A 72,089-nucleotide genomic window follows, 5' to 3' on the forward strand; every position below is an offset into this window, starting at 1 on the left:
AAGAGTAGTTGATGGCGTCCCGAGGAACATGGTTATCGCACAACGAGCAACTTAATAAGAGATAAAGTGCATAAGTACATATTCAATACCACAATAGTTTTTAAGCTATTTGTCCCATGAGCTATATATTGCAAAGGTAAAGAATGGAAATTTTAAAGGTAGCACTCAAGCAATTTACTTTGGAATGGAGGAGAAATACCATGTAGTAGGTAGGTATGGTGGACACAAATGGCATAGTGGTTGGCTCAAGGATTTTGGATGCATGAGAAGTATTCCCTCTCGATACAAGGTTTAGGCTAGCAAGGTTATTTTAAACAAACACAAGGATGAACCGGTGCAGCAAAACTCACATAAAAGACATATTGTAAACATTATAAGACTCTACACCGTCTTCCTTGTTGTTCAAACTCAATACTAGAAATTATCTAGACTTTAGAGAGACCAATTATGCAAACCAAATTTTAGCAAGCTCTATGTATTTCTTCATTAATAGGTGCAAAGTATATGATGCAAGAGCTTAAACATGAGCACAACAATTGCCAAGTATCAAATTATTCAAGACATTTTAGAATTACTACATGTAGCATTTCCCGATTCCAGCCATATAACAATTTAACGAAGAAGATTCAACCTTTGCCATGAATACTATGAGTAAAGCCTAAGGACATATTTGTCCATATGCAACAGCGGAGCGTATCTCTCTCCCACACAATGAATGCTAGGATCCATTTTATTCAAACAAAAACAAAAACAAAAATAAACCGACGCTCCAAGCAAAGCACATAAGATGTGATGGAATAAAAATATAGTTTCAGGGAGGAACCCGATAATGTTGTCGATGAAGAAGGGGATGCCTTGGGCATCCCCAAGCTTAGACGCTTGAGTCTTCTTGAAATATGCAGGGGTGAACCACCGGGCATCCCCAAGCTTAGAGCTTTCACTCTCCTTGATCATATCGTATCATCTCCCTCTCTTGATCCTTGAAAACTTCCTCCACACCAAACTCAAAACAACTCATTAGAGGGTTAGTGCACAATTAAAATTTACATGTTCAGAGGTGACATAATCATTCTTAACACTTCGGACATTGCACAAAGCTACTGAAAGTCAATGGAATAGAAAAATCCATCAAGCATAGCAAAACAAGCAATGCGAAATAAAAGGCAGAATCTGTCAAAACGAACAGTTCGTAAAGACGAATTTTATTGAGGCACCAGACTTGCTCAGATGAAAATGCTCAAATTGAATGAAAGTTGCGTACATATCTGAGGATCACTCACGTAAATTGGCATAATTTTCTTAGTTACCTACAGAGAATTAGGCCCAGATTCGTGACAGCAAAGAAATCTGTTTCTGCGCAGTAATCCAAATCTAGTATGAACCTTACTATCAAAGACTTTACTTGGCACAACATTGCACAAAACTAAGATAAGGAGAGGTTGCTACAGTAGTAAACAACTTCCAATACTCAAATATAAAATAAAAGTACTGTAGTAAAAACATGGGTTGTCTCCCATAAGCGCTTTTCTTTAACGTCTTTCAGCTAGGCGCAGAAAGTGTATATCAAGTATTATCAAGAGACGAAGTACCAACATTATTTTCACAATTTATCCCATTGGGTATCTTAGATGCTCCCTTATCCATAGTGGTTTTAAGAGCTTTATCAATTTTAGGCCTATAATAGCTTTTTGGTTTAGGCCCCTTAGAGATATACATGAACCTTTGCTCCTTTCCCACATAAGCTTTCTCTCTAAACTTTATAGATGAAAAGGTTGAACCCAATGTTCCCATAGCCTCTTCAAGTTCACTAATCCTTTGGGTTTGATTATCATGAATAGCACAAGATTCTAAGATGGCGATTCTCTCATTAATTCCACCTAGAGATTTATCAAGTTTATCGGTGCTATCAAGTAATGCTTTCAAAGTAGTATCAATAATTGGAAGGTTTTGCTCTATGGTTTCCAACTTTTTCATGACATCTTCAAGAGAGGCTTCAATTTTAACTTCATTAACAGGTGGTATTCCAAATAAACTCTCTATAATGCAACTAGCTTCTAAAGCAGGGGCGCCTAGGAAGTTACCTCCCGCGAGACAATCAAGAACATACCTATTCCAGCTAGAGATACCAACATAAAAATTCCGGAGTAGGATAGTGGTGGAGTGTTTCTTAGTGCACCTATTATGGGCATCACTGATTCTATACCAAGCATCTTTTAAACATTCTCCTCCTTGTTGCTTAAACGAACGAACTTCAACTTCAGGATTACTCATTTTAGCAGTAGTAAATAAAGCAAACTAGATAAAGTAAATGCAAGTAACTATTTTTTTTGTGTTTTTGATATAGAGTGCAAGACATTAAATAAAGTAAAGCTAGCAACTAATTTTTTTCGTGTTTTGATATAATGCAGCAAACAAGAAAGTAAATAAAATAAAGCAAGACAAAAACAAAGTAAAGAGATTGGATTGTGGGGACTCCCCTTGCAGCGTGTCTTGATCTCCCCGGCAACGGCGCCAGAAATTTAGCTTGATGACGCGTAAAGCACACGCCCGTTGGGAACCCCAAGTGGAAGGTGTGATGCGTACAAGCAGCAAGTTTCCCTCAGTAAGAAACCAAGGTTTATCGAACCAGTAGGAGTCAAGAAGCACGTCGAAGGTTGATGGCGGCGGGATGTAGTGCGGCGCAACACCAGGGATTCCGGCGCCAACGTGGAACCTACACAACACAACCAAAGTACTTTGCCCCAACGAAACAGTGAGGTTGTCAATCTCACCGGCTTGTTGTAACAAAGGATTAGATGTATAGTGTGGATGATGATTGTTTGCGAGAAAACAGTAGAACAAGTATTGCAGTAGATTGTATTCGATGTAAAAGAATGGACCGGGGTCCACAGTTCACTAGAGGTGTCTCTCCCATAAGATAAATAGCATGTTGGGTGAACACATTACAGTTGGGCAATTGACAAATAGAGAGGGCATGACCATGCACATACATGATATGATGAGTATTGTGAGATTTAATTGGGCATTACGACAAAGTACATAGACCGCTATCCAGCATGCATCTATGCCTAAAAAGTCCACCTTCAGGTTATCATCCGAACCCCTTCCCAGTATTAAGTTGCAAACAACAGATAATTGCATTAAGTATGGTGCGTAATGTAATCAATAACTACATCCTCGGACATAGCATCAATGTTTTATCCCTAGTGGCAACAGCACATCCACAACCTTAGAACTTTCTGTCACTGTCCCAGATTTAATGGAGGCATGAACCCACTATCGAGCATAAATACTCCCTCTTGGAGTTAAGAGTAAAATCTTGGGCAGAGCCTCTACTAATAACGGAGAGCATGCAAGATCATAAACAACACATAGGTAATAGATTGATAATCAACATAACATAGTATTCTCTATCCATCGGATCCCAACAAACACAACATATATCATTATAGATAGATGATCTTGATCATGTTAGGCAGCTCACAAGATCCGACAATGAAGCACATAAGGAGAAGACGACCATCTAGCTACTGCTATGGACCCATAGTCCAGGGGTGAACTACTCACTCATCACTCCGGAGGCGACCATGGCGGTGAAGAGTCCTCCGGGAGATGATTCCCCTCTCCGGCGGGGTGCCGGAGGCGATCTCCTGAATCCCCCGAGATGGGATTGGCGGCGGCGGCGTCTCTGGAAGGTTTTCCGTATCGTGGCTCTCGGTACTGGGGGTTTCACGACGAAGACTATATGTAGGCGGAAGGGCAGGTAAAGGGGCGTCACGAGGGGCCCACACACCAGGGCCGCGCGGCCAAGGCCTAGGCCGCGCCGCCCTGTTGTGTCGCCACCTCGTGGCCCCACTTCGTAAGTCCTTCGGTCTTCTGGAAGCTTCGTGCAAAAATAGGCCCCTGGGCGTTGATTTCGTCCAATTCCGAGAATATTTCCTTACTAGGATTTCTGAAACCAAAATCAGCAGAAAACAACAACTGGCTCTTCGGCATCTCGTTAATAGGTTAGTGCCGGAAAATGCATAAATATGACATAAAGTATGCATAAAACATGTAGATATCATCAATAATGTGGCATGGAACATAAGAAATTATCGATACGTCGGAGACGTATCAACCTGATAAGTTGTCGATGAAGAAGGGATGCCTTGGGCATCCCCAAGCTTAGATGCTTGAGTCTTCTTAAAATATGCAGGGATGAACCATGGGGGCATCCCCACGCTTAGACTTTTCACTCTTCTTGATCATATTGTATCATTCTCCTCTCTTGACCCTTGAAAACTTCCTCCACACCAAACTCGAAACAAACTCATTAGAGGGTTAGTGCATAATTGAAAATTCATATATTCAGAGGTGACATAATCATTCTTAACACTTCGGACATTGCACAAAGCTACTGAAAGTTAATGGAACAAAGAAATCCATCAAACATAGCAAAACAGGCAATGCGAAATAAAAGGCAGAATCCGTCAAAACGAACAGTCCGTAAAGACGAATTTTTTAGAGGCACCAGACTTGCTCAGATGAAAATGCCCAAATTGAATGAAGTTGCGTACATATCTGAGGATCACGTACGTAAATTGGCAGATTTTTCTAAATTTTCTACATCAGGGGCGGCTCAATTTCGTGACAGCAAGAAATCTGTTCCTGCGCAGTAATCCAAATCTAGTATTGACTTTACTATCAAAGACTTTACTTGGCACAATAATGCAATAAAATAAATATAAGGAGAGGTTGCTACAGTAGTAACAACTTCCAAGACTCAAATATAAAATAAAAGTGCAGAAGTAAAATAATGGGTTGTCTCCCATAAGCGCTTTTCTTTAACACCTTTCAGCTAGGCACAGAAAGTGTGATTCAAGTATTGTCAAGAGATGAAGCATCAACATCATAATTTGTTCTAATAATAGAATCATAAGGTAACTTCATTCTCTTTCTAGGGAAGTGTTCCATACCTTTCTTGAGAGGAAATTGATATTTAATATTACCTTCATTCATATCAATGGTAGCACCAACAGTTCGAAGAAAAGGTCTTCCCAATATAATGGGACAAGATGCATTGCATTCAATATCCAAGACAACAAAATTAACGGGGACAAGGTTATTGTTAAACATAATGCGAACATTATCAATCCTCCCCAAAGGTTTCTTTATAGCATTATCAGCAAGATTAACATCTAAATAACAATTTTTCAATGGTGGCAAGTCAAGCATATCATAGATTTTCTTAGGCATAACAGAAATACTTGCACCAAGATCACATAAAGCATTACAATCAAAATCATTGACCCGCATCTTAATGATGGGCTCCCAACCATCTTCTAACTTCCTAGGAATAGAGGTTTCAAGTTTTAGTTTCTCTTCTCTAGCTTTTATGAGAGCATTTGTAATATGTTTTGTAAAGGCCAAATTTATAGCACTAGCATTGGGACTTTTAGAAAGTTTTTGTAAGAACTTTATAACTTCAGATATGTGACAATCAGCAAAATCTAAACCATTATGATCTACAGCAATGGGATCATTGTCCCCAACATTTTGAAAAATTTCAGCAGTTTTATCACAAACAGTTTCAGCACTTTTAGCAATTTCAGCAGTTTCAGGCAATTTTGCACGCTTTGCACTAGAGTAAAAACATTGCCAACACCAATTATTTTCCCATTGATAGTAGGGGGTGTAGCAACATGTGAAGCATTATCATTACTAGTGGTGGTAATAGTCCAAACTTTAGCTACATTATTCTCTTTAGCAAGTTTTTCGTTTTCTTCTCTTTCCCACCTAGCATGCAATTGAGCCATCAATCTAATATTCTCATTAATTCGAACTTGGATGGCGTTTGCTGTAGTAACAATTTTATTATCATTATCCTTATTAGGCATAACTTTCTTTTTTTAAAGATCAACATCAGAGGCAAGTCTATCAACCTTAGAAGCAAGAATATCAATTTTATCAAGCTTTTCCTCAACAGATTTGTTAAAAGCAGTTTGTGTACTAATAAATTCTTTAAGCATAGCTTCAAGACCAGGGGTACACTCCTATTATTTTTGTAAGAATTACCATAAGAATTACCATAACCATTACCATTAGCAGAAGGATATGGCCTATAGTTGTTACCAGAATTATTCCTATAAGCATTGTTGTTGAAATTATTACTTTTAATGAAATTCACATCAACATGTTATTCTTGGGCAACCAATGAAGCTAAAGGAACATTATTAGGATCAACATTAGATCTACCATTCACAAGCATAGACATAATAGCATCAATCTTATCACTCAAGGAGGAGGTTTCTTCAACGGAATTTACCTTCTTACCTTGTGGAGCTCTTTCCAGTGTGCCATTCAGAGTAATTTGTCATCATATCATCAAGAAGCTTTGTTGCCGCCCCCAAAGTGATGGACATAAAGGTACCTCCAGCAGCTGAATCCAATAGGTTCCGCGAAGAAAAATTCAATCCTGCATAGAAGGTTTGGATGATCATCCAAGTAGTTAGTCCATGGGTAGGGCAATTCTTCACCAAAGATTTCATTCTCTCCCATGCTTGAGCAACATGTTCATTATCTAATTGCTTAAAATTCATTATGCTACTTCTCAAAGATATAATTTTAGTGGGAGGATAATATCTACCAATAAAAGCATCCTTACATTTAGTCCATGAATCAATACTATTTCTAGGTAGAGATAACAACCAATCTTTAGCTCTTCCTCTTAAAGAGAAAGGAAACAATTTTAATTTTATAATGTCACCATCTACATCCTTATACTTTTGCATTTCACATAGTTCAACAAAATTATTAAGATGGGCAGGAGCATCATCAGAACTAACACCAGAAAATTGCTCTCTCATAACAAGATTTAGTAAAGCGGGTTTAATTTCAAAGAATTCTGCTGTAGTAGCAGGTGGAGCAATAGGTGTGCATAGGAAATCATTATTATTTGTGCTAGTGAAGTCACACAACTTAGTATTCTCAACAGTACCCATTTTAGTAGTAGTAAATAAAGCAAACTAAATAAAGTAAATGCAAGTAACTAATTTTTTGTGTTTTTAATATAGAGAACAAGACAGTAAATAAAGTAAAGCTAGCAACTAATTTTTTTGTATTTTTGATATAAGAGCAAACAAAGCAGTAAATAAAATAAAGCAAAGCAAGACAAAAACAAAGTAAAGAGATTGGATGTGGGAGACTCCCCTTGCAGCGTGTCTTGATCTCCCCGGCAACGGCGCCAGAAAAATCCTTGTTGTTGGCGTGGTAGTAGTTAACACACGTCCGTTGGGAACCCCAAGAGGAAGGTGTGATGCGTACAGCAGCGAGTTTTCCCTCAGTATGAAACCAAGGTTATCGAACCAGTAGGAGTCAAGGAACACGTGAAGGTTGTTGGTGGCGGAGTGTAGTGCGGCGCAACACCAGGGATTCCGGCGCCAACGTGGAACCTGCACAACACAATCAAAGTACTTTGCCCCAACGTAACAGTGAGGTTGTCAATCTCACCGGCTTGCTGTAAACAAAGGATTATATGTATAGTGTGGATGATGATGGTTGTTTGCGAAGAACAGTAAAGAACAATTGCAGTAGATTGTATTTCAGATGTAAAGAATGGACCGGGGTCCACAGTTCACTAGTGGTGTCTCTCCCATAAGATAAATAGATGTTGGGTGAACAAATTACAGTTGGTCAATTGACAAATAAAGAAGGCATAACAATGCACATACATATATAATGATGAGTACTATGAGATTTAATCTGGGCATTACGACAAAGTACATAGACCGCTATCCAGCATGCATCTATGCCTAAAAAGTCCACCTTCAGGTTATCATCCGAACCCCTTCCAGTATTAAGTTGCAAACAACGGACAATTGCATTAAGTATGGTGCGTAATGTAATCAACACAAATATCCTTAGACAGAGCATCGATGTTTTATCCCTAGTGGCAACGAGCACATCCACAACCTTAGAACTTTTCGTCACTGTCCCAGATTCAATGGAGGCATGAACCCACTATCGAGCATAAATACTCCCTCTTGGAGTTACAAGTATCAACTTGGCCAGAGCCTCTACTAGCAAAGGAGAGCATGCAAGAACATAAACAACATATATGATAGATTGATAATCAACTTGACATAGTATTCAATATTCATCGGATCCCAACAAACACAATATGTAGCATTACAAATAGATGATCTTGATCATGATAGGCAGCTCACAAGATCTAACATGATAGCACAATGAGGAGAAGACAACCATCTAGCTACTGCTATGGACCCATAGTCCAGGGGTGAACTACTCACACATCGATCCGGAGGCGATCATGGCGATGAAGAGCCCTCCGGGAGATGATTCCCCTCTCCGGCAGGGTGCCGAAGGCGATCTCCTGAATCCCCCGAGATGGGATTGGCGGAGGCATCTCTGGAAGGTTTTCCGTATCGTGGCTCTCGGTACTGGGGTATTCGCGACGAAGGCTTTAAGTAGGCGGAAGGGCAGAGTCGGGGGCGTCACGAGAGGCCCACACGCTAGGGACGCGCGGCCAGGGCCTGGGCTGCGCCGCCCTGGCGTGTCGCCGCCTCGTCGCCCACTTCGTATCTCCTTCGGTCTTCTGGAAGCTTCGTGGAAAAATAAGACCCTGGGCGTTGATTTCGTCCAATACCGAGAATATTTCCTTTGTAGGATTTCTGAAACCAAAAACAGCAGAAAACAGCAACTGGCTCTTCGGCATCTCGTCAATAGGTTAGTGCCGGAAAATGCATAATAATGACATATAATGTGTATAAAACATGTGAGTATCATCATAAAAGTAGCATGGAACATAAGAAATTATAGATACATTTGAGACGTATCACAGACCTCTTAACCAGGCTCGTGCTGAATCCTTTAGATAGAGCTGCAGACACTGCATCGCTGCTATTTGGTTCCCCTTATGTAGGATTACGGTCTGCAAATAATCGTCTATCCATGACCTTGGCTCATGTTGCCCATCATATTTGGCGGCGTCAGTAGGAGTAGGTTTGAACCTTTTAGGTGGCATTGTCTCGCGGATCTTATAACTTAAACAATCGGCTCCCCTCATCTCGCCGTCATACTCCTAGCTTTTTCCTCAGAATCATCACTATCGTACTCTTCCCGTGCTGCTCTCCATCGCCTAGCTCTGTCGATCCTGCTCTGAGTGATTTCATCTCGAGCGTCCCTCGAACGGTGCCTTGAACCGCTACCTTAGAGCGCAGATCTTTCTTTTCGTGGGACTAGCTTATCTCCTAGGATCGTGAGGCTTTCCAAGGCGCCCCGATAAGCTTGGGCCATGGGACCTTCGGGTGCTAGTTGCTGGTTGATTAAATATGCCGGGAGGTTCGCGGTAGCCCCTTCGACGGTTTTTGGCCTCAGCATACCCGCAGTATCTGTGGTCATAAACGATTTGGACAGGTTTGAAGTTATTTCCCTTGCATCATCCTCTGAGAGCCTGGATAACCTTGAACGATGCCTTTCTACACCATGACTGCTTCGAGAGGCGCTTCCATGCGAGGCCCTACGGCGCTCACTAGACTGATCTGCTGCGAGTATGCGACGATTGAGATTGGCTTGCTCATTCGATAATCGTACTCGATTCCTCTCCAAGATTCTTCGGTACGCATTGAGGGTTCCAACCGAAGTTCCGGCGGGAAGTGACGTGTTGTTGGTTATGGCATCCCGTGCCGCTTCCCACTCTTCCTCTGCGATGGTGTAATCGCTATCGTCGTTGCTGGCGCTGTTTTCAGAGTTACGCCGTCTGCCGGAGCGGGGGGTGCGATCTCCTTCTTCCCCTCCGTTCCCCGCATTTCCTGCGTTGAGAGTAGCATAAACTTGGTGACGCGCTGTCCTCCAGGTGGTCATCCTGACGGCGCTGTCGATACTTTCCTCTCCCGACGAATATCTGGCGCTACAGATGAACGGTGTATCGCTCGATCCCAATCCGTGTCTGGTGTCGCAATTCAAGCAGTAATACGAGGTCATATCGGATGATATGGAGTCATCGGATCTAACCGACATCGAGGATACCGACCGAGGGGTCGATGGTGGAGACGAATTCGTCGAGTCTGTTAGACCAGCTGATAGATCGATTGATGATGACACGATCGATCCTGCAGCCGATGGTGACGGTTTCCTTGCTGACCTGGGGACAAACGGCTCGATCAGCCGAAGGACCCCTTCCGCGTTAACGTTGCAATGGACACTTCCGAACGTCATGCCCAAGCCTCCTTGTAGATCCGAAAAAGTTGAACGGGTTGAGTCGCTGTGCGGTGTGAACTCGAAGGAGCCGAATCGAATCGAACTCCCTGAGCTTGGCGATGAAGGTGCCGGTGGTGACGCCGACGGGGTCGATGAAGCTGCCGATGACATGGCCGAATTGCCGATGACAGATCTTGTGCCAACAGGTTTCCCACAGACGGCGCCAATTGTCGAGGGTACTCCTCGGCAATGCCCTCCGTATGGGGCTTAGGGTAGATGGAATCATGTAGGCTGACACGAGACATCGGTTAACAAACAAGCGGGGAGAGCGATTTACCCAGGTTCGGGGCCCTCGATGAGGTAAAACCATTACGTCCTGCCTGTCTGATCTTGATTATGAAAATATCGGGTTACAATGGGGTGCCGAAGGTTTCGGCTATGATCTCGTCGAGAGACTAAGTTCTGCAGGGACCTAGCTCTAGACTTGCGGCGGCTACGATTGCTAAGATTGTGTGTGTCATCGGCAACCTCTCTCCTGGCCCTTATATTGGGAGCCAGGTCTCGAGAGGTCTGTCCGGGTACGACTAGGTTACAAAGAGTCATAGTTCTAAACTTTCTTGCATTCTTCATCTCCTTGTCTTGGTCTTCAAGAATTCTTCTTTGGAACCGACGTAGCGGCCCACCTGGCCATCGAGTGCCTTCATGGGCCCCTGGTTGGGCCGCAAGAGGTAGTGCAATATTAGTTACCCGAAGGGTAATGCCCACATCACTATGGGCGTCGGCACTGAAGTTATTCCTCCTGCCATGGAATCCACCGCTCAAACAACACCTCCACCAGAAACACAAAGTCTGGCACCAGAAAAGTCTGTACCATCCAAACTGGTGACACCAACACCTGCAACTTCGACGGTACTAACACCTCCGCCAGAGCCAAAAACTGCTTCAGATCCGGTGCCACAACAGCAAACTACAGTCTGGGGTCCAGTGCCGAAAACTAAGAAAATCACATCCCGCAGCAAAACCGGCAAAGCACCCAGCGCTGAGGGCCAGAGCAAGGAGTTAGCTCTGAACACCGGCCGAGCCGCTTCTTTGATCTCAAGGAAAACGGCTTCACGCTTTGCCCAAGTAGTGGTGCACACCCGGAGTGGGCACAACCTAGGCTCCTTGGAGCATAATGCCGATGAGTGGAATGAGGCCGACATGGGCAAAATCACTTCAGGCCTGAACGAAGCCCGGGAACCTATCCTGGATACTGCTAGCCATATGCCTCTTGAGCAGGATCTGCTGAAGATGAAACGGTGCATGCAGTGAACCGACAAAGGCTTGGTATGACCTCAACAAAGCAGTTGTGGTAATAAAATCTTCTTATCCTTGCAATTTCCTTTTGAAATATATAACCTCCCACATTCCCTGAGTTTTGGGTTAAGCGAGTAGCGCTTGGCCCGAAACTTACAACATTTAAATTTTATGACATATCACCTGCATATTCTCCGAGTTTCGGGTTAAGTGAGCATCACTTAGCTCGAAACTTTGCTTATAAATATATCATTCCATATTCCCCGAGTTTTGAGTTAGACAAGCATTGTGTAGCTTGAAACTATGAACTTCAAACCATATTCCCCGAGTTTCGGGTTAAACGAGGAACTTTTAACTCGAAATCCCGGCTTCAAATCATATTCTTCCCCGAGTTTTGGGTTAAACGAGCAAGTTTTAGCTTGAAAATCCCGATTCAAACCATATTCCCCGAGTTTCAGGTTAAACAAACATTTTAGCCCGGGACTGAAACTTTGAATCTATACTTATGCTCATGATTTTCTCAACAACATTGCATTAACACCCGAAAGGAGCTTTACCAGAATTTTCTATGGGAGCACCGGGATTTATCTAACACGCACAAGGAGATGCTTGGCGAGTACCTGAAAGCCAAAGGTAAACCCTCCTGACATAATTCTCTGCCGGCATAACTTTTATGCCGGTACACTTGCTCTTTTTATTCTCTTCTGCTTCGGTACGCGACAAACATATATTTTCTTTACCGACATATTCTTTTTATGCTGGTTTTCAGCTCAGGCTCAAGATCCAGCACAGCTCAAGGAACCTCAGGGGCGAGTCAGTGCCATCCAAGGTACCATTTCTTCTCTGCTTTGTGTTTGCACTTGTTCATTTTATAATTTGGTAACTTTTTATCTCGGTAGGCGAGAAAGGAAACATTGAAGCTCACCTGAATCTACTGAAGCAAGTGCACACCAACGAGCTTCAGCAGGAAAAGGATGAAGTGGTCCAGCTGAAGAAGGAAATTGAAGGACTGAAAAGCCCGCATGAGACTGAGACTTCCGGGATCACCAAATCTTTCAAGAGTGAGCTTCCAAAGCGAAGGAGGATTATGAGGGCCAAAATGCTCAAGCGGTTAATGAAATGATCAAGAGTTTTGAAACCGGTATCCAAAGGCTAAATGAGTTGAGCAGCACAGAAAAGCGGCTTAAAGAACTTCAGAATATGCAAGTTGAGGCTCTGAAAGCCAAGATGGATGACTGGAGAGATGTTGCTAACCTGCTGAACCACAAGATGGAATGTGAGTTAAAATCCATCACCGACATACTTTCTCTTCTAACTTTGACTTTTTGTACGGGGCTTAAGCTTACTCAAATTTTCTTGATTTGTTGTTTCATATGTCTTCCCTGAATCGCAGGAGTGGCTGGCAATAAATGTTTGTTAATGAAGCCCGGAAAGACCTTACCGGTCCTCAGGAGCCATGCTAGAGCATCATGGAAGATCATATGGTTGCGATGTCCGCCCGGGTTTCCCATATGAAAGTACTTGGCATTGATTTTCCATTGGCGGCTATTCAGGCTTTCAAGGCTTTGTATCCCGGAGAAGCGAAACCGACGAGCATCAACGATCTGTGTGATTGGATGAGGGTTGCGAATGTGCAGCTCGATGACTGGCGGGCATCCTCGGGTTGGGCCGGAGCTAACACTGCTCTGAAGTTTTCCACCTACTGGTATAAAACTCTCGACCTTGATGCACTTGCCACCCTGAGGTCCAGGTCATCGGTTCTTTCGGACGAGGCGGTGATCAAGAAACGCCAATCTAGGGCTTATGAGATAGCTCAGTATGCCCAGTTCATGAGTTCATCCAGGATTCGAATGACACTGAGCCACCGGAAGAGGAAGGAGGACCACACGATGATGAAGCCGCGGGTGAAGAGGATGCCGAAGATGGCAGCAGTAAAGAAGATGTCAACGAGGAGCTCCTCCTCGAGGAAACTCCCTCCTAGAATTACGCACCAATAGATCCTTCAACGTCGGCCACTGCTTCGTGCCCGAAACCGTCACCATTTGATCAGGTTTTCCTTATCTCACAAAACTAGTTTGTTAAAACCCCGAAATGTCAGGTGCACATGTAACTTACAATTTAAGTTCTTTTGGTTTTGATGCACACTTTTAAGCTTGTTAACTTTTAATGCTTGTTAACTCTGGGCTCAATCCCCGAGTTCATTTTCACGTTCACTCAGTTTCGTAACCTTGGCTCAATTTCTACCTTTTTAGGCATTCGACGTGCGAGTTCCAACCCCACTAGGCTAAGCATACAATATTTGAACTTTGAGGAAGAGTTTTGAGTTAGCCATAAAAACTGGTAGAAAACCCACATAGTCGGGGTTAGTGAAACACTTTTATCTCAGTTCGTTTGGTTCTCTTTTCCTTAGCCGTTTTTCTTGTGATTATCAATCTCTATATTTTGCTCTTGCTTGCCATGAAGTCGGGTTGCGAACATCAGCTAAGTTGAAGAGTGGACCTTTGATAATACAGTACTAAACCCGACATAGAAAATTTAAGTTGAACCAACCGACATAAACAAAATAAAGCCGGAAAACATGCAAACATCATGACAAAGGCAGTCCCCAAGTTTCTTTCGGGATGCCGACATACTTTTCATTTATTAGATCATATGAAAAAGGGTGTAGAAACACCTACAAGTTTGTCCTCACGAGTGGAAGGGGCAGAGAAGAGCTACATTCCTAGTTCTCTTGGTTTCCTCACCGGATTTGTCTTTCGTGTCCTTGTTTGGCTCATGTGAACCTATAATGTTTCGCCGACTTGGGCAAGTTGGACATTTTGCCTTCTTGGGATTTTTCACATACCGGTGTATAGCCTTCTTGGGCATTGTCTTTGTGGTGAACAGACAGATGCCATAGGTAGGCTTAAGTTGGGGCCAATGTGCACCGGAGGATCCGGAGGAGGGGAGATGAAGGAGAAACACACAAGGATCTACCCAGGTTCAGGGCCCTCAAGAGGAGGTAAACCCCTACTCCTACTTGTTTGAGTTGTATATATGATCGAGGTGGAAACCCCACAACAATGGCGCTCCTCGAGCTGTGTATCGAGAGGTAGAAGATGAAATTCTAGCCCTATGGGGGAGAATGAGAGTATGAGAGTCGTCTCGTGCAAGGGAGCCCTGCCTCTCCTTATATAGTGGGGAAGCAGGTTACAATTTGGAAACCCTAGCATGGGATAAAGCCACCTTTTGTGGATCTAAGTCTATGCTTTGTCATACTAGGGAAGCCTCCATCTTGTAACCAGTACACTTTGACGTGACTTGGCATTTTGCCATGCCGCTGACCACTGTACATCATGTCAGCGGTATGGCGTGACATGCTTGGAACATTGCGATGTGCGCACAATGATGATGGCCTCGCGTGATTGTAGCAATGTGACCTGTGCGTGGACCATTGGGGGCAGGCATATGACCGTTGGTCCTATGCCGGACCCCTATGCCGGCACCCACAAAGTATGCCGGTATCTCATCCTTTGACATGCACACCAAAGTTACATACAAATCTCTTATACTGGGTTAGTTCATGCGGGCATACTTCTCATGCCGGCATAAGTATTCAGGCCTACTTCAAGCCGGTTGACCTTTAATCCGGTCAACACTCATTTTACCATTATGATGTACTCCGGCATACCTTCATAATCTGGCATACTTGCCTTAGGCCGGCTAAGTAAGCCCAATCTTGATCTACCGGGTGTCATCCCCCTACAGAAATAACGACATAATTATGTTTTTTTTTCTTTTTCAGTTGGTCTAGGCCTCTATGTTTGCTCCTTATTTATCAATATAAAATGCAATGCTTTTGCTTCGCTTCAAAAAATCATGCTTGATAATACTCCACAAGATTTGAAGAGCATTTCAGTGGACCCATCCGGACCTTACACTTTGTCAGAAGGCAACTCTTTGATTGCATAACGCACCTCATTGTCGGTGAATTCAACATCAAGCTAGAAAGGTCAGCAAGTGGGGAGGTTCACGTTGTCCCAAGTGGGGACGATGTTGTCCCTTCTTTAAACCCACTAGAAGTGGGAGTGGATGGCTTGGATGTCCTTGTGATTGTTGATCCACCGAACGATCTTCATTTTGAAGATGAAGTTATTCGTTAATCTTCATATTTTCATCTCCTGCTTTGAAGTTAACCATGTCATGTGAGCACATTGTATTTTCCACGATCTCTCAAGCACCGCAAGACTAATGACTCGCCTCTTGAGTTTTTCATTATATCACTTCACTCTGGTGCGAGGGGCAAAAGGCTTTCTCGAGAGCCATATGAAGATGGACTTTGGCATTGGAGGTGAAGAATTGTCTGCAATTTTGAAGATGCTTAGCCACTTTCTTGAGCTTGAAGTAGAGGATTTGGAAAGGCTCGTGATGTGTGTGTGGAGCGTCGACAGGAGTGGGGTTCTTTCAACCCTGAAGGAGTGGGGATTCTTGGGGCCTCGGGCGCTACCAAGAAGGCGAGGGCATGGTCCGAGGGGGAAGATGAGCAAGCGCGAAGTATGTGATCGCTGCGACAATGTCGCAGTCGCGGTTGCAAAAATCTCCATCAAGCTAGCTTGCTAAGAGTGGGGTTTAGCCTCTCATTACTCCAAGTGAAGCGCAGGTTTTGCAACTGGATCTCGTTAAGCTCGCAAGCTTGATGCGTGTCCTAGAAGCGGGTGACTCACCTTTGGTTGAAGGTGCGCTTGTTCTTGTCCCTATCACGTTTCGTTTGATTGAAGTCGTCGTTGGCCATCCATTTGGTTCCCGGGGCTGGTTTCTGCGTAATTAACTTAGCATAAAATATATTTTTGCGGCTACTCGCCGTCGGACCATACACCAAAGTGAGACGGAAGGACGTCCATGATAAAAGTCTTGATTGAACACTAGTACGGAATTATCCAGTCGTTGCTTCCGTTTGGAAATGTAGTTCATCTCGGTGCCTACATGAAGCCATGAGCTCGTTTTGCATAGAGCCACTCAAGAGATCAGCACCTAGCTTACCATGCTTGTGTATGGCGACTGAAAATCAAAAACAAAAGGTCAAATTTAAGAAAAATATATAGGAAGCAGTGCTAGCTATCCTCGATCCTAAGCATCTAGGAGCAATCAATCCCAAAAGCGGAGATTGCAGCCCATCTGACTATCCGCCGGCCGCACTAATACCAGAAATTCTGTTGGATCGCCAACTAGCTCCTCGACCCTCTCGATCTTATCATCATTGACTCATTGTTTATATCGGCTCCACATGGCCTGTTCCACTCGCATGGATCCTGTGCCTTTTCCAACGTCTCTGCAAGCTGCCGAGCCAGCTCCATCCCTCGGACCTGATCCGTCGACCGATGGCCGCACCCTGGTGCCGGCAGCACGTAAACGAATCCTGTGACGAGCGTCGCGCCACCGAGGCCAATCACGCACCCTAGGATCACCGGTATAGCACTACTGTATACGATCGATCGATGTCCATCACCTGCTCCTGCCACTCTACTACAGTTACAGTGCGCCGCATAGCGACCAACGCATCACAGCTGCACACAACCGCAAAGGAAGCCTCTAGCGCGCGACGGCATCCGAGACGGCGAGACATCGTCGCATGCATGGGAGCACGGCCAGCCGGCGGTGAGCTGGGGAGCGCCGCCCGGTTCGCGAGACGTGCCACGTGGAACGATCAGCCGGAGAGCGGCGGTGTCGGGGTCGGCGGACTGTGCCGCTGGGGACGAGCTGCACAGCTAGGCTGAATGGCGATAAGCGGGTGATGAGATGATTTGGTAGGTGGTGACTTGATTAATTAGCGTAGCGACGCTAAGCTGGGACATGAAGAAACACCATGATGACGGCTGCTTAGTTGCGATGCGCAGTTAGGTTGTGGGTATTAATCGCCTTGTCCCCTGCTTAGCCCTAGCCAGATTGGAACATATTCCAGTATAGTGCACTTTGGTAGCCTGAGATTGACGGAAGTTGTGCTGTTTGGACCATCATGGTTTCTAGGGCATGCACCAGAACATGGGTGCTTTTCCGTTGCGGCGTTGCCGTTGAGAACTTAATCAGCTGATCGTATAGTTTGTCTTGCACTGCCCGTAGCCGAGATTGTTCTTTACGGTACGGAATGATCTCAGTTCTTCATGTGTTTGAGTTTAGGGGAAGGGGTTATACTGAAGCAAACTTTGTCGAATTATCAATTGTTAAAATATGTTGCCCAACCCTTTTCAATAGTGTGAACTTTTGGTTAAATTGGCTATCACATCCGTCTAATATGGTATCAGAGCCTAAGATCTCAAGATTCGTGTCAAATGCACTACTAATATAAATATTTGTGATCTAACATCGATCCCGTGCCTAAGGTCTTCATGTACATCCACACCCTAGACGAGAAAATGTGTTAAAATATATTGTCTAGCCCTTTTAAGCAGCTTGAACGACAATGACAACGGTAGGGATCTACAAACTAGAGGAACAAGTTCGGTTGAAGAAAAAGATACATACTAGTTTTCATAGGTCGTATTACACAAGATATTTATTTGGTCTCGATCCATGTTCAGACATATATCTACATGATTGTCTTCCTAGTTTCGCTCCTGATTAAACTCCACCTTAAACCCTGATATCAGCATAGCATTGGGATGCTATCCGCAGCTGCATACTTTAGGGTGGGGGGCTGTTTTAGGATCTAGTAACACATACATGCATTTTTTTAGAGGTACATGCATGCATTGGTATGGCGCGAAAGCTTGCTCAGTGGGCTGATGCGTGCACAGTGCGCATGATCGAGTAATTCATCCAGAAAAGGCTAGGTGTTAGTTTGTAAAGTCTTTGTAAAACACAAAGATTGGAAAGGGAGTGTTGCCAGTGATGACCTTGTCGAGCAAAGGGTCTACCAGTATGGATAGTGGCGAGCAGGGGGCTGGTTTTGTAATGTATTTCTTAATCATGGCATCCTCTTACTCCTTGTCTTTGTCCTTGAAAAAATATATTAGTGGTTAAGTGTGCCTATTAAAACAATGCTAATCATCTATACAATCATCATGTTAGCACAAACATCGCTGTACAAATACAAAATTGCCGAAGTTCTGAAAAGTTCGCCGAGGTGGCTTGACAACATCCCAGTTAAGGCAAATCTTTTGTTAATCTTTTATCAACGGGAATAAAAATAGTTTTCGAATAAATATTCTTCTGTGAAAGAAAATATAATTGATAGTACTGCTTGCAGTTTGGACGCCCAACCTAATTCGTTGCAGCGCCACCAGCCTTGATGTGAAATGCAAGATAGTTCAGCTGATTGGCTTCTCCCAACACACAACCCTTCATCACACGGCACTCGCTCATAAATTGATTGATAATTAGGCCGAACATTATGGACAAAATCATTTTGCTATGGGCAGCGGTCTCCACCAACAGTTCAATATTGTCCCAATAAATCTTGATCGTGGAGCATCTCCTCAACCAACGGACGATGTAGGAGGCCAGCTGAAGCACCCAGATAGTATTGCTAGTTCGCCCCCGGCCGTTTAATACGTGGATGTCTCAACGACAGCACAAGTACTGCTGCAAGCTCTGATGCCCCACCAAAAAAGATGACGAGCGAGTTGTTCGTAACTACTCCCTCCGATTCTATTTAATTAACTCAAATTTAGTATAAAGTTGTATCAAATTTAAATCAATTAAAAGAGACGGAATAATACAGTATACTGGAATGGCGGATCATCTATAGATACTCCTTTAATATAATGCAAGCGGGCGGTCAAAGAGCTGAACTTGTCTATACTATATTGAGTGTAGGATGAGGACGTTCTCCGATTGAGGTGGTGCTATGTGTTGCGCTTGTTCTTCTGGTGTATTTGGTGCACCCAAGGTTAAAAACCACACGTTAAATAAATCTAAAAGGGGTTGAGCATAGCGATACAATACATTTTAGCATGTCAGAAAGTTTAATTTCCGGTTCGACCCCATAACTATGGAAAATCATGTAAATCGTACCATGAATGCATTTTTCCGATAAAGGTACCATGAATGCATGGTAACATCCCAAGCTTGGATGTAAATTGGGTCCATTAAAGATATCATAGCCGAATGTGTTGTTTGTATTTCTCGAGATGTTGATTGAAAACTTGCATCCAAAAGATATTTTGCGAAAGATCCTCTAATCAATTAATCATAATCAACAAAAGTACAACGGTCCGTAGAAGTAACAAAATTACATGAAGTTGTTGGACCACCTAGCGACGTCTATGAGAAATGGAATTGAAGTCAGTTACCAGTTCTCACTAGAGCCGAGAAAACATTGTTGTAGAAGCTAGTGTGGAAGTGAAGTCGTCGTGCTAAACCTCCAAAGAGTCATGCTAAAAGTTCATACTTACAACCACACAAAAGAACACAAACGTCGACTAGATCCTAGAAGATCCATCAGGAAGACAACTCCACATGCTCTCTATTGGTGCTAGGGGCACCATCAAAATGCGAATACAGAGGGAAGACTTTATTCTAACTTCTAGAGTGCCCCCCCTCACCATCCCAACGAAGACGCTCAAAATACCTAAAAAATGTGGGAACCCTTCTGCTAACGAGCGGTCAAGGTCAAGCGCACCTCTAAGGTACAAAGGGGCACCAAAAGTGGTACATGTCGTCGGCATCTCTAGCAAGTGGGACATAAACCCTAATTGTCTCTTGAGCATAGTTCCTCTCTTTTTTCTTGAACCGGTACTACTATGTTAACTTGGATCTGAAACTTCATGACATGTTATATGTATATATTGTCCATGTTATAACGCAATGGAGTACTAATGACCTTTATTATTGTTTCCGATCTTAGTTGAGCAGGTTGTGCCATATCTCACTTGACATGTTCTCTGTGCTCTAGAATCCCCTCCCGCATATTTTTTTGAGAAAGAGATGCGATCAAGCCTGGTAAATTTTTGTAGTTCGATTTTTCGTGTGGTGAGGGGGGGGGGGGGGGTATTTAAACCTTGAAACTCATGACCAACAATGTAGGATAGGACCAGATTGGAAATTCATTTTTTTTATTTTTGCAAAATAATAGTACCCAATTACATATACAATGATGCAATGATGATATATAAGGTAAAAAAAACATGTTGCATATATCAGTAGCAAATTTCAAGGTAAGAGGATGAGGCAGATAAAAAGTCAAGTGTGCAAACAACATGATACATCTTTTATTCGATGTTTAATCCTTTTTCTTTGATTTTTTCTGCAAATAAAATGTTTATTCTTCTTGCTTGTTACATTGTACTTTCTTCTCTAAAATGAACAAACTTTAATTTTTGCTTTTTTTACTATGTACTCTTATTTCGATAGAAAAAAATTGTCTTGGGTTAGCGGCATCCATACATGCAAGAAATAATTGGATTGGAGGGGGCGGGGAGGATGTTTATCCCATTGATGGCAGCATAATTTAAGGATTGGCCTCTGTTACCTTAAGCATTTTACGAGGCCTACAAGTTCTTCGAGACCTACATGATCCTTGTACTACACCATTTTCTATTTGCGTTTTTATGGGTTTAAATAATAAAATATGATCTCACATGCTAGAACAACTATACCATACACAATAAGGTATTATTTTTAAGACAACATAACTTTCATGTTGTATTGTAATCTTTAATCGATCAATTTGAAGAATTCTAATTATTTGATTTGTATCTAGCGCGAACACTTTGTACTTCGGTTATCCTATGGGTTTGTATATTTAACACCAAACAATATTTTTGCAACTTCAGATGCTCATCCCTATACATTCTTGACCCACCATTGAATGTTGAGCCATATATCATTGTTTCTCTTTTGACCAAGTATATTGCAGTTCAATTGGCTGCATACCTTATTATTGTACTCCCTAGTTCATATTTTTGTATGCAACACGTACCGGTATACCTTGAGAAATTGAACGGTCTTATGTAAATCAGATGTATGTATAGAGGTGGCGCACAAGAGCCTTATGTTCTAGATTGTATGAATATACAATATGCCACGTGTGGAGTAGGACATTCTAGATTATTGGTTGAAGATGAAAATCATGCTGGTCTTATGCGTGCTCCACACAAATAATTGACTCAACTACACATGCTATAATTTCTTATCTGTCAAAGAAATACTAGTTGCCCGTAAAATTCAATAGCCAATCCTTGTACTGCATGTGTTGCACTCAGCAAGTTCTGCGTGTATGCCGTTACGTGCTCTAGTGAGAATTATCTGATGGTTAGTTAAATTATGTATACTAGCCCATTGACCGAACCCCATAGCCAATTCCTCAACTCCATCTGTTTCCACTCAACATATACATTGTTCTGCGTACGTAAGCTGGCTTCGGAGTATATTCCACGCCCGCCAAGGCTCTATAATGAAAAATATCTAACGCGTGGTCAAATTATTATACCCCAAAATCGCACGTACAGGTGTCCCTAGTAATCTAAAATAGTGCAGCTAGTTTTAAGAAGATGCGGCCAATGAAGAGCACACAGATGGCTCTTAACCAGCCACAAGCTCTCTAGCTTTCTTCAGCAGCGATCAATCGCGGCAATGATCAACGTCGACACCTCGAATGCTACTAAAAGAAGAAAGCGTCTGGTAATACTAGGCCACTAGCCACCGGCTCGCAGCTATCTTATCTCGTCATCATTCACCGTAAGTAGCACACTGATCGCGACTACGTAGTTAATTAATCGCCGATGGAGTTAACATCAGCAGCATCCTCTTGTTAATCAGGTTGCTTCCTTCGATTAACCGATAACTGCAGGCATCGATCGTGTCGTTTAGTGTTACGCCAATGGAATGTTGTCACTGTGGAGTAGTTCTTTGCCGACACATACACACAGTAGGACTCGATCGCGCACTAGAACAGCCGCTAGTGTTATTCATGTGGAGTAGCCAGTAGCCCCAGCCCACCCAAAGCTTCGCCTCCTGCCGCGTGTAAAAATCAGACCCTCGCTGCGTTCGTAGTGCTGTTCATGGATATTAGTGAAGAAACTATGCGTCCAAATCAGACTGGTAATGCGTCTATGTTACATTTGTAATCGCATGTTTATCCTTTGTAAAGTTATTGACAGATCGACCAAATTAATCTGCCAGATGTGATTCACATGCACGATTGTTTCCATGCGTAATCGCATTGACGCTCGCAAGCTAGTAAACAAACATAAAACTAGTATGCAGTTGTTGTGATGGATCAAAATAATCTGCCAGAGTCTATACTTTTAGGGCATGTCTAGAACGGGCTATGCTATCTTACGGGTGACCGTGCCCCGGGGGAATTCCGACAGAGGAGAAGGGATGCAAGAGCAGCGACGCCCATCGAAAAGAAGGAAGAAGGAAGCGCCGGCGGTCAACAGTTGATCGTGCTCACGATCAACCGGAACGGAGCCGTTTCAGTTTAGAGCTCAATGGACTTAGATTTAAATAAATCTCAGTCAGGTGATGTCTAACTTGTAAATTCTCTATATTTGTTAACCCTGTTGTGACTTAGTAAATCTGAATTGCAACCCACTTTCTGTAGTTGCAATTGGGTTACAACTAAGAATTTTTTTAGTTACGCATAGTGTTTAATTGAGAAAAAATATATTTTTTTACAAAGGGGGAAAAAATCCAGACCATTGCATTTGCTTCAAATTCGTGCTAGCCTTTGAGTTGTGCATGAGTTGCAACTAAACATGGGGGATATGGAAGCATAGGAACGCTGCAGTCTTCGACAATGCGCGTTCCTCGATGGCTTCCCTGTTCGAGGACATCAAGGCCGAGGCGCGGCAGTGGGCGGACGCGGGGGCCCGAGGTCTTCGCCAACTTCTCCCTTAGATTAGCTTTCTTGGGTTGAGTTGTATGGCGTGGTGTTGATCATTTCTTGGACTTGTACATATAACCTTCTTTTTTATCAATGCATCGAAACGCAAGGTTTTACGTTTTCGCGAAAAAAGTTGCAACTAAACATTCGTTCCTGACATCTTGCGAGTGACTTCTGTTTTGTCTGCAGCATCTGTTATTGATTTTTCATGCTGCTCCAAACAGCAATCTTGATAAGAAACAAAGCATTACTTAATAAAGGAGGAACAGGGTCGTTAAGCAGCAGCCCATGTCACCCCTGTCCCTACCCACGCCAGAAGCAACATGCTTTTGCCTTTTAGTCTGCAAGGTGGACGGTCTCTCCAGTTCATCATAGAGCGAGACTTTGCATATAAGTACAGCCTACCGCACACTCCGTTCTTGGTACCAAGAAACCTAGCTGATTCAGCTAGCTACCTAGCAACCACCTGTTCCTTCTCAAACTTCTCTTGATCAATCAAACATACAAACATGCCGAGGGTTCATCCTAACCTGGTCCCTGCCGCGCCGGCCAGCGCCGTCGTCGACCGGGCGGAGGAGGCGCCGACGACGCTGACGGTGTGGCGCAAGTCGCTGCTGTTCGACTGCAAGGGGTTCACGGTGTACGACGCCAAGGGCAACCTGGCCTACCGCGTCGACAGCTACGCGTCCGAGAACGGCGACGAGGTCGTCCTCATGGACGCGGCCGGCCGCCCCGCCTTCACCGTCCGCCGCAAGCGGTTTAGCATCCAGGGCGAGCAGTGGCTCGTGTTCGCCGGCGAGGAGACAAGGCGGCCTGTCTACGCCATCCGGCGGAACGGGAGGGGGAAGACCATGGCGAACGTCACGGCTTGCGCCGGAGTGGCTTCGCCGTCGTACGAGGTGGAAGGGTCGTACGCGCGGCGGTGCTGCGTGGTGTACGACGGCGAGAAGCGCGCGGTGGCGGAGGTGAGGCCCAGCCCCAAGGAGGTGGTCGGCACGGACGTGTTCCGCCTGGTCGTGCAGCCCGGCGTCGGCGTATCGCTCGCCATGGCCGTCGTTGTGGCGCTCGAGCAGATGTTCGCCAGGCCGTCCCTCCTCCGGAGCTGGTCCACCGCGTAGATTAATTCGTTTGTTTTTTTGTGTTTCGATCTAGTCGAGCTACAGTAGCATTTTTTTTTGCCCCTTACACTTGGGGTTGGGTTGAGGTTAGGAATTGTGACGACGAAAATCGATGGATGGGTCGATCGATGTGTGTGTGGCATGAGAGCAGGCTGGCTCTGCTCCGTGATGCCCCCGATTCGCGTCGCATGTACTAGCCATGGCCAACTGAGGTTCTTTGATGCAAGTCCCTACCCTACTCCTAGCGCGTGTATGTGTAGTGTGTAGTGTTGATTCGAAATCAGCAAACCTTGAACTTACATCAAAAAAAAAAAAACAAACCTTGAATTTTGTAAGGATGGATGGTATTGTAAATACCCAGAAAAAAAGGAATGATACTAGACAATTCTTTTGTATACGGTTCTTAGCTTCTCAACTTGCAGATAACATATGTACATCGGGATCTTGTTGCATAAATTCGCACGAAGTTTCTTTCTTTTTTCTCTTTTCCTTTTTGAGAATCATTCGTACGTCGTGTGGCTTGCGGGTGTTTTTGCCATCTTTGCAAATAGATCCACCAGATCACCAAAGATATACACAAAAAGACATCGTTTTCCGTCTTTTCCTCCTTTGTTTCCGAGTTTTTGGTATCTTTGCAAACCGATTGACCAGATTACCAGAACAATCCAGGTAGACACATCGTTTCTCGTCTTCCCCTCTACATCCTGTGCTAGATGGAAACATGGAATCATATTTGTGGAAACATTTTTGTTATGAACAAGAAAAACAATTTAATCTACAAAATAACATTTACTATGAATAACACCTTTGAATGCGTTGATATTATTATGTGTGTTTTGTCATGTGCGCTTAGCAACGATCTTCTTTTTTATTTTAAGTGTAACTAGCTTTGCTGGTGGGGCATTGGTGGCTACATTTCGGTAGAGATAATATTCTCTTGTTATAATTTTGCACATTTACCATCGTCTTGTGTAGTTTAACTTCGGTGTTCCAATCCACGAACAAAAAGTCACTATCAAATATTTCTTAGTATAATCAAGCAGAAAAAGTGGGGGTTCCGGGTGCGAGGATATAGTAAATAATTAATATTATAATAATAAGGAGATAAATATTATAATAAATCATTGAGGTGCCGTTGATAATCAAATCTTGCTTTTAAGACAAAATAATTGTTTTGTTATACTCTAAATATTAATTAACCATTTTGAGAATATTTGAATATTTGATATATCTCAAGCGAGAACATTTTATATTTTAGCTGCCACATGGACTAATATGTTTTACATTGAACCATAGTTTTGAACTTTAATTAAATGTCCATCCCGAAACATTGTGGACCCACCAACGAAACTTAAGATGTATATTGTAGTTTCTTTGTTGAACACTGTAATTGGGTGGTTTAATTGTCTTCGGCCTAAATAGTTGGACTCCCTATTTCATATGTAACATTTGTATATGTGAATGTTCCTAACTAAATCTAATGTATTTATAGAAGGTGGCGTATCCAAGTTGTATAGTCTAGATTGTATGTATACCTTATGCCACATGTCGAGGAGGACATTATAGATTATTGATTGAAGATTCAAATCATCTAGTTTTTTTTGTGCTCCCACGAAAAATGTCACGCTTCGTCATCTACCTGAACTATCAAGGTCAAGGTCAAGAGACGAAGGATCATAGAGGCCCATTTGGTAATATGAGTAGAGGCCTAGAAGAAGCCCATCACCGCAGCCATGGAGTAAAAGTTAAGAGGTCGTGCATGCCACCTGAACAAGAGATTGATTGATTGTAAACTAAATTCAGCTTGCTAGAAACTTGCCATTCCTTTTCCATATGGCTTTAGTTGTTGATGATCCCACTCTTCAAATGTGATGTTGTGAAATTTTATATCAAAATTACCAAATTATGGAGTGCATTGAGTGAGTGATTCAATGGGAAAAAAATCATTCAAGCCTGGAACCAATCCTCCATGTGTTACACTCAGAAAGTTCGGGTATGGTACTACACGCTCTAATAAGAGTTATGTAATGGTTTGTAGCGTTATCTATGCTACGATTGGGCCATCTCTAGTCGACCACTTATAATTTACCCCCCCCCCCCCCCTATACTGCTCCTTATCCTTTAACTCCTTATATTTGGTCTTCTAAAGTAAACGGGTTTCTACCTGAACCCCTATAATTAACTTCCTAATTTTTATTTCCAAACCAAAATATTCAAAGCCAAACACATGGAATACGGTCAATTAAGTAAAATATCATGATTATGAAAGAATAAAATATAAGTTTACAAACTAAATTAGTCAAGGCCAAACATATGTTAGGTTCAAATGAAGTGAATAGCATGAATAGTTCAAATGAAAGTAAAATCACAATTATGAAGAGATGTCGAGTAGCTAGTGATGCTCAACAAGATCATCTAGCAGATGAGTGTGTATCTCTCGTTTTGTGATGCTTCGACATGTTGTTAGTAATATTTGTATCGTGTTTGCATCATGTTCTCGTTTAATAGGATTCCCATTGGAGATGTACCGATAGTTCTCAATGATCATGTTATGCAAGATGATGCAACATGTCATTATTTTTCATAGGACCTTTGGTTTCCAATACTTAGCAAGCCAATGAACAATGACAAAGTGCTTCTGAAGTACGCCGAAATCTCTCTCCACATCCTGACTTATCGACTATAAACAACTCTGAAGTGAGATTCCTTCTGAATAATTAGAACGCCGGATTGTCTTCGCAAATGTAGCCCATGCAAGATAGATGACATCTGCAAGGTAGTAACTCATCGTTTAATGATGGCCATTGACTTCATAGTTGCAAGGAGGAGCATCTCCGAAAACAAGCTTTACGAATAGTGGTGATCTTGATAGAACATTCAGGCCATTATAAGAGTCAGGCAATCCAAAGAATGAATGGCAATCCATAGATCCTTCGATGAAACAGCCTCAAGAATGATTGTTGGATCTTTGTAGTGACCTTTGTACTGAATTATTTTTCATCCTGATGGAGGGCAGTTCTTCCATGTCAAGTGCATGTCAAGTGCATGTATTCTATTGATGCAGGCATTCCATGCCATCCACGTTCTACACTCTCATCCAACAGTCTCTCGGTGTCTTCATCATTGGTTATAGTCGAGTACTCTGCCCAAAGATCTCCATCTTGTCCTATGTGTGTATCTTTGAACTGCCTCCAAGATTGTATCGTCCTCAATGCGGACATAGTCATCAACAGTGTCGGTCAAACACCTGTAGGGAAGCACTCGATTTTTTTGACACACTTCATCAATGGGATCGCACTGATATCCCCGATGCTCTCCTCCTCGGCTTAAACCAATCATCATGATCCCCCGTGATTTTTGGAATACTAAGGACGAGACTCTTGGGCATCCGAAATTGCTTGCAAAAATACTTTTTCGGATAAGTGGCATCGGGGTTGAAGTAATCTCTCATAAGCTCGGCATGCCCCCGTTCTATCTCGGTTAATGTACAAACGGCCGAAATGGGAACCTAGTCACTGCCATGGCCATTTCAACCTCCTCATCGTCTTCTTCCTCCTCTGTCGATGAAGATTCGTCGAAGATCATCTCCCCCAACCTCTTCATCCATACTATAGAATTGACTAGGTTGAATTTGATTGACAAAAAGTAAAACAAAATGAAAATAGCACAAACAAAACTCACCTAACCAATTGTCGAACACTTGGAGGGCGGAGGAGGTGAGGCCATCGACCAATGGTGTTGAGGTATTGTTGAAGCTGCAAGACGGCCAGCGGGGTTGCTGGACGGCTAGCAGTCGACTGGAGGGGCTCGGATGACGAAGATTCGTGTCCAATGTTAGTCGGCGGTCACACACAATGTTCGTTGCGGTCGAAGAAGGTCGGTTGGGGTTTCATCGGCCTCCCCCGATACCGTCATTTCCTAGCTCTGATGCGGCTGTTCTACAACAAATCCACTCTGGCTTTTCTGACAAATCGGGCTTGGAGATGCTCCATTTTGGAAGAGAAAAAACGCGATGACAGAGCAGCGGCTCGATTTTCTGACAAAGTGGGGCAGGAGGGCGGCGGAGGTTGCGGGGTGTAGGCAGAGGGTATTAGTGGAAGTTGGAGGTGTCACCGGTGGCAAGGTGTCATGGGCAAGGGAGAGCATCGACACGGGTGGAGAGGCCAAGGTTTTCTCTGAAGTATATTTAGGAATCGGCCGACTTCGACAAGTTAATTTTTTGATGTCCCAAATGGTTTGAGGGATCGACTATAGATGCCTTTAGCCTATCAACGAAACCCCATAGCTAATTCCTTAATCTCCTGCACTCACCATGTTCTGCATGCATACGTACGCTGGCTTCCCAGCATACACTGCGGCCCCTAATGAGACATATCGAACGACTGGTTTATCTCGAAAAAAAACTAACGACTTGTTAAACTATACTCCAAACACGCACGGGTGCGCCGATGGTCTTCTAAAAGATAGTCTGGCTAGTTTTGACACTGAGGCGACCAATCAGCAGCGTACAGATGCCCCTGGACTAGCCACAAGCTCCACCTTTCATCAGCAGCGATGGCGGCAATGATCGGCGACACCTCGAATGCTACCAAAAGAAGAATTGTCCGCAGCTAGCTAGCCACTAGCTCAGCTATCCTCATTCAGTCATTCACCGTAGCTCACTGATCGCGACTAGCAGCCGAATTAATCCCTGGAGTTAACATCAGCAGCATGCTTTTGTTAATCTGAAGCTGCTTCCGTTGATTAACGGATAACAGTCGCCTTGTCGTGAGCGTTTACGCCGATGGAATGTTGTCACTGTGTGGAATAGATTTTTGCCGACCCATACACAGTATGACTCGATCGCACTAGGACCAGTACACCCAAAGCTTGGCCTCCTGCCGCGTGTAAAAATCGGGCCCTCGCTGCGTTCGTAGTGCTGTACATGGATATTAATGAAGAAGTGTGCGTCCAAATCAGACTGGTAACTGCTCCACGTTCCTGCGTAATCGCATTTATCCTTCACAAATTAGAAAACTATTCAGTGTTGATGTTTGTCTGGACGTGCTGATCTTGCCCTAATTAAAAGAAAAATATGTACTGAAAGACAAATCCTAAACTCCCTCCATTTTGTAGTTTTTGTCATGGTTTTAGTTAAAATTTACCTAAACTCTTATATTATTTGTGGTGGTTTTAGTTTAAATTTACATAAATCAAAACAAAGGGAATGATACTTCCTCTGTCTATAAAAGGATGCATGTCTTGGTTTTATCTTTTTTCGAGAATACGACAAAATGGACCATACTTTTTATAAAAGGCAGAGGTTTCAGTACAATAACAGCACCACTCGATGCAAGCAACTCGCGTAAACGAACTCCACACCGGCTAGTACGAAGACAACCAAAACAACACAAAAGAGCTTCCCTCGAACGGCGCTGGGCACCTCCGAAGAACAACAACTCAAAATGATCCTTATTGTCAACGCACCATTAAAAGGAGATCAATGGTGGGGACTTGGTCGATCCTGAGGAGGCATCGTCTTGGACATGCCATCCATGGCATGCATAGTGTCCTTGAAGATCCGCCTTGAACAATGGTGAGCACCAGATGAAAGCAAAAGACTCTGCGCCGTGTCTTCAAGCACAATGCTCCCAATAGAGATATGACGTTGAAGACGTCGCCATCAAGCCGTTCCACTCCGGAGGCAACCACCAGCTCTGAGAATGTTAGGGAGATGCCGACACTCCTCGGCAGCGCCTCCAAGGAGGGAAACGACACCCGATGGCGCCATCACCGTCGGCACGACTCGACCCAGGCAAGACTTTCATTTGTATCGTCGCACATCTCGCATAGCCCCGTAAATGTGGCATGTCGTCCATGAAGCCTCGCATCGCCGCCGCTGCAGCGCCTTGTCGATGTAGTTGCAAAGCCGTAGTACTCCGACTCCCTACATGGCAGGGAGCCACGGTCCATCAGCCTCCTCCAACCCGAACAAGGAACATCCACCGACCACCTCAAGGAAGAGCCAGGACCCTCCGCAACAACGTTACCCACTGTGCACGACCACCACGCGACGCAAGGGTCCAAACACGAAAGCCCAGATCCATGTTGTGGTAGCCCATATCGAGCCTGCCCCTCACCTCCTTCTCCACGCCGGCAGCCACCAGGAAAGCGTCGTCGTACGCTTGCAACGTAGGGATGGACGACCATTGCTCGCCAAGACCCTTCCTGGACGAGCCTCGCCGCCGCTGCCTCGTCGACTTGGGCCCTTCACACCGTGTCCTGATCTCCTTGCCGATGTGCCACCCTCGCTGCCACCCTCCTCTTCTCCCCGCTGAGCTCCGCGGCCTCACCATTGTCCAGCAGACGGCACGAAGGTCGCGCCGCCGGACCTGTAGTCCGCGACCGCCCGCATTCATGTGAAGGAGAGCCTAAAGAGCGCGGCGTCCCTCCCCCCCAGCCTTCGGTCGGTGGCACTGGCAGACGGAGAAAGTAGATCAGGGTACCACTTTTTTAGGGTTTGGGAGCCCCCAAAGCCGCCTCACGCGAGGCGACCCGGGAGGGGAAGTGCGGCTTCACAAACATGGTCTCGACGGTCTTAGATTTATCTTGATGTGGATGTCTGTAGGCACTATCTAGTGTATAGCTACATCTAAATTTATATAAATCTAAAAAAAAATTATGGACGGAGGGAGTAGTAGATTTTTTAGTGTAACTAATTTTCTGTTAAATAAGAATTAACTTATTTCTCAGTCAAGTGATGTCATTGAATATCAATTGCAATCCATGTTACAGCTCACGCTAGCACATATCACAAAGCAAATCCAGCTATTCGAGACATTTTTCTATTGCAATCTCACTTGTAATTAAATAAATCTCAGTTGCAACTAAACTTACAACTCATAATTCATAAATGCACAATCACGATGAAAATCTTTCAGTATTTAGTCTCCTGACTATGACTATTGGTGGACTATACAAGAATCGAATCAGCAATTTTTCTGCTAGAAGCTACGAGTCGCTCCAGTCCGTCTTAAAAAAAATACCCTTAAGACAACCTATCCGTTTCAATTTGAAGAAGATGACAAGAATGAGTCAGTTCTTTGTTGAAAAAAAAAAGAGTCAGGCCTCAACTTAACCTATAGCGCTCAATTAAGTGAAGTTTTGATTTCCCATATGGAGAAAAAGCTACCTTCAATCCATAGTGCCATCTTTCGCTTAAAATGATATTAATTATGCTATTTTTCAAGATTGAGATCATCTTTTTTTCGATAAAGGAAATATATTAATATCAAAATATACCAATTACACTCAGCCTCTGCAACAACACCCCACCCTATGGCAGTACGGTTGCACACAACCAAAAAAAAGTAAAGAAAAAACAAAGAAAAATAAAAGTCCCGCTACAGCATTCCAGACCTAGCAACAACAATACAACCACCATCGTGACAACACCTGAAATACAGACTCTCCAAAAACGACGCCTCCAAGAAGGGAACAGTGCACCAGCGCCGTTGTCGCCCAACCAAAGGTGTTAGGTTTTCACCCTGAAGATAGTCCACACTCTCAAAACAATGCCTCCAACAAGGTTATTGCTAGGCACAACCAGTTATGGCCAGACCTTGGGTTTTCACCCTGAGAGGTAAACTCTGAACTTCACTTGTGCTGCCACCCCCACTTGCATACCACTGTTGCGGAGTCCGGAACGCAAAGCAAATCCCTCGGTATAACGGGGACGTGAACCTCCTTTAGTCAGTCCACCAATCCGGTCTTCATGATATTCCTTCTTCTGACTTCATCATGAACCAAAAAGTTACCTGGTGTCAACACGGAATAGAGCTTCGCGTCGCTCCCTCTGGAACCAAACGGTTGGAATAAAAACATGGGTGCGCGCGACCGAATACCACTGATGACCCACAAGTATAGGGGGTGTATCGTAGTACTTTCGATAAATAAGAGTCTCGAACCCAACGAGGAGCAGAAGGTGTTGACAAGCAGTTTCGATGAAGGATTCACTGTAAATGCTCACAGACAAGTATTCGGGGGTTTTGATGTAACAGATGAATAAAGTACAAGTAAGTAAAATGCGAGAGAAATAATTGCAGCGAGTGGCCCAATCCTTTTTAGCTCAAAGGACAAGCCGGTTTGTTTACTTATAATGACCAAGCGTTCTCGAGGACACACGAGATTTTAGTCTAGTGCTTTCGCTACATGCAGCTGATTAATCTTCATTGTTTTGATAAGTGTTGTGTGGGTGAACCTATGCTAATGTACCGCCCTTCCTAGGACTAATACATACTTGTGATTATACCCCTTGCAAGCATCCGCAACTACAAGAAAGTAATTAAGATAAATCTAACCACAGCCTTAAACTGCGAGATCCTGCGATCCCTCCTCGCATCGATATACCAACGGGGGCTTAGGTTTCGTCACTCCGGCAACCCCGCAATTGGCAATCGAGTACAAGATGCATTCCCCTAGGCCCATAAATGGTGAAGTATCGTGTAGTCGACGTTCACACGACACCACTAGAAGAATGACACCACAACTTAAATATCATAACATTGAATATTACTCAACCATAATTCACTACTAACATTTAGACTTCACCCATGTCCTCAAGAACTAAACAAACTACTCACGAGACATCATATAGAACATGATCAGAGGTGATATGATGATGAATAACAATCTGAACATAAACCTTGGTTCAATGGTTTCACTCAATAGCATCAATAACAAGTAGAAATCAATACCGGGAGAGTTTCCCCTATTAAACAATCAAGATCAAACCCAAATTGCTACAGCGGTGACGAGGTGCTGCGGTGGAGATGGCGGTGATGATGATGAAGATGATGGTGATGGTGATGGAGATGATGTCCAGCTCGATGGCGGTGGCGATGGCGTCGATTTCCCCTCCGGGAGGGAATTTCCCCGGCGGATTCCTGCCCGCCGGAGAGCTCTTTTCTCTCCGGTGTTCTCCGCCCCGCGAGAGGCGGCCGTGGCTCTTCGCGACCTACCCTCCGGAGCTTAGGTTTTCGGGACGAAGGGTTTCGCGAAGAAAAGGAGGCGAAAGGGGTTGTGGGGCCCCCACACCACAAGGTGGCACGGCCGAGCCATGGGCCGCGCCGGCCCGTGGTCCGGCCCCACCTTGGGTCTTCTCGGCTCCCCCTTCCGGCCTTCTCCGTCATCCGGAAAAATAGGATTTTTGGTGAAATTTCCTTCCACAGTTGATCTTCCGAAATATTGCATCCCGACGGTGCTTTTTCCAGCAGTAATCCCGGCTCCGGTGCGCGATCTCCAAATAATCATGAAACATGCAAAATAGATGAAATAACATAAGTATTGTGTCCCAATATGAAATATATCAATGAATAACAGCAAATTATGATATAAAATAGTGATGCAAATTGGACGTATCAACTCCCCCCAAGCTTAGACTTCGCTTGTCCCCAAGCGAAACTGAACTCGGTGAACAGGACCACATGTTTATGGAGTGAAGAGTCGATAAATAAAATACGGACAAGAAGCATCATATTCATTCACACAAGACATTATAGTAAACAACTTCCTCATATAACTCAACTTGAAACAAGTATAAGGTAATCACAAATAAAGGTGCATAAGAAATCATAATTGGTGATGGAAAACTTTGTTCTTGGTCAGAGAACAGTTAACAGATTATACTTATCTATTGAGCAGCGCTCTCATATTAAAACTTATGGTAAACTCGCATACTCAATCATATTAATCATTGATGACTTTCAAAGCTATATTCATTCAGGTAAAACTTGTACTAAACAAGGAAGAGTAAAGACATGATGAAGCAAATCACAATATAATAGTTTGATCACAACAACTCAAATGCTTGCTTGAGATGGAGGGAAATAGGTTTACTGACTCAACATAAAATAAAAGACAGGCCCTTCGCAGAGGGAAACAGGGATTAAATCATGTGCTAGAGCTTTTTCAGTTTTGAAATCATATAAAGAGAATAAAAGTAAAGTTTTGAGAGGTGTTTGTCGTTGTCAACGATCGGTAGCGGGTACTCTAACCCCCTTGCCAAACGAGACCTCCAAAGAGCGGCTCCCATGAAGGACGTTATCTCTACCAGCAAGGTAGATCATCCCTCTTCTCTTTTGTTTACACATGTACTTTAGTTTATTTAAGGATGACACTCCCCCAACCTTTGCTTACACAAGCCATGGCTAACCGAATCCTCGGGTGCCTTCCAACAATCTCATACCATGGAGGAGTGTCTATTGCAAAATTAAGTTGCTTACTGATGAATCGGGGCAAAACATGTGAAGAGAATTATTAATGAAAGTTGATTAATTGGGGCCGGGAACCCCGTTGCCGGCTCTTATTGCAAAATTATAGGATAAGTGGATGAAGCCACTAGTCCATTAGTGGAGGCTGCCTAACAAGACTCGAAAGATAAAACACCACATACTTCCTCATGAGCTATAAAACATTGACACAAATAAGAAGTAATAAATTTTGAATTGTTTAAAGGTAGCACATGAAGTATTTACTTGGAATGGCGAGAAAATACCATGCGGTAGGTAGATATGGTGGACACAAATAACATAGGTTTGGGCTAAGGTTTGGATGCACGAGAAGTATTCCCTCTCGGTACGAGTCTTTGGCTAGCAAGGTTAATTAGCAAGCATAAGAGTTGAGGGAAACAAACAAATATACATGTGATAGAAACAATCATGCATCTTACTTGTAAGCACAAACAGTTTTAACTTCAGAATACTAAGCTAAGAGCTGATAAGAAAGATAATAACATCTTCTACATGTATTTTCTCTATTCTTCTTGAACTCAAAGTGTTGTTACTATTGACCATTGCTAAGTTTGCCAAAACCAAATAGATTTACTCAATGCTCCCAAAGTGGTACCGATACTAAAATCAAGATCAATTATATAGTAGAAATTGCAAACTAAAATAAGGTGTGCAATATGTAAATGATAAGACTTCTCATTAATATTTCATAACGATAACTCACACCAAGGGATACATAGACAAACTAAAGGAGAGATACTTCCATCTTATACGATAACTTCCCTACTCATGATATGACACTACTTGATAGTAAAAAGTAAAAGGTAGTGATGATGTGATACCGCGGCACTCCCCCAAGCTTGGAACAAACCAAGGGGATGCCAATACCGATGACGAGTTACTCCTTTGGCGATGGTGGTGATGAATTCTTGTCCTCGGAATTCCAAGATAGAGGCTCTCCATCAACAAATGACATCTTGGTCTCGGGAATCCTGAAACTAGCAGCACGGCTTATGTGTTTAAACCTGTTTTCATACTCACAGTTCTGATTATGAACGTCATAGAGCTGAGCTTGGAGTTTGTTGGTGGTGTCGTGAAGTGAGAGGATGTCGCCTGATGTCTACGGGAGCTTCTATTCTTGTAGACAGTGTTGGGCCTCCAAGAGCAGAGGTTTGTAGAACAGCAGCAAGTTTCCCTTAAGTGGATCACCCAAGGTTTATCGAACTCTGGGAGGAAGAGGTCAAAGATATCCCTCTCATGCAACCCTGCAACCACAAAGCAAGAAGTCTCTTGTGTCCCCAACACACCTAATAGGTGCACTAGTTCGGCGAAGAGATAGTGAAATACGGGTGGTATGAATAAGTAGTAGCAACGGCACCGGAAAAGTGCTTTGCCCGGGACGATGAACAAGCAGTAGTAACGCAGCAGGTAGTAACGCAGTAAAACGAGTAAACAAGCGGCGATAGCGATATTTAGGAACAAGGCCTAGGGATTAGACTTTCACTAGTGGACACTCTCAACATTGATCACATAACAGAACGGATAAATGCATACTCTACACTCTTGTTGGATGATGAACACATTGCATAGGATTACACGAACCCTCAATGCCGGAGTTAACAAGCTCCACAATAATGCTCATATTTTAGTAACCTTTAGTGTAAGATAGATCAAAAGACTAAACCAAGTACTAGCATAGCATGCACACTTGTCACCTTCATGCATATGTAGGAGGAATAGATCACATTAATATTATCATAGCAATAGTTAACTTTGCAATCTACAAGAGATCATGATCATAGCATAAACCAAGTACTAACACGGTGCACACACTTGTCACCTTTGCACACGTGCGGGAGGAATAAAACTACTTTAATAACATTGCTAGAGTAGCACATAGATAAATTGTGATACAAACACATTGCAATCATAAAGAGATATAAATAAGCACCTCACTATGCCATTCAACGAGTGAATAAGTATTACGTGAAATATAGCCTAAGAGACCCACACGGTGCACACACTTGTCACCTTTACACACGTGGGACAAGGAGTCTCCGGAGATCACATAAGTAAAACTCACTTGACTAGCATAACGACATCTAGATTACAAGCATTATCATATGAATCTCAATCATGTAAGGCAGCTCATGAGATTATTGTATTGAAGCACATAGGAGAGAGATGAACCACATAGCTACCGGTACAGCCCCGAGCCTCGATGGAGAACTACTCCCTCCTCATGGGAGCAGCAGCGGTGATGAAGATGGCGGTGGAGATGGCAGCGGTGTCGATGGAGAAGCCTTCCGGGGGCACTTCCCCGCTCCGGCAGGGTGCCGGAACAGAGACTCCTGTCCCCCAGATCTTGGCTTCGCGATGGCGGCGGCTCTGGAAGGTTTTCCGTATCGTGGTTTTTCGTTTAGAGTTTCGGTGTTTTTAGGTCGAAAGGAATTTTATAGGCGAAGAGGCGGCGCAGGGGGGCACCTGGGGGCGCCACACCACAGGCCGGCGCGGGCCCAGGCCAGGCCGCGCCGCCCTATGGTGTGGTGGCCCTCCGGCCCCTCTCCGACTCTTCTTCGGTGTTATGGACGCTTCCGGGAAAAATAGGAGGTTTGTTCTTCGTTTCGTCGAATTCTGAGAATATTGCCCGAACAGCCTTTCTCGGAACCAAAAACAGCAGAAAACGAGAACGGCACTGTGGCATCTTGTTAATAGGTTAGTTCCGGAAAACGCATAAAAACATCATAAAGTGTAAGCAAAACATGTAAGTATTGTCATAAAACAAGCATGGAACAACAGAAATTATGGATACGTTGGAGACGTATCAAGCATCCCCAAGCTTAGTCCTGCTCGTCCCGAGCAGGTAAACGATAAAAAGAATAATTTTTGTAGTGACATGCTACTTACATAACCTTGATCATACTATTACAAAGCATATGAAATGAATGAAGTGACTCAAGGCAATGATCTATAGTTGCTAACAAGTAGATAACATATAGCAAAACTTTTCATGAAGAGTACTTTCAAGACAAGTATCAAAATTCTTGCACAAGAGTTAACTCATAAAGCAATAAGTTCAAAGTAAAGGCATCGAAACAACACAAAGGAAGATATAAGTTTCAGCGGTTGCTTTCAACTTGTAACATGCATATCTCATGGATAATTTTCAACACAAAGTAATATGATGAATGCAAATAAGCAAGTATGTAAGAATCAATGCACAGTTGACACAAGTGTTTGCTTCTAAGATGGAAGGAAGTAGGTAAACTGACTCAACATAAAATAAAAGAATGGCCCTTCGCAGAGGGAAGCATTGATTGCTATATTTGTGCTAGAGCTTTGATTTTGAAAACATATAGAGAGCATAAAAAGTAAAATTTTGAGAGATGTTTGTTGTTGTCAACGAATGGTAGTGGGCACTCTAACCCCCTTGCTAGACAAACCTTCAAAGAGCGGCTCCCATGAATTATTTTTATTTTTGGGTGGCACTCCTTCCAACCTTTCTTTCACAAACCATGGCTAACCGAATCCTCGGGTGCCCGCCAACAATCTCATACCATGAAGGAGTGCCTTTTTAGTTTAGTTTTATTATGATGATGACACTCCCCCCAACCTTTGCTTACACAAGCCATGGCTAACCGAATCCTTCGGGTGCCGTCCAACAATCACATACCATGGAGGAGTGTCTATTTTTGTTAATTAATTCGGGACTGGGAATCCCATTGCCAGCTCTTTTTGCAAAATTATTGGATAAGCGGATGTGCCACTAGTCCATATGAAAGTTGCCCAACAAGATTGAAAGATAAACACCACATACTTCCTCATGAGCTATAAAACATTAACACAAATCAGAGGTAATAAATTTTGAATTGTTTAAAGGTAGCACTCAAGCAATTTACTTTGGAATGGCAGGAAATACCACATAGTAGGTAGGTATGGTGGACACAAATGGCATAGTGGTTGGCTCAAGTATTTTGGATGCATGAGAAGTATTCCCTCTCGATACAAGGCTTAGGCTAGCAAGGCTATTTGAAGCAAACACAAGTATGAACCGGTACAGCAAAACTTACATAAGAACATATTGCAAGCATTATAATACTCTACACTGTCTTCCTTGTTGCTCAAGCACTTTTACCAGAAAATATCTAAACCTTAAGAGAGATCAATTATGCAAACCAATTTCAACAAGCTCTACAGTAGTTCTCCACTAATAGGCTTAGACTACATGAAAAAACTTAATCATGATCTACTTGAGAGCTCAAAACAATTGCCAAGTGTCAAATTATCCAAGACATGATGAGGCATTTTCTGTTTCCAACCAAATATAAATAAGTGCAATAGCTTCCAAATTTTATCATTGAACATTAAAAGTAAAATGAAGAACACGAGTGTTCATATGAAAAAGCGGAGTGTGTCTCTCTCCCAAACAAGGAATGCTAGGATCCGAATTTATTCAAACATAAACAAAACGAAAATAAACACACAGACGCCCACATAAGATGTGACCGAATAAAAATATAGTTTCAGGGGAGGAAACCTGATAAGTTGATGAAGAAGGGGATGCCTTGGGCATCCCCAAGCTTAGACGCTTGAGTCTTCTTGAAATATGCAGGGATGAACCACGGGGGCATCCCCAAGCTTAGACTTTTCACTCTTCTCGATCATATATCATCCTCCTCTCTTGACCCTTGAAAACTTCCTTCACACCAAACTTCTCATAAACTTCATTAGAGGGGTTAGTACTCAAAAAATTTGAATCCACCTTGGTCCTGTAGTGGCACATTGCAAGAACTCAATAAAACATTAGCTACAGCTCTCCACGTCTAGAAAACTTCGCTTAAAGTCCACAAGAGACAATGCAAAAAACAGAGACAGAATCTGCCAAAACAGAACAGCCAGTAAAGACGAATTTTAATAAAATACTTCCGTTGCTCAAATCAGAAAACTCAAAACTAATGAAAGTTGCGTACATATCTGAGGAACACGCACGTAAATTGGCTTAATTTTCTGAGTTACCTACAGAGAGAACAGCCCAGATTCGTGACAGATAGAAATTTGTTTCTGTGCAGAAATCCAAATCTAGTATCAACCTTCGATTAGAGGCTTCACTTGGCACAACAAAACACAAAACTAAGATAAGGAGAGGTTGCTATAGTAGTAAACAACTTCCAAGACACAAATATAAAACAAAGTACTGTAGCAAAATAACACATGGGTTATCTCCCAAGAAGTTCTTTTCTTTATAGCCATTAAGATGGGCTCAGCAGTTTTAATGATGCACTCGCAAGAAATAGTATTGGAAGCAAAAGAGAGCATCAAGAGGCAAATCCAAAACACATTTAAGCCTAACATGCTTCCTATGGAAAGGAATCTTGTACACAAATAAATTCATGAAGAACAAAGTGACAAGCATACGAAGATAGCACAAGTGTAACTTCAGCAATTTCAGCATATAGAGAGGTGTATTAGTACCATGAAAATTTCTACCACCATATTTTCCTCTCTCATAATAATTTTCAGTAGCTTCATGAACAAACTCAACAATATAACTATCACATGCAGCATACTTTTCATGATTTCCAAACACATAATTTTTATCAAGTTCAAGAATAGTGGAATTAAAACTTTCAAACTTACTTTTATTAATAATATAACAAGGTAGTTGATCAATCTCAATAGATATGGGACTCATAGAATAAGTCAAGAACTCTCCAATCCCATTTTCATTAGTAGTACAATTAATATTATCAAGTAACATAGGACCATCATCTAGAGCCTTATCATAGACATTTGCCAAACAAAATTCTTTAGTACCATGCATTTCGACATCAGGCACAAACAAAGCATTATCATAAGATTTATCAAAGTAGCATGGATTATCATATATAACAGTAGCATAATTATTCTCACAAGTTTTACTCATAGGTACTATTTCAAGAGAATCCACAGGAACATAACATTCAACCTCTTCCGGTAAGCATGGAGGACAATCAAATAGTGTAAGAGATAAAGAGTTACTCTCATTAGAAGGTTGGCATGGGTAGCTAATCCATTCTTCCTCCTTTTGTTTGTCGCTCTCTTTTTCTTTTTCATCCAATGAGCTTTCAGGTTCATCAATTTCCTCCTCTTTTTCATCCAATGAGCTTTCAGGTTCATCAATTTCTTCTTCCACCGGTTCCTGCAAATTGTGAGTGCATTCTTGTGCATTAATGTGTCTCTCTTTATAATCAAGGATATAAGGATTCCTACTTTAGCATTCTATGCAAGAATTAAGGATAGTGGAGACATAATCTTTAAGGCCCTTACAAACAACACAAGTTTCATAATTCTCAACCATGAAGGATTCTATCTTGGAGGCTCCCATAAATAAGACAAATTGTTCTACCTCTTCGAACCCATAATGAATATAGCAATTCTGATTATAGTTCTTAATTAAAGATTCCTCACTAAAGCCACATTGAAATTTAAGATGTTTAGTATCCTGTTGAGAGCAACAGTTTATATCATGGCGTTCAAGCAAGATTTTAGCAATTGTATTCAATTTTTCTATCATAGCACTCATTATTTTACCAGTTCTTGATTCTCTATAACAATTGTAACATTCTATAAGCTCCAAGTAGGTTGTTGGTTCTCCCATAACAGCAGTTTTTAATTTTTTGGGTTTTCAAATTTTTATGGATTTTTGGGTATATGAGGAAAATAAAACAAGACAAAAAGTAACTAGGCAAAAGTAAACTAAGCAAAATAATACTAGACAGAAATAAACTAAGCACCAATAAACTAGACAAAAGTAAACTAAGCAAAACAAAATAAAGTAAAACAAAAAGAGATGTAGAGTGTACTCCCCAGGTGAACTTATGAGTAGAGCTATGCCTCCCCGGCAACGGCGCCAGAAAATAGCTTGATGTCTACGGGAGCTTCTATTCTTGTAGACAGTGTTGGGCCTCCAAGAGCAGAGGTTTGTAGAACAGCAGCAAGTTTCCCTTAAGTGGATCACCCAAGGTTTATCGAACTCGGGGAGGAAGAGGTCAAAGATATCCCTCTCATGCAACCACTGCAACCACAAAGCAAGAAGTCTCTTGTGTCCCCAACACACCTAATAGGTGCACTAGTTCGGCGAAGATATAGTGAAATACAGGTGGTATGAATAAGTAGTAGCAACGGCACCGGAAAAGTGCTTTGCCCGGGACGATAAACAAGCAGTAGTAACGCAGCGAGTAGTAACGCGATAAAACGGTAAACAAGCAGCGATAGCAGATATTTAGGAACAAGGCCTAGGGATTAGACTTTCACTAGTGGACACTCTCAACATTGATCACATAACGAACGGATAAATGCATACTCTACACACTTGTTGGATGATGAACACATTGCGTAGGATTACACGAACCCTCAATGCCGGAGTTAACAAGCTCCACAATAATGCTCATATTTTAGTAACCTTTAGTGTAAGATAGATCAAAAGACTAAACCAAGTACTAGCATAGCATGCACACTTGTCACCTTCATGCATATGTAGGAGGAATAGATCACATTAATATTATCATAGCAATAGTTAACTTCGCAATCTACAAGAGATCATGATCATAGCATAAACCAAGTACTAACACGGTGCACACACTTGTCACCTTTGCACACGTGCGGGAGGAATAAAACTACTTTAATAACATTGCTAGAGTAGCACATAGATAAATTGTGATACAAACACATTGCAATCATAAAGAGATATGAATAAGCACCTCACTATGCCATTCAACGAGTGAATAAGTATTCGTGAAATATAGCCTAAGAGACCCACACGGTGCACACACTCGTCACCTTTACACACGTGGGACAAGGAGTCTCCGGAGATCACATAAGTAAAACTCACTTGACTAGCATAACGACATCTAGATTACAAGCATTATCATATGAATCTCAATCATGTAAGGCAGCTCATGAGATTATTGTATTGAAGCACATAGGAGAGAGATGAACCACATAGCTACCGGTACAGCCCCGAGCCTCGATGGAGAACTACTCCCTCCTCATGGGAGCAGCAGCGGTGATGAAGATGGCGGTGGAGATGGCAGCGGTGTCGATGGAGAAGCCTTCCGGGGGCACTTCCCCGCTCCGGCAGGGTGCCGGAACAGAGACTCCTGTCCCCCAGATCTTGGCTTCGCGATGGCGGCGGCTCTGGAAGGTTTTCTGTACCGTGGTTTTTCGTCTAGAGTTTCGGTGTTTTTAGGTCGAAAGGGATTTTATAGGCGAAGAGGCGGCGCAGGGGGGGACCTGGGGGCGCCACACCACAGGCCGGCGCGGGCCCAGGCCAGGCCACGCCGCCCTATGGTGTGGTGGCCCTCTGGCCCCTCTCCGACTCTTCTTCGGTGTTCTGGACGCTTCCGGGAAAAATAGGAGGTTTGGTCTTCGTTTCGTCGAATTCCGAGAATATTGCCCGAACAGCCTTTTCGGAACCAAAAACAGCAGAAAACGAGAACCGGCACTCGTGGCATCTTGTTAATAGGTTAGTTCCGGAAAACGCATAAAAACATCATAAAGTGTAAGCAAAACATGAAGTATTGTCATAAAACAAGCATGGAACAACAGAAATTATGGATACGTTGGAGACGTATCATCGCCCCATAGCTTTGCAGTTTCCTTCTCGTGTTCAGCAATGAGTTCAGACACAATCTTGTGGAAGATATCCACTTCACGCTCGGCCATTTTCTTGTAATTGAAGACCTCTTGTTCTAGCTTTTCCATCCTATCTTCCAAGCTTCCTTCTCCTTTGGGACCCTGAACATCTTTGATCTGCAGTTTTCCCTCGACGAGCATCAACTCCTTTGGGTGCATCCTCAGCTCCTCCATGTACAAGTTGCCAACATCCTTGCAGGAGCTATCCTTCGGAGTTCCCGACGAAGACATGATGGCTCTAGATCCAAAACAAATCCTGGCAGAAACAGCTCGAAACAAAACACGTCGAGAAAACGATATACGGACCTCCAGGGGTCCGGGGGATTATATAATAAAAAATTTCAGAACAAACGGAAAGTACCAGGTCGAACCAGGCTGGGGCCCGCGCCGGCCTATGGGGGCACGCCCTCGTGCGTCTCCTCCACTCCGTTTCGATCTCGTAATTTTTCATATTTTCCAAAAACAACAAAAATATTGTTCGGAAAGTAAATTGCGAACTTTTCATTACCAGATCTTGTTACCTATTCAAAGTCGAGTTCGGCGGATCTGTCAATTTGTCATTTGATGAAAGCCTCCGGTGTTTCCACTTGAATAATATCAACATCAACATTATAAGAATCACCCGAGATATAATGTTTGAGTCTTTGTCCATTCACCACTTGCGTAGCATTGCCTTGGAGAGAGCTAATTTTAATTGCTCATGAACGATACACCTCCTCAACAACATATGGTCCTTCCCATTTCGAGAGTAATTTCCCTGCAAAGAGTCTGAGACGAGACCGATACAATAGGACTTTATCCCCAATATTAAACTCTCTTTTGATGATCCTTCTATCATGCCATTTCTTAACTTTCTCTTTAAAGAGTTAAGCATTTTCATAAGCTTCACTTCTCCATTCATCTAGAGAACTTAATTGTAGCAACCTCTTATTACCGGCAAGTTTAGGATCTTTATTTAATTCTCTAACAGCCCAATAAGCTTTGTGCTCTAGTTCTAAAGGTAAATGACAAGCTTTTCCGTAAACCATTTTATAAGGTGACATTCCCATGGGGTTTTTATAAGCAGTTCTATAAGCCCATAGTGCTTCTTTCAATTTACTAGCCCAATTCTTTCTAGATTTATTAACGGTCTTTCCAAAAATAGACTTAATCTCCCTATTTGATAATTCTACTTGACCACTAGTTTGAGGGTGATAAGCGGAAGCAATTCTATGATTAATACCATACCTAGCAAGAGTTTTTCTAAAACCTCCATGAATAAAATGAGAACCTCCATCAGTCATAATATATCTAGGTACTCCAAATCTAGGAAAAATAATATCTAAAAGCATTTTTAAAGAGGTCTCACCGTCAGCACTTTTATTAGGTATGGCTTCCACCCATTTAGTAACATAATCAACAGCAACAAGTATATGAGTGTTACCTTCTGAAGAGGGAAAAGGTCCCATGAAGTCAAATCCCCAACAATCAAATGGTTCAATAACAAGAGTATAATTCATAGGCATTTCATTGCGTCCGGAGATATTACCAACCCTTTGACATTCATCACAAGATAAAATAAACTTCCTTGCATCTTTGAAGAGAGTTGGCCAATAAAAACCTGATTGTAGAACCTTTTGCGCGGTTCTATCTCCGGCGTGATGTCCTCCATAAGCACTACCATGACATTTACTCAATATCTCTTGTTGTTCATATTCGGGAACACACCTTCGCAGAATACCATCCACTCCTTCTTTATATAAGTGTGGGTCATCCCAGAAATAATGCCTCAAGTCATAAAAGAATTTCCTCCTCTCGCTGAGCTGAAAAGGTTGGAGGCAAGTACTTGGAAACAATAAAGTTAGCATAATCGAGCATACCAAGGACTTGTCTCGCGAGCTCACCTTTATTACAGCCAATTGTTCATTTGGAAAACTATCATTAACAGGAACAGGATCATAAGCAATATTTTCCAATCTAGACAAATTATCGACGACAGGATTATCAGCACATTTCCTATCTACAATATGTAAATCAAATTCTTGCAAAAGAAGTACCCATCTAATAAGCCTTGGCTTAGCATCTTTCTTTGTCATAAGGTATCTAATTGCGAGCATGATCGGTATGAATCGTAACTTTTGAATCAACAATATAAGATCTAAATTTGTCACAAGCAAAGACTACGAGCTAATAATTCTTTTTCAGTTGTAGCATAATTTCTTTGAGCAGCATCTAGAGTTTTACTAGCATAATGAATAACATTTAATTTTTTATCTACTCGTTGTCCAAGAACAAGCGCCTACAGATAAAATCACTAGCATCACACATAATCTCAAAAGGCAAATTCCAATCGGGAGGTTCAACTACAGGAGCGGTTGTTAAGGCTTTCTTTAGAGTTTCAAAAGCTTCCTTACAATCATCATCAAAAACAAAAGGTACATCTTTTTGAAGAAGATTAGTAAGAGGCTTTGAAATCTTGGAGAAATCTTTAATAAATCTCCTATAAAACCCAAGCATGACCAAGAACACTACGAATACCTTTAACATCCCTCGGATAGGGCATCTTCTCAATGGCTTCAACTTTAGCTCTATCAACTTCAATACCTCTCTCAGAAATTTTATGTCCCAATACAATTCCTTCATTAACCATAAAGTGGCATTTCTCCCAATTAAGAACAAGGTTAGTTTCTTCACATCTCTGCAAAACTTTATCAAGGTTTCGCAAGCAACTATCAAAAGAATTCCCGTAGACGGAAAAATCATCCATGAATACTTCCACAATACTCTCACAAAATCCATGAAAAATAGCAGACATGCATCTTTGAAAAGTAGCAGGAGCATTACATAAACCAAAAGGCATACGCCTATAAGCATAAGTTCCATAGGGACAAGTAAAAGTGGTTTTCTCTTGATCTTTAGTTTTAACAGCAATTTGCGAAAACCCAGAATAACCATCAAGAAAGCAAAAATGAGTATTTTTAGACAACCTTTCTAGCATTTGATCAATAAATGGTAAAGGGTAATGATCTTTTTAGTAACCTTATTAACTTTTCGATAATCAATGCACATTCTATACCCTACAACTACTCTTTGAGGGATGAGCTCATCATTATCATTAGGCACAACAGTCATTCCTCCTTTCTTAGGAACGCAATGCACAGGACTAACCCATCTACTATCAGCAATAGGATATATAATACCAGCTTCAAGAAGTCGTAATACCTCATTTCTTACCACATCCTTCATCTTAGGAATTAGACGACGCCGAGGTTCAACAACGAGCTTCGCATCATCTTCCATATTAATGGCGTGTTGGCAAATAGAGGGAGAAATCCCCTTCAAGTCATCAAGAGTATAGCCAATAGCACCTCGGTGTTTCTTCAATATTTGCAATAATCTTTCTTCTTCAAACTCGTAAGCTTAGAACTAATAATAACAGGATATATTTTCTTATCATCAATATGAGCATATTTAAGATTATCAGGCAAAGGCTTTAAATCAAAAACAGGATCTTCCTTTGGTGGCGGTGTTGTACCCAAATCTTCCAGCGGTAAATCATGCTTGAGAATAGGTTGGCGAAGAAAAATCTCCTCAAGCTCATCTCTTTCTTTCCTAAAAACTTCACTCTCGCTATTCTCCAAATGTTGCTGCAAAGGATTATTAGGAACAAGAACAATAGATGCACACTGCTCCATTTTAAAATCATCACTAGGCAAATCAGCTTTATAAGGAGTTTTGGTAAATTTAGAGAAGTTAAACTCATAAGATTCACCAGCAAATTTAGTCAAAATTTTCTCTTTCTTGCAATCTATAATAGCTCCACAAGTATTTAGAAAAGGTCTACCAAAAATGATAGGACAATAATCACTAGCAGCAGAACCAAGTACCAAAAAGTCAGCAGGATATTTAATCTTACCACATAGAACTTCCACATCTCGAACAATACCAATTGGAGAAATAGTTTCTCTATTAGCCAGCTGAATAACCACATCAATATCTTCAAGTTCACAAGAATCAATTTCGTGCATAATCTCCGTGTAAAGCTCATAAGGTATAGCACTAACACTTGCACCAATATCACATAAACCATAATAGCAATAATCACCAATTCTAACAGATAGCATAGGAACACTAACTTGTTTAGGTTTATTAGGATGTGAAACAATATTAGAAGCATCTTCACGAGAAAATAATATGACCATCCTCCACATTTTCAGTCACAAGATCTTTAACTATTGCAACAGCGAGGTTCAACTTTTATTTGTTCTTCGAGGTTCTATAGGTTTCTTTTCACTTTTATGAACCGCACTATTTATAACAGAGTACCCCTTCATTTTAGCAGGAAAAGGAGTTTTTTCAATATAAGCTTCAGGAATAACATGATCAGCAGTTTCAACTACAACACACTTATTAATAGATGAATCAATTTTATCTTTATACGGTTCATGATACTTGTCAAAATTCTTCTTAGACAATTCATAATGAGAGGCAAAAGCTTTATAAAGATTTGCAGCAACTTGAGAATCAAGACCATATGTAGCACTCATATTACGAAATTTATCAGTATCCATAAAAGCTTCAATGCATTTATAATCATAAATTATACCCGATTCTCTATCCTTGTCGTTCTCCCAACCTTCGGTATTTTCTTGGATCCGATCAAGAAGGTCCCTTTTAAACTCTTCTTTGTTGCGTGTAAATGATCCGAACAAGAAGTATCCAGCAAGGTCTTGTCTTGAAAAGAAAGTCTTGCATAGAAATTATCAATAATAACATTACCGGGAAGCTCATGAATGGGGCATTTGAGCATTAAAGACTTCAATCTCCCCCAAGCTTGGGCAATACTTTCTCCATCATGAAATTATCAATATATGCGGTTCCGATCTTTGTGAATTTCACTTGGAGGATAAAATTTGGAATAAAATAAAGGCACAATGTCCTCCCAATCAAGAGAATCACCATTCTTCAGCAATTTATACCAATGCGCCGCTTTACCGGACAGCGATATAGAGAATAGTTTCTTTCTAACTTCATTCATAGCAATACCTGCACATTTGAATAACCCGCATAATTCATGCAAAAAAAGTAAATGATCACCAGGATGGACAGTTCCATCCCCTTCATAGCGGTTATCCATAACACGTTCAATAATTTTCATAGGTATTTTATATGGTATTACTTCCTCACCTGGCGCCTCATCCACTACCGTTGCGGTAGTAGTATATTTCCCAAATAGAAATTGAAGAGAAGATCTCTCCATAATGACTTATAGCAGCGAGTGCGAAATAAAATCAGCACAAACGAGTAAAGGTTTTCCTTACCAATTCCACTTACCAATAGCGCTTCACTCCCCGGCAACGGCGCCGGAAAATAGTCTTGATGACCCACAAGTATAGGGGGTGTATCGTAGTACTTTCGATAAATAAGAGTGTCGAACCCAACGAGGAGCAGAAGGTGTTGACAAGCGGTTTCGATGAAGGATTCACCTGTAAATGCTCACAGACAAGTATTCAGGGGGTTTTGATGTAACAGATGAATAAAGTACAAGTAAGTAAAATGCGAGAGAAATAATTGCAGCGAGTGGCCCAATCCTTTTTAGCTCAAAGGACAAGCCGGTTTGTTTACTTATAATGACCAAGCGTTCTCGAGGACACACGAGATTTTAGTCTAGTGCTTTCGCTAAATGCAGCTGATTAATCTTCATTGTTTTGATAAGTGTTGTGTGGGTGAACCTATGCTAATGTACCGCCCTTCCTAGAACTAATACATACTTGTGATTATACCCCTTGTAAGCATCCGCAACTACAAGAAAGTAATTAAGATAAATCTAACCACGACCTTAAACTCGAGATCCTGCGATCCCTCCTGCATCGATATACCAACGGGGGCTTAGGTATCTGTCACTCCGGCAACCCCGCAATTGGCAAACGAGTACAAGATGCATTCCCCTAGGCCCATAAATGGTGAAGTATCGTGTAGTCGACGTTCACACGACACCACTAGAAGAATGACACCACAACTTAAATATCATAACATTGAATATTACTCAACCATAATTCACTACTAACATTTAGACTTCACCCATGTCCTCAAGAACTAAACGAACTACTCACGAGACATCATATAGAACATGATCAGAGGTGATATGATGATGAATAACAATCTGAACATAAACCTTGGTTCAATGGTTTCACTCAATAGCATCAATAACAAGTAGAAATCAATACCGGGAGAGTTTCCCCTATTAAACAATCAAGATCAAACCCAAATTGCTACAGCGGTGACGAGGTGCTGCGGTGGAGATGGCGGTGATGATGATGATGATGATGGTGATGGTGATGGAGATGATGTCCAGCTCGATGGCGGTGGCGATGGCGTCGATTTCCCCCTCCGGGAGGGAATTTCCCCGGCGGATTCCTGCCCGCCGGAGAGCTCTTTTCTCTCTGGTGTTCTCCGCCCGCGCGAGGCGGCTGTGGCTCTTCGCGACCTACCCTCTGGAGCTTAGGTTTTCGGGACGAAGGGTTTCGCGAAGAAAAGGAGGCGAAAGGGGTTGTGGGGCCCCCACAACACAAGGTGGCGCGGCCAGGCCATGGGCCGCGCCGGCCTGTGGTCTGGCCCCACCTTGGGTCTTCTCGGCTCCCCTTCCGGCCTTCTCCGTCATCCGGAAAAATAGGATTTTTGGTGAAATTTCCGTCCACGGTTGATCTTCCGAAATATTGCATCTCGACGGTGCTTTTTCCAGCAGAATCCTGGCTCCGGTGCGCGATCTCCAAATAATCATGAAACATGGAAAATAGATGAAATAACATAAGTATTGTGTCCCAATATGAAATATATCAATGAATAACAGCAAATTATGATACTCCCTCCGTTCCTTTTTATAGTGCCTATAGATTTTTGGCATTTGTTTCAGAATATAAGGTTGTAGTTTAGCTTTTTTAAAATTACCCCCTCTCCGTTCAGCTCCCAAATCGTTCAGCAACCAAAATTGTTATGGTAAGTTTGGAAGATATGGATTTTCCAAATTTTACGTTGATCTCAAATCGTTCAGCTAGGGGTTTTATGTAAAAAATACTCTTGCGCTAATTTCCGTGCCAAAAAACAATAGGCACTATAGAATGGAACAGAGGGAGTATAAAATAGTGATGCAAATTGGACGTATCAACCACCCGATCCAGCAAACTCCAAGCAAAAGATGAACTGTTCCATTCGACGGCGGAGCTTTCCGGAACTCATCTCTCCAGCCAAATCAAGGCAAGCTGACCTCTGGTAGATCTTCATCTTCGCTTGCAAGAAACCCGAGGATCGCCACCAAAAACAAAGCAAGACTAGCAGCCCCCACACCGCCAGTCCCTCCTGCCGGATCACCAGGGAAGAAGACGGCAGCACGGATCATGCGAACCACCGCCAGGGGCGGAGGCCGCCACCGCTCCACCCACTCCACCATGGCTACCGACGAAGGACATCAGGCCCCGGCCAAGCAGGCGTGCCACCCGGCTTCCTCCACCGACGCCACATCACCTCCCATGGAGCGTCGACGCGGAAACCCCCTCCTCCCCCTCGTCTTCGATGGAAGGGGCGCCGCCACCACCGTCGGGGCCGGCAGCAGCGGCGGCCTGAGGGGCGGCTGCGCGGGAGGGAGGATATCCTCCACCACCACCCGGGAGGGGAGCGGGAGAGAAGGTAGGGTTAGGTAGGGGCGGGAGAGGAGGTATGGTTCTGCGTCTCTTGTGGCAAACTGTTCTTTGTCTCTTAATTTGATGTACTATTGTCAGATCAAGATAATCTAAGCGGATGTTTTCTAATATTACCTTTCCTTTAAACAAATAATACATTTTTGAAATATTCAAAAAATAATACTACCACGAGGTCGGCTAACATGATTAGGTCCTATCGGGTTGTAGTACTCCGACTTGAAAAGATTATGCGGGCTACATGCTATTACAGAAAACTCGAGAAAGCCCAACCCAGCAAAGACCTTTTGGGAAAGCCTAACCGGACATGGGCTGGCTTTTCGGGAAATCCCAACCCGACATGGGCCTTTTGCGGGAAAGCGTGCCCAACCACAGCTGTCAGCCGACCAAGCATTCAGAAATCCACCTTACGGGAAATGATGACCTGATAAGGTTCAATCGAGGTACGGGTTTTCCGACGCATTATTATTTTTAATTTTTTTTTAAATCAAGTATTATTTGTGGAATTAACGAAAAATGTATTATTTAGAAAATCGCATCATCTAAGACCTATGTCTGATCCCATCAGCGAGCACCACAGACCAATCCACCTATAACTTGATAGCGTAGGAGAATTAGCAACACCGAGAATTTTTTATCTACAACATCCCCAAATTCTCACGAGTAACGTGTTTTAGGATTCATTTGATTCATAGAATTCGTATAAACATTATGTAGGATTTAGATATAATGGTAAAATCTTCTATATAGGTTGTTTGATTTATAGGAACATATCCTATAGAAAATAATCCTACATAAATCTTGTAGTATAAATCCTATAAGAAAACAACATGAAGTCATATTCATAGAAAATTCATGTGCTACAATCATACACGCCGTATCTACCCATATAATGAAATTTCAAGCTTATACTTTTTCTAGTCCTACGTTTTTTCAATCCTATAAATCAAAAGAGGCCTACTATTTTTTATTTATGATAGTCCAAACAGTGGTGATAGTATTATTAGCCAAGGAGGAAGAGGTCGTTAAACAGCAGCCCATGTCGCCCTGTCCCTACGCACGTCAGAGCAACATGCCTTTGCCTGTCGTTGCGCGGGCTTTACAGTTTCTCAGGTCCATCACGGAGCGAGACCTGCATATAAGTACCGCCCCTACGGCCCTACCGCAGACTCCATTCTCAGAACCAAGAAACCTAGCTGAATCAGCTAGGTACCCAGCAACCACCTGTAAACTCTCTGACTTCTCTGCAAGAAGTCTTGGTCTATACATGGCGAAGGTCCACCCCAACATGGTGCCCGCGCCGGGCGCCGTCGTCGTCCAGCCGGCCAGCTCCATCGCCGAGCGAGCGGAGGAGGCGCCGACGACGCTGACGGTGTGGCGCAAGTCGCTGCTGTTCGACTGCAAGGGGTTCACGGTGTTCGACGCCAAGGGCAACCTGGCCTACCGCGTGGACAGCTACGCGTCCGAGAGCGGCGACGAGGTGGTCCTCATGGACGCGGCCGGCCGCCCCGCCTTCACCGTCCGCCGCAAGCGGTTCAGCCTGCATGGCGAGCAGTGGCTCGTGTTCGCCGGCGAGGAGACGCGGCGGCCCGTCTACGCCGTCCGGCGGAGCGGGCGCGGCAAGACGATGGCGCACGTCACGGCGTGCGCCAGTGGTGGGGCTTCGCCCTCGCCGTCGTACGAGGTGGAGGGGTCGTACGCGCGGCGGTGCTGCGTGGTGTACGACGCCGAGAGGCGCGCGGTGGCGGAGGTGAGGCCCAGCCCCAAGGAGGTTGTCGGCACGGACGTGTTCCGCCTGGTGGTGCAGCCCGGCGTCGGCGTGTCTCTCGCCATGGCCGTCGTGGTGGCGCTGGACCAGATGTTCGCCAGGCCGTCCCTCCTCCGGAGCTGGTCCACATGAACTGGTTTTTGTTTGTTGTATTTCGATCTAGTCAAGCTAGCTTTTTGCCCCTTACACTTGGGGTTGGGTTGGGGTTACGATTACGAACGAGTTGAAAATCGGTGGATGGATCGACGTGTGGGCATGAGAGCAGGCTCTGCTCCGTGATGCCCCCGCCAATTCGCATATACTATATGACCAATTGAAGCTCTTTTTGGATCCATCCATGGAAGTCTTGCCTCCTCCTACTGCGTGTATGTGTACGTGTGTGTGTGTGTATTCAAGAGCAAAATCGTGAATTTGGTAAGGATGGACGGAATTGTAGATACCCAGAAAAGGAATGAAAAAACAATACTAGTATAGACAATTTTCTTTGTATACGGTTCTCAGCTTCTCGGCTTGGCGATAACATCTTGTCCTCTACATAGTGCCGTCACCATCTTCTTCTTGCGTACATACATACATTTCGTGGCTTTCCAGCGTCTGGTATCTCTGCAAAGGGATCGACCAGATCATCCGAGAGAGACATTGTTTCTAGTCTTCTCCTCTACTTTCCGCGATGGATGGAAACATGGAATCATATCTGAAAACATTTCTGTCAAGCCTTTCCGATCATGTGGACTGGCAGGCAGGACTATGACTCGTCGCTTGGCCCATTGCTAGCTACAGCTCTAGGGGACCATGCCGCCCTGGAGAAGAGACGTGCACACCTGGGAGGGGTCGGAACGAAATTCAGTTAGGGCCGAGAGAAAATCTGGTGAACAGACACTTTCTGGGCATATCTGGCGTGTCAGTCCAGCTGGTGATGGTACGTGTTGTGATTGAGTCTGAATTCATGGAGGATTGGTAGGCAGCCGATATATATGCGCAGCTTGCAAAAGCCGGATTATCTTGCGTTCTTCTGACCAGTGTTCGTGTAAACTTCTGCCGTGTGTGTGTGAAAGCTGGTGATTGTCTGCTGCAGGCTTACTGAACTTTGCACATGAGCTATATATATGGGTAGTCTTTCCTGGAGGCTGGAGGTTTTTTATTTTAGAAAAGGAGATTTAGCTCCTGTTGGAGACTGAGAGCGGCAGGATAGAATAGTAGAGGGTTGGGCGATGAGAGAGAGGACTGAGAGCGGCGACTCCGTTGGCGATTCGGCGAGCGTGCTGAGCCCGGCGACGCCGCCGACGACGGGAGAGGGCGAGGTCACGCCTGCGGGCCGGAAGAAGGGGACCCCAGGGGTGGGAAACCCCGGCGGCAGGTTCTGGGCGCTCGAGGACCAGTCGGACGACGATGAGGTGCGGGCGGAGGAGGAGCTGATGTCGTCGGACGCGGAGGAGGAGGGGCAGGGGCTCACCTCCCCTCGGCGGCGTCCGCCACCGGCGGCCACCCTGGAGGACTTCATCCAACGGGCGGAGGAGCTAGGGGGCTCGCTCCGTCACCGGCGCCGGCGGGGCGCTTTTGCACCGGGAGGCAGAGGCTCCCGTTTTTCGGCAGCGGCGGCGCGTTTCTGGCGGCTGGGGGATGTGCGCGGGGCAGCGGCTCCCAGAAACGGCGGCGCGGTGGGCGCCGGGGTCTACCGGGGACGGACTGCGTTCTCCGACGGGGCGGCGGCCGGGTCGGCGCCGCCGCTGTCGAGGACGAGCATCGCGGCTAGGGTAACCGAGGTGACGCTCCCGACGGGTGGAACGAGCGGCCGTGGGCTGGGTGGGCCGGATACGGCCCAGAGGCCCGATATGGAGGCCTTGGTGACCTGCCCTACGAGATACGAAGGTGGCCTGCTGGGACCTGGGGTGCCTGCCCCCAACTGGGCTGTTGGGATGGCTGGGCCACAGGAGGGAAGCCGGCCCAGTGTCTCTGGCCCAGCTGTGAGAAGGAGGTTTATATGGCTCTGGATGCCGGCCGGCTGCCCCATTCCAGAGTTAGGGTTCCCCGCAAGAGCGAGTGAGGTGCGACGACGGCTGCAAGATCCAACCGCGCCGCCACATCGTCTCCTCCGCCGAATCCCACCTCCTACCCCACTTTCTCGCTCCTTCGCGGAGGTTCTGATGGAGCGCGGCGAGGAAGGCCGCAAGAGGCGCCTCGACGAGCCCGGACGGCGCGCGGTGGGCGATGGGTATGGAAGGCGGGACGGGGGTGGCGGAGCCGGTGCGGGAGGAGGAGCGGACGGGATGGGGGTAGCGGGGGCGATGGCGGGCTGGCAAGAGAGGGAGGAAAGTTGGAGACAAGACTATGGAAGATCCGAGGGAGGATATCGGTATCAAGATGGCGACCGGGGTACAGAATACCAAGAGCGCGGCGAGGAGAGGCCGGGAGGCTCCGCCGCGGAGATGGAGGGACCGGCCTCGCGAGGAGGAGGCGCCGGACGCCCGGCAAGGCGACCGGGAGGGCTATGCAGGTCAAGGGGACCGAGGGCCTCGGTCGCAGGCCAAGGCGAAAGGAAAGAAGAACTCCGGCAATGTCGCGGGGGCGGCGATGCAGAAAGGCAAGAACAAGGTGGGGCAAGCCAAGGCTGGAGCGCCGGTGGTCGGAGAGTGCTTCAAGTGTGGACGGGAGGGGCATTATCAATCAGAATGCCAATTTGAGCCCCTCTGTGTCATCTGCAGCGGCGAAGGACACTCCTCGGCGAGCTGCCCGAGCCGCGGGAAGTCGCTGCGACTGCAATCTATGGGACATGCCATCACAGGGGGCGGGTTCTATAACATTGATGTTGAGCCTTTGAAGGCGGGCCAGGTCTCCGGGGAGACTTTCACGGCAGTCATCAAGTTCAACGACGAGCCCCTGTCTGAGGACAAGCTCACGGAGGAGCTGAAGCTACTGGTGGACGACCTCTGGGATTGGCAAGTGACCAAGCAGTCAGATTCCGAGTTCACGGTGGTGTTTCCTTCACGAGCCACGCTCCGCCTGGCCACTGCTAGTGGAAAGCTGTTCTTGCCAATCAGTGAGAAGGAGACGGCGATCCGGGAGGCGTTCCTCGCACCCAAGCCGAGCCTAGTGCTGCCGTCTACCTGGGTGCGTCTCACTGGGGTGCCGGAAGACCTGATGACCAGGGAGCGTCTCATGGCGGCATTCGTCATGGTGGGTAGGCCGATTGATGTGGATGACTTGTCGATCATGAAGCGTGACGAGGAGCCCATTCGCATCCGGTTCCAAGGGAGGTACCCGGAGCGCATGAAGGGTTCGGTGCAGGTGTTTGTGAATGGTGAGGGGTACACGGTCATGCTGCAGGTGGAGGATGGGCCTCGCGGGGGAGCCGGTGGCAGTTCTGGCGGGCCTCCGCCACCTCCACGACCGGACCAGGACGACGCTGACTCTGAGGACATGTCCTCTGGTGATGAATGGAACAAGCACAGGAAGAAGAAATCAGCTGAGCAGAACAAGGAGAAGGGTATGGGGGCGGACTCGGGAGCTGGGAAGAGCTCGGGCCAGTCTGGGGCCAGGAAACTGACCTCACAGAGCGCGCCCCCCGCGACCAGGATCCAGGGCGGGCTGGGGCAGCCCCTTGACCAATACGGAACCAACTTGGGGCTCGAGTTCGGGAGGGCCTCGGACAAGGAGGCGGGGCTAGATGAGGACGCAGTGCTGCACGCTGCTGACGCTCTGCAGGTGCCGGGGAGTGGGGTGCTGGTGGCCACTGAGGGCTCGCTCATGTCCACGGAGACGGACTCGCAGGTCACGGACCCGATCTCCTCCTGGGTGGCTGAGAGCCCTTCTATGGGTGGCCCACCTACCAAGATCACAAGGTTAGGCTCGCCAGGGAGGGAGCCGGAGGCGGACAGTGATGGCTGGGTGGTGTCTGACTCGGAGGAGGAGGGCGACATTGAGAGGGTAGCTGCCGTGGCGCCTGCCATGCACAAGAACTTGCTGAAGGAGGCCATGGTCGATGTGCCGTTGGTGCAGGGGAGGAGGTCCAAGGCGATCCCATACAAGCACAAGAACAAGGTGGTGGTGGCGGCGGTGCGCAAGAGCGACAGGAACGGCGGCGCTGATGCTGGGACCCCGGCACTCGAGAAGGCGCAGCGCCTCACCGCGGAGAAGAACCTGGAGATCGTCAAGGGCAAGAACAAGGCGAAAGGTACGGATTTTTCGGTTCTTGATGTTCTTCCTGATTCGCATCTTTCCTCGGTGGTTAGGGACAGCTGTTTGATCTTCCACCCGAAGGTGGGGGCGCCTAGGGAGGCTCTGTCGCTGGTGAGAGCGAAGGAAGCTGCGCAAGCGGCTATGGCGGAAACCCGACACCGTCTGGACGCAGAAGAGTTGGCCAGGCGGGAGGAGTCGGATGCGGTGGTGGCAGGGGCTACCACCAACGGGGATGCTGGGACATCCGCGTCGAGCCCCCCTCCGTCTGAGGCACCAGGGGTGGCTCCTGGCGCGGAGGCGCAGGTTGGGCCGGGGGAGGCCGCGGCTCGGCATGTTCTGACCGGGCTTAAAGAAAGACCTAGGCGCAGCTGTGTTAAGCTCGTCGGGCCTACGCTAACGGTAAGGAAGGGGCTGTCCAAGAGGAAGGGTCCCAAATGAGGGCGCTCATCTATAATCTGCGGGGTTTTGGGCGGCTAGGGCGCCGATCCCAACTCAGATCCTATATGAGACAAGAAAGGATAGACATCCTAGGCCTCCAAGAGACTATTAAACCGGATTTTACCTCCGGGGAGCTTCGTAGCCTCGAGTGTGGTGGACAGTTCGCTTGGAACTGGGTTCCAGCCGAGGGGCATTCAGGGGGAATGCTGTTGGGTTTCAGGGACGAGTGCTTTGAGGTAGGCATTTGGGGAAAAGGGAAATTCTTCATCAGTGCAGACGTCTACCAACGCAATAACAAAGTTAAGTGGTGTTTTGTCCTTGTTTACGGCCCAGCTGATCACTCTAGGACAAGGGAGTTCCTAGAAGAGCTTGAGGCGGAGGTGGCTAATTGCATCTTACCTCTGGTGGTCGGGGGCGACTTCAACCTCATTAGGAGGAGTCAAGACAAGAGTAATGAGGTAGTCTGTTGGTCGAGGATCAGACGCTTCAACGATGCCATCGCCTCGATGGCCTTGAGGGAGCTGAATCGGGCAGGGGCCCGCTTTACCTGGACTAACAATCAGCTTGACCCCATTCGTTCGGTGTTGGACAGGGTGTTCGTCTCCCCCTCGTGGGAGACTATCTTTCCCCTGTGCTCTCTCTTGGCTGTCACAAGGATTGGGTCTGACCATAACCCACTTTTGCTGGACAGCGGAGAGAATGGGTTTAAACGGCCACCGAGATTCTTTTTTCAGACATGGTGGTTCAGTGTGGCCGGTTTCGACGATCTTGTAAGGGGCAAGATCGAACTTTGCATACATGAGAAGGGTCCTCATCGCTGCAGCATAGACCTTTGGCAATGCATATCCAGGTGCCTGCGCCAATTCCTCAAGGGATGGGGTGCGAATCTTGGGAAGGAGAAGAGGGATTTCCGGGCGGGTCTGCTTCGGAGGTGGCCGAGCTTGATGCGATTGCGGACTCCTCCGGGCTGGATGAGGAGGGATGGGCCCTCCGGTATCATCTAGAGGACCAGCTTGTCCACCTCGACGAGGTGGAGGAGGAATATTGGAGGCAACGAAGCCGCCTTCGATGGACTCTCCATGGGGATGCTTGCACGGCCTACTTCCACGCCATTGCTAATGGGAGAAGGAGGAAGTGCATGATCCCGCGTCTTAGGGTAGACGACCGCGAGATTGATGATCAGAGAGACATGACTGAGCATATATATGAGTTCTACTCTGGTCTCATGGGGGCGGAGGGTGAGCAGCAAGCTTTTTCCCTTGCCCCTGGCCTTTGGGATGAGGCGGCGAGGATCTCACAGGAGGAGAACCTAGCCTTGGAGATCACCTTCACACCGGAGGAATTAGACGGGGTCCTCGATTCCATGAAGCAGGACTCGGCTCCGGGACCGGATGGGCTTCCGGTGTTGTTCTTTAAGAAATACTGGGGTATTCTTAGGACACCTATTCTTCGGATCCTTAACGATTTCGCCCTAGGGAGGGTGGACATCGCGAGGCTCAACTTCGGCGTTATCTCGCTTATCCCGAAAGTGAAAGGGGCTGATGATATTAGACAGTTTAGGCCCATAGCGTTGATTAATGTTATCTTCAAGTTCATAGCCAAAGCGTACGCGATTAGGCTCGGACCCCTTGCCAACAGGACGATTGATAGGAACCAGACTGCTTTCATCAAAGGCAGGAGCCTGCACGAGGGTGTGGCCGGCGCCGCACGAGATCACACATGAGTTACGTGTTAAGAAACCGAAGGCTCGCTACTTAAGCCGGACTTCGAAAAAGCTTACGACAGGGGTCAATCGGGACTTCTTGAGGGAAGTCTTGCTGAGAAAGGGCTTCTCAGCAATGGTGGTGCACCGTCTGATGCAATTGGTCACTGGGGGACAGACGGCGGTGAATGTCAACGGGGAGATTGGTCCTTACTTTCGGAACGCGAGAGGTGTGAGACAGGGGGATCCGCTCTCGCCCATTCTCTTTGACTTCATGGCAGACTCGTTGGCAGCCATCCTCTCGAGGGCTAATGAGGCGGGGCACATCAAGGGTGTTGTGTCGCACCTCATTCCGGGAGGAGTAACCCACCTCCAGTATGCGGATGATACTATGGTCATGATTGAACCGTCACGACTAGGAATTGCTAACTTGAAGTTCATTTTGCTATGCTTCGAGAACATGTCGGGGCTCAAGATTAACTTCGACAAGAGTGAAGTCATTGTGACAGGGGTCGCAATGGATGAACAGAAGAGAGTGGCATGCGCACTCAATTGCAAGCTAGGGAGCTTTCCTCTTCGTTACCTCGGCCTGCCGATAAGCGATAAAAGGCCGACGGTAGCGGATTGGTCCTTTCTGACGGAGAAGGTCGGGCATAGGGTTGATCCCTGGCAGGGTCTCTTTCTGGCATCGGCGGGTAGACTTGAGCTCACAAACTCGTGTCTCTCGAGTCTTCCGATGTTTGCTATGAGTCTCTACCTCCTCTATGATTCTACGCATGGGGCGATGAACTCCTCGAGGAGCCGTTTTTTCTGGGAAGGGGTTGGGAACAAACGCAAATACCATATGGTGGACTGGGCCACGGTGTGCAGACCTAAGGAGTATGGAGGGCTGGGAATTCTCCATACGAAAAACATGAATATTGCTCTTATGATAGGTTGGATTTGGAAGCTCTGCCGAATGCGGAAGGTCTATGGGCGGACCTTCTGAGGGCCAAGTACTTGGGCAATAATGACTTGTTCTCCCCATTGGTACCGACTAAAGGATCCCAATTCTGGAAGACAATACAGAAGCTCAAGTGGTACTTCAAGCTGGGGGCCAAACACCACGTCCGTGATGGGAGACGGACGTATTTCTGGCTTGACTGGTGGACGGGGAGGGCCCCTTTGTATCTGATGTTCCCGCGCCTCTTTGCCTGCTGTGACAACCACTTCGCTACGGTGGCAGGGGTTAGGTCAGAGACGGGGTGGCACATCAGGTTTCGCCGGACCTTTGGCACTTCGGAGGTGGTAGAATGGGAAAACCTCTGCAGGATTTTTGATCTACACCCACACTCCCTGGGGGAGGACCGAGTGTCTTGGGGCTTGGAGCCATCCGGGACTTTCTCTACACACTCCTTATACCTTCGCCTGTCGCAAGGGGCGACGGTCACATTCTTCAAGGAGGTGTGGGCTACTCGAGTTCCCCCTAAGATTAGGGTCTTTCTTTGGCAACTCATTAGGGGGCGGCTTCCGTCGGCAGAGCAGGTGGCCAAGAGGCATGGACCTTCCGACGGGAGCTGTGCGATGTGTGGTATGTTGGAGGACTGCGACCACATTTTCTTCAGCTGTCACCTCGCGAGATTTTTGTGGGCTGGAGTTAGGGAGCTCCTCTCATGCACCTGGGATCCGACAGGGGTCGGGGACTTCATCTCCTTAGTGCAAGGCCTGTCCGGGCCCCTGCGTAGACTTGCTTGGTATGCCTTTGCGGCGTTAGCGTGGATGCTTTGGAATATACGCAACAAGCTAGCTCTAGAGGGGAAATTGATCGCACAGCCGGCTGACGCTATGTTCACGATGTCTATATACATGCAGAGCTGGAGGGTACTGGTCAGACAGCGGGACAGGGCGCTTCTGGACGAGGCACTGGGAGAGCTTAGGCGACTTCAGGCGAGGACAAGGACTGGAGCTTCATCACAGGCGGCGTCATAGTGTAGTGTCTACCTTTTCCTTTTCCTTGTCCTTTCGTGGGTAGCCTGAGTGGCACTTGTATGGATTTATGGCACGCGTGTGTGTGGTTGGTCTCAAACGATATTTGTATGTGGTGGATTGCTTCTTGCCATGTGGGCTTTATATATAAAGCCGGGCCGAGGGCCTTATGTTTAAAAAGCTCCTGTTCTCTGCATCAAAATTGGAGGCTGGAGGTATTCATATGACTCCTGAAGTCCCGAGTGTCATACAGCTTTGTAGTGAAACCAGATTGCTATATCGATCACACACATAATAATGTTGGGATACTAAGCCATGAGCTTTAAAATTTGAAATTATACAGCTCGTGCAGGAAAGCTTGCTGGAAGCCTGGAACACACATACATGCATATACTTCTTCATATCGATCTTTTCAAGACCGGACTGTACCCACATGGCCACATGGGTTCAGATCTCTCGAGTTATTCAGGGCCGGCAAGCAACCAGTTGCATACCCATGATGGTCCTTCATTGAAGATCAAAAGTAAGTGGAAGAGCTAGACGGCAGGCGAGTGAGTCAATACACGGCGGATCTGTTGTTCGCAAAAAAAAAAAAAAACACGGCGGATCTGTCAGCCCATCAACAGCAACAACTGAAGCTCAACAAAACATTAGCAATTACAGTGCCTCCTGTAAACTTCGTCGCAACACCCCCGTTTAAATTGGTCATAACGAACTGACGAAGCCCTCCACTGGTGGAAGCCCTGTGACCTGGAGGCTTCCGCCACCTGACCTTGTTTTCTTCGTTGGTGCATTAACAACCATCTCCGGTAAAGACTGTAAATACGACATGAAGTGATTGATAAAGGAAGGGTTGAAAGAGGCTTTGGAACTCATTATCACGTATAGCTTTCCTCATCACCCACCATGAAATGCTCCTTCAGTCTTCACTCTCTCTCTTTCTTCATTCATCATTTTCTCCTTTTTTCTTTCACCAATCATTTCTTCATTTTTTCTTTCAATCTGAAGGTGATTTCTACCGTCCTCACTCTCTCTTTGTGCAGCCATCATTTTTCAGCATGAGGACTAAGAATGAGAAGTGTTGCTTACTAGTTTTCAGTTATCAGTCTCTCTTTCTTCGGTCACCATTTTCTCTTTATTTTATTTTATCACTTTGTCCAGTTTGAAGGTGATTTCTTCAGTCCCCACTCTCTCTTTCTTCGGCCACCTTTTTCTTTTTATTTTCTTTCGTCGGCTGTTCTTCATTTCGTCTAACTATTTTTTTCAGTTCTCATTCACGTTTTATTTACTCCTTATATCGTTTCCTCTTCAGTCTCAGTTTGAAGGTCATGTATTTTATTTTCGTCAGTTCCCATTCTCTTTTTCTTTAGAGTTTTATTCTAATTAGGTTATTATTGTTATTTACTTCAGTAACTTTCATCATCTTTTACTTGCTTCTGTCATGGTTTCTTCATTTGTTTTCTTCAGTTTGTTTATTAGTCATTTGAGTGTTCTTCACTCTTATGTTTTTTTTCACTTCAGTAACTTCCTTCAGCCTTGTGTTTTCTGCAATCTTTATCTTGTAATTATTCATTTTTCATTGCCATTTCTCAATTCAGCCTTTCTCGTCCTTCTTCGGTTTAAATTCTTTCCAGAATATTATCTGCATTATTTAGCATGAATTCTTCAGTTCTTTAGTTCATGTATATGTCCTTCTCTTCATAACAGCATAGGTTGGTGGTTACAAACCCCTCGTCACAAGAATCATGTCAGCTAGTGGCAAGCCGGGTGAGTGGCACTTGGCTGTTCTTTTTCATCTGTTCTTTTCTACCACAAACATGCTGCCCTGGAGAAGAGACGCAAACCTGGGATCGGAACGAAATTCAGTTAGGGCCTAAAGAAAAGGCTGGTACCCAGGCACTTCCTGGGCAGTCTGGCGTGTCAGTCCAGCTAGTGACGGTACGTGTGTGATTCAGTCTGAAATTATGGAAGAGTGGTAGGCAGCCGATAGCGCGAAATGTGCAGCTTGCAAAAGCCGAACTATCTTGCGTTCTTATGAGTTCTGACCAGTGTATGTGCAAACTTTTGCCCTCATGTACAAGGTGGTGCTGTCTCCTGAGGGCTTACTGAATTGTGCACATGAGGTATTTGTGTGACCCCTGGGTGAAACAGTTTTTTCAGCGAATCCGGACTGCTTTATCGATCTCACACAATAATGTTCGAGATACAACAATCTCTGGCATATACAAATGCCGGAAATGCCGGCAAACCTCGTGGGTAGTGGCGCCTCTACTAAAACTATGAGCTTTAAAATTCATGCATGAAAGCTTGCCGGAACATACACCTCCTCAGATCGATTTCATTCGGGACTGCACTGTACCCACATGGGTGCAGATAATCTTTCAAGTTATTCAGGATCTACGAGCAATCAGTTGCACTCATGATGCTCCTTCATTCAAGATCAAAAGGAAGTCTTTGGAGGCGGGAGTCTTTGTGGGCGAGACGTGTCCTCCCGCCGACGTAGTAGACGCCCAGAACCAGAACCAGAGTCTTTGTGGGAGTACTTTTTATGAAGGCCGGTTAGGTTGTCTTCAGTCTTCACCATGATGTTAAGACGTCGGTGGTGTACTTGCGTGAGAACAATTCCTCCCTCTCGGCCCGTGCACGCATGGTGCTTGCTCCGGTACCGACGGCCCGTAGCGAGGATTGAGTCAGCCGATCTTTGATCAGATCTGGTGGATTGTCTATGAGTAGGTGTCGTCCGACGCTTCTGCTCCATGCGGTGGGCATTGGTCTTTCAAATGAACTCAAGAGAGACATGGATCTTGGGTTTCACTACAGTCTACAGGTATGCGGCGAGCAAGTCTGGGTTTTGTTAGATTTAATTGCATCATTAAGAGAACCATTAACATGTGTTGATCACCTCACAGTGCACCTAATAATCATTAAGAGGGATTAGGAAACTCACGGGAAGATGAGAAAATCCCTTGCCTGCTCGATGCAAGCATGGAGTATCCATGACGATGAGAAGTGGGTGTTCGGGTCTTGGGGACGGACTTTTGAAGGTTGCCTGGATACGGCGATACGAATACGGATACCGCGATATGCTGATATGTCCATTTTCCAAACACACGGGTACGGAGATACGTTTATATACATATAATTACTAATAACATATATATAAATTACTGATCTTTACCAGAAGAACTACTATATAGGAGTACCTAGAGGTTGTTTGCATAAAAGCTTGAAAACTCCGGCGCTCTCTTAGTCGCTTCTCCACCTAGCTCTGAAGTAACCATTTTGTTTCTTTTTTAAAATATGAAAAATCAGCGTGATAGGTATCCGTGGGTATTTGATATTTATCCGCGTATCTGGCAGTATCCGATACGGGCAACGTAGCTTTTGCCCCCCTCCCTCCTCTCCTTATATATGGTCAGTGTGACAGGAGACCAAAACCAGTTGTTGGTTATCGATGCCCCCAATCAGGATGTATACGAGAAAAAGTCACGTAGGTGAAAAGGTCCTAGATGTTGGTCATGTGGGACCTATCTTAACGTTAAGTGTTTTTGACTTTCTCTTTTATCTGTTAAAACGGACAGATCAATCAAACATGTTTTACCCCTCGGCGATGTCGAGAGTGCCCTTTGATCTTGGGATAGAGAAGCATGTGGCGTGAAGTATTATTACAGAGTGTCTTCGATCCCGTCGTCACAGGCATGTGGATAATGCTGCTCATAAATCATTTGAGCGATGATGCTTTCTTGTTCCTTGTATGACGAATGATGACCGTCTTCACCTTTCTTCTCAAAGCTTCTTCGGTGACAGTGCAGCATGACGACGACCCTGGGAAGCACAAAGCCCCTTAATTGTCGATGTTTGTGTTCATTTGTTACTTTATTGAGCCTTTTGTGTATGTTGGTGGAGGAAAATGTATCCTTGTAAGGTCGAGGTCACCGAGAGTGCCCCTGGAGAAAACGCCCTCACGTCACCCGCAGCGGGCGACTCGGGGGAGCCTCACCCACACCACTGCCACCCCCGAGCATTCTCCTCCATTCTATCGCTGCCTTTGGCATCGCCTCGATGGCGGCGGCTCCCACCGCTGAAGGTGGCTTAGGGAGTCCTACGGTGGACGTGTTTTTGGCAGGGGACCCGTTTTCGTCTGCTTCGCCGCAGGTTCCCGTCGTTGACCTCAAGCTCCAACAGCCGCAACCTCCTCAACGAGCCAACCTATATGCAAATAGGCGCGAGATGCAGCGACCATGACACCTACTGCAACACCACGCCGACAGCCACCCATATAGGGCTCGTCCCCCTGGCATCCACCAGCCTAAGCCGCAACTCAAGCCGTTGGAGTCGCGTTGACATCCCGTAGCCCAACTTGATAATCGCTGGATCCCGGCCTCCCATCCACGCAGCTACGCAGGAGCGCCAACCTCACCTGGAAACCCACCCATGCAACCTCTTAACTCCATCACTGCCTCCTCCAACCAAAGTCGCGTCATCGAGGTGCATCGTCACCACCGCCATGAATTCGGGGGGTCGTCGCCTTGGTGCCCGCACGACTGCCGTCTGGAGCGTGCCACCATGCCGCCCGTAGCACAACCTTCTCCATCCACTCGGGGTCGCCTCCTCGGCCTCCGATCTCCCCCGTGAGAGTCGAGGACAGGGTACCCCGTCCGCCTTTCGGGCAGGGCCCACCGCCACCGAGGTGAGGGCCGATGGCAGTGGCGGCGTGGGTCGACGGTGATGGTAGTTAACGGACCAACGACGCTAGTTTTGCCCCTGCAGTCGAGCGTCATGGGAGCTCGGTCCACTTTTTCATATATTGGATTTCAATAAAAGTTCATGAAGTTAAAGTCGTTCACGAATTAGAAAGTTTTCAAAAAAAATTAAAGGCTCATGAATTTCAGAAATATAAAAATGAGAGGTAAAACAAACAAAAAAAAACTAGCAGAAACCCCCGAGAAAAAACTAGAAGTCTAGAACCTTGCCAGGAAAAACTGGAAAAGAACCCGAAAACACCGGGCCAGAAGTTTCTAATAAGTTCACAAATCGGAGAAAATTGGATTAAACGACTGTGGGCCGGCCCATTTAGAAATAATAGTGTGTCACTGGGAGGGAAAAATCTGACTGACCAGCCGATAACAATTGTTCTGCGGCCCAATGAACAATGTCAACTTTTGTCCAGGAAGCGCTAGAAGTATCGACCCAGGCCAGGGCCCGAAGCAGTAGTCTATAGCGCTACATGCTAGCCCAGTGAAGAATGCGAGGAATGGCCCCCTCCCTCACAAAGCAAAAAAGAAGAAGACGCTGCTGGTCCCTGTTCTGTTGGTGACAAGTGACGGAAGAAAGCGAGCGAGTCCAACCTTTGGGCGCATCGACGGGACGCTGCTGGTTTGTCCGAGCGACCAGCTGTTTTGTTCCCAGGCGAGAGGCGACCAACCCATGCGCGCGAGCGCGACGCGACTCCACCGTCGGAGGCCGGCCAACTCTGACTGCCTAAATTCCGTCGTCCACGGCCACGCTCCTTGACGTCTAGCTCGGCGTTCAGCCCAAGCTCCAAAGGAAAAAAAAACTTCAATCAGTCCCGCCAAATAGAGGTGCGTTCCTAAAGGAAAAAACCTACTCCATACACTGTAATTTGAATAAAGTTAAGGCACATTTTACGGGACAGAAGGAGTATTTCAAACCCTGAACCGTCGAAACAAAACTAAAACTTAATTTTGTTTTGTACTCCCTCCGTTCTTTTTTAATTGACTCAAATTTAGTACAAAGTTGTACTAAATCTGAGTCAATTAAAAGAGAACGGAGGGAGTAGTTTGTACCATAAACTATGCAGTTCCGGTCGAAATCGAACCTAAGCCATGTTTGGCACAGCAGGGAATGCAATAACCCTGATCAGGATGACATATGGACCCTACTTGTAAGACCCTTCTTCCTCATTCTTCCTCCTCCATCACCTCACTCTTTGCCCCGATTTGAGCCATGTTGGTGACCGCCGCCAGCCGCTCCACCGGAGACGGCACCCCCAGTGTCGTCGTGGTGAACAAACAGATGCCATGGGATGGCTTATCTTGGGGCCGAATGGACGCTAGAGGATTCGGGGGAGGGTTTTTGGTATAGATGGAGAGGTTTCCGGATGGATTCCTCAAGAACTTGGCCTTGGCCGAAGGTAGAAGATGATGAACTCAAGAACAAAGACAACACTAGATCTCTCTATTTCTTGGTCATAAGAGATTACAGGTTCCTGTGTACAAGATCGCTATTAGGTTGTGCCCGCGAAGGGTTGTGCCCCCTCTCCTTATATAGGGGAGAGGGTGGCTTACAGGGGAAGAAACCCTTAGAAACCCTAATGCGATCTTTGACTAGACAAACTACTTTACAAAGCTACTTTAGCTACCGGTGATGCCGGTATGCCTTTAATCAGGAGCTGTGACATCCTCCGGCACCTTTTACGTCATCCTTCGCCTTTGGCGTCATGGCTTCGATTAAAGCTGAAGTGCTTCGCTCATCTTTGTCTTCTAGCTCTGAAGAGCATGCCTGTTCCGGTATTCCGGTACGTTCTTAGCCAGTTCCGGTATCCCCCTTCCTGGGATACCGGTATGACTCTCTGAATCAACCTTCGTTATCCGGAACAACCTTTAAACCGGTACTTTGATGGCTCAAACCATCCGGTTTGGCATGCCTTTGGCATACCGGGGGTCATCCCCCCAACATTAGTCCCCGAAGCTGGTATAGTCCGGTGGATCCTATCCAACGGACCATCCCAGGTTCTCTTTTCTCAAGGTACCGGTTTAACCCTTCCGGAATCCGAATCAAACTCTTCGGCGTTTTGCCGAACTTATGTCTTCGTACCGATTTTCTCCGGTATCTCTGTCATTAAACCTCTCCTCGACGAAGTCGAGAATATCTCGGGTACCGCGCCTCTCAGTGACATGCGCAATGTGCCTGGCGCGCGACAGTGTCAGTGGTCATTTCGGTTCGTCTTCTGCGCCAGCATTTATGGCGCCACACCGGATCCGCGCTGCCGTTCCGGATCCGTGTGGCCTCCCTGTGTCCTCGTATTTTTGGCGCGTGTATCTGCATGCCACGTGGCGGCCCACGAACCGAACCGTCGCGGCCCAGCGGTTGCCGGCCCACTTCTCCTTCTTCCTATATAACCGGGGTGCGGTTCCACTTCGTCTTGTTCTCCGCATTTGCCCCCTTTCCTGCGCACAGAGCTCCTCGCCCTCTTGCGCTCCCGTCGCCGCCGGTCTCCGCCAGAGTGCTGCTCCGGCGAGCTCCAGCCGCTTCCCGCGCTGCGCCGAGATTTTCCGCCGCACAGAGAGCCTCCAGAGCACCTCCGCCGTCGCTGCATCGGGCTACCGACGGCTACCTCTGCTCCTCTTCGCCGCCGGCCTTTGTCGATGACTGCGAGCCCGCTGCGCCTCCGGCGACTCTCTTCTTCACGTCTTCCGCTGCCTCAGGTGAGTTCCAATGCGTGTTTGCCCTCTTCTTTTTCGCTTTCCAGTTCTTGGGCCGGTAGAGTATTTACCCTTCCCTTTCTTTTGCTTTTTCTCTCACTCGTAGATCTTCGCGCAAGGCTAGGCTTTGGGAAACTTGTTTCTAGGTAGATCTTGTACCCTTCCGGAAAATGTCTTCCGTGGACTACCTTTCGGATTCCTCTTCCGGTAGCCACCACACCGTAATCCCCTCATCTTCTTCCGGAGGAGCTTCGGCTGAAACGCACTCTGATGTCTACGTTCCCCCTCCTTTCCTGTAGACAGTGTTGGGCCTCCAAGAGCAGAGGTTTGTAGAACAGCAGCAAGTTTCCCTTAAGTGGATACCCAAGGTTTATCGAACTCAGGGAGGAAGAGGTCAAAGATATCCCTCTCATGCAACCCCGCAACCACAAAGCAAGAAGTCTCTTGTGTCCCCAACACACCAAATAGGTGCACTAGTTCGGCGAAGAGATAGTGAAATACAGGTGGTATAAATAAGTATGAGCAGTAGCAACGGTGCCGTAAAAGTGCTTGGCGTGTAGTTGATGGTGGTGGTATTGCAGCAGTAGTAACGCAAGAAAAACAAGAAACAAGCAAGTAGTAACTCAGCGAGTAGTAACGCAGCAGTAGTAAACAAGAAGTAGTAACTCAGCAGTATTTAGGAACAAGGCCTAGGGAATAGACTTTCACTAGTGGACACTCTCAACATCGATCACATAACAGAACAGATAAATGCATACTCTACACTTTTGTTGGATGATGAACACATTGCGTAGGATTACACGAACCCTCAATGCCGGAGTTAACAAGCTCCACAATAATGCTCATGTTTAAGTAACCTTTAGTGTAAGATAGATCAACGCTACTAAACCAAGTACTAGCATAGCATGCACATTGTCACCTTCATGCATATGTAGGAGGAATAGATCACATCAATATTATCATAGCAATAGTTAACTCCATAATCTACAAGAGATCATGATCATAGCATAAACCAAGTACTAACACTGTGCACGCACTGTCACCTTTGCACACATGCAGGAGGAATAAAACTACTTTAATAACACATCACTAGAGTAGCACATAGATAAATTGTGATACAACATGCTGCAATCATAAAGAGATATAAATAAGCTCCTCACTATACCATTCAATGAGTAAGTATTCTCGTGAAATCTAGCCTAAGAGACCCACACGGTGCACACACTCGTCACCTTTACACACGTGGGACGAGGAGTCTCCGGAGATCACATAAGTAAAACCCACTTGACTAGCATAATGACATCTAGATTACAAGCATCATCATATGAATCTCAATCATGTAAGGCAGCTCATGAGATTATTGTATTGACACACATAGGAGAGAGATGAACCACATAGCTACCGGTACAGCCCCGAGCCTCGATGGAGAACTACTCCCTCCTCATGGGAGCAGCAGCGGTGATGAAGATGGCGGTGGAGATGGCAGCGGTGTCGATGGAGAAGCCTTCCGGGGCACTTCCCCGCTCCGGCAGGGTGCCGGAACAGAGATCCCGTCCCCCGCATCTTGGCTTCGCGATGGCGGCGGCTCCGGCAGGTTTTCGTGGGTTTCGTCAATTGGTCTCGGGTTTTCTGATCCAGGGGCTTTTTATAGGCGGAGAGGCGGCGCAGAAGGTCGAAGGGGGTCCACACCCTAGGGGGCGCGCCCCCTCTGGCCGCGCCGGGCTAGGGTTTGGTGGCCCCGTGGCCCCCTCCGACCCCTCTCGGTGTGTTCCGGATGCTTCCGGGGATTCTAAGATCTTTGGCGTTGATTTCGTCCGATTCCGAGAATATTTCGTTACTAGGATTTCTGAAACCAAAAACAGCAGTAAAACGAGAACCGGCACTTCGGCATCTTGTTAATAGGTTAGTTCCGTAAAATGCACGAATATGACATAAAGTGTGCATAAAACATGTAGATAACATCAATAATGTGGCATGGAACACAAGAAATTATCGATACGTTGGAGACGTATCAGCATCCCCTAGCTTAGTTTCTGCTCGTCCCGAGCGAGTAAAACGATAACAAAGATAATTTCCGGAGTGACATGCCATCATAAACTTGATCATACTATTTGTAAAGCATATGTAGAGAATGCAGCGATCAAAACAATGTGTATGACATGAGTAAACAAGTGAATCATAAAGCAAAGACTTTTCATGAATAGCACTTCAAGACAAGCATCAATAAGTCTTGCATAAGAGTTAACTCATAAAGCAATAATTCAAAGTAAAGGTATTGAAGCAACACAAAAGAAGATTAAGTTTCAGCAGTTGCTTTCAACTTGTAACATGTATATCTCATGGATATTGTCAACATAGAGTAATATAATAAGTGCAATATGCAAGTATGTAGGAATCAATGCACAGCTTCACACAAGTGTTTGCTTCTTGAGGTGGAGAGAAATAGGTGAACCGACTCAACAATAAAAGTAAAAGAATGGTCCTTCAAAGAGGAAAGCATCGATTGCTATATTTGTGCTAGAGCTTTGATTTTGAAAACATGAAACAATTTTGTCAACGGTAGTAATAAAGCATATGCATCATGTAAATTATATCTTATAAGTTGCAAGCCTCATGCATAGTGTACTAATAGTGCTCGCACCTTGTCCTAATTAGCTTGGACTACCTGGATTATCACCGCAATACATATGCTTTAACCAAGTTTCACAAAGGGGTACCTCTATGCCGCCTCGTACAAAGGTCTAAGGAGAAAGCTCGCATTTGGATTTCTCGCTTTTGATTATTCTCAACTTAGACATCCATACCGGACAACATAGACAACAGATAATGGACTCCTCTTTTAATGCTTTAAGCATTTGACAACAATTAATTCTTTTCTCATTAGAGACTTGAGGATATTTGTCCAAAACTGAAACTTCCACCATGAATCATGGCTTTAGTTAGCGGCCCAATGTTCTTCTCTCACAATATGCATGCTCAAACCATTCAACTCAGTGTAGATCGCCCTTACTTCGTACAAGACGAACATGCATAGCAACTCACATGAAATTCAACAATGAGTTGATGGCGTTCCCCGAAAACATGGTTATCGCACAACAAGCAACTTAATAAGAGATAAAGTGCATAATTACATATTCAATACCACAATAGTTTTTAAGCTATTTGTCCCATGAGCTATATATTGCAAAGGTGAATGATGGAATTTTAAAGGTAGCACTCAAGCAATTTACTTTGGAATGGCAGGAAATACCATGTAGTAGGTAGGTATGGTGGACACAAATGGCATAGTGTTGTTTGGCTCAAGTATTTTGGATGCATGAGAAGTATTCCCTCTCGATACAAGGTTTAGGCTAGCAAGGCTTATTTGAAACAAACACAAGGATGAACCGGTGCAGCAAAACTCACATAAAAGACATATTGTAAACATTATAAGACTCTACACCGTCTTCCTTGTTGTTCAAACTCAATACTAGAAATTATCTAGACCTTAGAGAAACCAAATATGCAAACCAAATTTTAGCATGCTCTATGTATTTCTTCATTAATGGGTGCAAAGCATATGAT

General features: G+C 45.2%; 2 protein-coding genes across 2 annotated transcripts; both read left to right on the plus strand.

Moving 5' to 3' along the window:
- Nucleotides 1-23,796: 23,796 nt before the first annotated feature.
- On the plus strand, nucleotides 23,797-24,638 carry LOC124659262 (protein LURP-one-related 8-like). The gene has a single exon (XM_047197185.1). It carries the CDS (start codon nucleotides 23,809-23,811, stop codon nucleotides 24,415-24,417), a length of 609 nt encoding a protein of 202 aa, XP_047053141.1. The 5' UTR covers nucleotides 23,797-23,808; the 3' UTR covers nucleotides 24,418-24,638.
- A 27,564-nt stretch (nucleotides 24,639-52,202) lies between these two features.
- Nucleotides 52,203-53,288, plus strand: LOC124667142 (protein LURP-one-related 8-like). Its single transcript, XM_047204467.1, has one exon. It carries the CDS (start codon nucleotides 52,299-52,301, stop codon nucleotides 52,929-52,931), a length of 633 nt encoding a protein of 210 aa, XP_047060423.1. The 5' UTR covers nucleotides 52,203-52,298; the 3' UTR covers nucleotides 52,932-53,288.
- Nucleotides 53,289-72,089: the final 18,801 nt, after the last annotated feature.

This window comes from Lolium rigidum, chromosome 6 (assembly GCF_022539505.1).
Source record: "Lolium rigidum isolate FL_2022 chromosome 6, APGP_CSIRO_Lrig_0.1, whole genome shotgun sequence".
NCBI classification, from domain to species: domain Eukaryota; kingdom Viridiplantae; phylum Streptophyta; class Magnoliopsida; order Poales; family Poaceae; genus Lolium; species Lolium rigidum.

Excerpts from the sequence above, each read along its gene's own strand:
- LOC124659262 (XM_047197185.1), top strand. The coding sequence starts at position 23,809 with ATGCCGAGGGTTCATCCTAACCTGGTCCCTGCCGCGCCGGCCAGCGCC.
- LOC124667142 (XM_047204467.1), top strand. The coding sequence starts at position 52,299 with ATGGCGAAGGTCCACCCCAACATGGTGCCCGCGCCGGGCGCCGTCGTC.